Source organism: Adiantum capillus-veneris, chromosome 13 (genome assembly GCF_014529385.1).
Source record: "Adiantum capillus-veneris isolate H3 chromosome 13, ASM1452938v2, whole genome shotgun sequence".
NCBI lineage: Eukaryota > Viridiplantae > Streptophyta > Polypodiopsida > Polypodiales > Pteridaceae > Adiantum > Adiantum capillus-veneris.
In genome coordinates, this window is record NC_140943.1 from 120,625,051 (window position 1) to 120,697,139 (window position 72,089).

At 40.8% G+C, this 72,089-nt stretch overlaps 2 protein-coding genes across 7 annotated transcripts; both read left to right on the plus strand.

The window, feature by feature from the left end:
- Positions 1–14,820: 14,820 nt before the first annotated feature.
- Positions 14,821–32,836, plus strand: LOC147444768 (plastid transcriptionally active protein). 6 transcript variants are annotated; one of them, XM_086527301.1, is made up of 5 exons: positions 14,821–14,936; positions 30,787–30,920; positions 31,135–31,283; positions 31,451–31,514; positions 31,636–32,002. In XM_086527301.1, exons 1-4 carry the CDS (start codon positions 14,882–14,884, stop codon positions 31,491–31,493), a joined length of 381 nt encoding a protein of 126 aa, XP_086383427.1. In that variant the 5' UTR covers positions 14,821–14,881; the 3' UTR covers positions 31,494–31,514; positions 31,636–32,002. The 6 variants fall into 6 exon arrangements, with proteins under 6 accessions (XP_086383427.1, XP_086383426.1, XP_086383431.1 ...); XM_086527300.1 differs by lacking the exon at positions 31,636–32,002 and adding an exon at positions 32,458–32,836 and having other exon boundaries at positions 14,823–14,936; XM_086527303.1 differs by lacking the exon at positions 14,821–14,936 and adding exons at positions 14,966–15,249; positions 15,335–15,410 and having other exon boundaries at positions 31,451–32,002.
- On the plus strand, positions 32,641–34,902 carry LOC147444769 (uncharacterized). The gene is made up of 6 exons (XM_086527306.1): positions 32,641–32,686; positions 33,670–33,734; positions 33,888–33,937; positions 34,064–34,109; positions 34,660–34,714; positions 34,832–34,902. The coding sequence occupies exons 1-6, from the start codon at positions 32,641–32,643 to the stop codon at positions 34,900–34,902; spliced, it is 333 nt and encodes a 110-aa protein (XP_086383432.1).
- The last annotated feature ends 37,187 nt before the right edge of the window (positions 34,903–72,089 follow it).

Genomic DNA, 72,089 nt, shown 5'->3' on the forward strand with positions numbered 1-72,089 from the left:
AGAAACCCCCATAGGCTTTTCCTCATTGGAATTTACATTTGAACTTCCACCACTGAAAATAGGCATCAAAGTGTCATAAATGTCCTATGAGCTGACATTACTGTCTCTAGTACATGACAACAAGGGCTAAACAAAATCTTCCACAAACACAACATCTCGTGAGACCAAGATAATCTTTCTTTGCGGATGATACAACCTGTAACCTTTGCTTTTAGCACTATAACCAACAAAAATACATTTGACAGCCTTATCATCCAATTTTCTGCGTTGTGTTTGTGGAACCAAAGCATATGCCAAAAAGCCAAAAACACGCATGTGCTCAATAGAAGGCTTTCTATCATGCCATGCATCATATGGAGTAATAGATGACAAAGCTTTTGTAGGACATATGTTTAGTACATAAGTGGCACACATGATGGCCTCAAGCCAAAAAAAATGCAGCAAAGCTTCACTTTTGACCATACATTGTGCCATTTTCGTAAGTGACCTATTTTTCCTCTCAACAACACCATTTTGTTGAAGCGTATAAGGCACTGTACATTGGTGTTTTATCCCACGACTAGCCAGAAATGCCTTAAATTCATGAGACATAAACTCCCCCCCTCGATCGGAATGGAGGGTGCCCATAGTACATTTTGAGACATTTTCAACTGAAGCCAAAAATTGTTTGAAGCACATAAAAACTTCGGCCTTCGCTTGAAGCGGATAGACCCATGCATGCCTGGAGTAATCATCAATGAAAGTCACAAAGTAAAGGTAATTGCCCAAGGATGGAGTTTGCATGGGCCCATAAACATCGCTATGTATAAGCTATAACTTGCATGTGGCCCTAACTGAACAATCCTTTGGAAACTTTGAATGCTACATCTTACCCAAAATACAACCTTCACAAACATGTTTGACAGGTGCTTCAAGAGGTGGCAAAAAAGCAACCATATTAGATTTTTGCAAACACAGTAAACTAGCAAAATTCAGATGTCCAAAACATGCATGCCAAAGTTTTGCATCTGAAATAGCCTTAGAATCCACAACTGTATTTGCAAAATTTTGACCACACTTGTGATACAAAGTGAGCTTATACATCCCATATCATAAAATGCCAGATGCAACAATTTCATCACCAAAACTGAGATCATGTACTGTACATTTGTCATCCACAAATTTCACAACAAGACCAAGTCTAGCAAGTGCAGATACAGACAAAAGATTCTTCTTAATCCCAAGTACATACAATGCATGGACAAGTGTGAAAGAATTGCCATTTGCAGCAGTTAGCACAATCTTTCCAACTACTTGAACCAGAAAAGAGGCATTGTTGGCACATGTAACTGAATTCCCATGAGGAACAGACTCGAGAGAGGTGAATAAATCATGATGTGAGGTAATGTGCTTTGTAGCACCACTTTCAAAATACCACACATGTGAATCTACATCAACTGACATGCGTGCATCATTGACAACAGGATATAGGTACATTCTACACTAAAAGCCCATTCTGCATCAACATCAGCATCACAATCTCCTTGTTAGGAAATAAGACGTAGCTAAATAGATAATTGAGTAGATTACTTAATGGAGAGAGACAGATTTATATACACGAGATTATAGAGTAGAGAGAGAGAGAGAGAGTACACACGATATACGTGGTTCACCCAATGTGGGCTACGTCCACGGGAAAGCAGCCACTCAATGGCTTTAGTACTTCAAAACAAGAAGTAGTTTACAAAGGGATTATACCCTTAATGGAGCTCCCGCCTTGCTTCACTCTCACCACCTCACACTCACCTTGTTGCATCAACTTCACACTATGAAATGTGTGTAGAAATGGCCTCCTTTTATAGGCCAAAAGGGCTGCCCTCTTTTATGAGAGACAGCCATGTGTAGCCGCCCTTGTGCGAATAAGTCCAAATCGGACCCTCCAATCCGCCCATGTGTGGCCACCCTTGAGAAGACAAGTCCGCCATTGACTTTCGACCACCGGCCACTGACTTCCGACCACCGGCCACCGGCCAACCGACCGGTTGTTTTCCGACCACTTTCTTGCCGCCGTCCGGCCATAATATTCCGGCGAAAAAGAATATTCCGGCGAAAAAAAAGTCTCGGGGGCCTCCGCCCCCGAGGCCTTTAAACTTGCCCCTGATTCTTGTCCGTGAAAATTTTTGGTTTCCGATGAGTGATTTTCCTTCACGCATGATGGCTTCCCCTCATAATGGGGGCCTTACAAATGTGCGCTTTTACCACAGAAAATTACAAGGGTAAATCAAGCTCCATACTTAACAATCTCCCACTTGGAGACTGATCTCCAAACCAAACCTGTGACTGCTTTCCATTCTGGCTTCTTATCCTTGAATGCCGATTGAAGATGAGCAAAAGCTCAACTTCTCCTTGTTGACCACCTTTGTAAACATGTCTGCAGGATTTTCACTTGTATGCACCTTTCCTAGCTTTAGTTGTCCCTCTTCCAAAAGAGTGCGTATGAAGTGATATCTCACCTCAATGTGCTTTGTCCTTGAATGGAAAGCTGAGTTCTTCGCAAGATGGATAGCGCTTTGGCTATCACTATACAAGACACAATTGTCTTGTTTGAATCCAAGCTCTTCTAAGAATCTGTGAAGCCACATAATTTCTTTGCTTGCCTCCGTCATTGCTACATACTCTGCTTCCGTGGTAGAAAGTGAAACCACTTTCTGCAGCTTTGAAGCCCAGCTTACTGCTGTGCCTCCAACCATGAACACATAGCCAGTAGTGCTCCTTCGAGTATCTTTGTCACCTGCCATATCTGCATCAGCATACCCTTCTAGAAAAATATCAGTTCCTCCAAAATACAAAGCATTTGTTGTTGTCCCTTTTAGATACCTAAGTATCCACTTCACAGCTTGCCAATGCTCTTTACCTGGGTTGTCCATGAACCTACTCACAACTCCCACTGCATGTGCAATGTCTGGCCTTGTCCAGACCATAGCATACATTAGAGAACCTACCGCTGCAGCATATGGAACTTTAGACATATAGGCTATCTCCTCTTGTGTCTTTGGACACATATCCTTCGTTAGTTTAAAATGACCAGCCAAAGGTGTAGAAACTGGTTTTGCATTTTGCATTGCAAACCTTTCTAGTACCTTCTTGATGTAATCTTCTTCAGATAGCTTTATTGTCTTCTTCGTCCTATCCCTTGATATTTTCATACCAAGTATCCTCTTTGTAGCACCTAAATCTTTCATTGAAAAAGATTTGGACAGCTCCTCTTTTAGGTCTTTGATGTCCTGCATGTTAGAACTTGCAATCAACATGTCATCAACATACAACATTAGGATGATGAATTTCCCATCTCCCAAATTCTTCGTGTAGACGCAGTGATCCGAGTTGCATCTTGTGAATCCATGATCCAACATCCATCGATCAAACTTCAAGTACCATTGTCTTGATGCTTGCTTTAAACCATACAAGCTCTTCTTTAATCTGCAAACCATTTTCTCCTTACCTTTTACTTCATACCCCTTTGGTTGAAGCATGTAGATTTCCTCCTCTAAGTCACCGTGAGGGAATGCCGTATTTACATCCATTTGCTTGAGATTTAGATCATGAGCAGCCACAAGGCTTAAGACAAGCCTAATTGAGTTCATTTTTACAACAGGAGAAAATATTTCATTGAAGTCAATACCTTTCTTTTGAGAAAAACCTTTTACCACAAGCCTAGACTTGTACCTTTTCTTCCCACCTTCTTCTTCCTTTAGCTTGTACACCCATTTGTTTTGAAGTGCCCGCTTACCTTTAGGAAACTCAACCGACTCCCATGTTTGGTTGCGATGTAGTGAGTCCATCTCCACTTGCATGCTCTTCGTCCATTCTTCTTTGGATTCATGTTGCATAGCTTCTTCATATGATTCCGGCTCTCCAGAATCTAAGATCAAGAGATGGTTGAAGGAAGGAACAAACCTTTCTGGAGGTCTACTTGCTCTTGTAGATCTTCGGGGAATAGGTTGAGGCTCCTCATTTGGTTGACGTTGTTGCACATTGTCACCGTTTGCAGTCCTTGAGTCTTCACCGTCCTCAAGCTCCATGTACTCATCACCTGTTTCTTTTGTTTGTTTTCTTTCCAAGTAATCTTTGTACATATTTTGTTCGTTAAAAATTACATCCCTACTCCTTAATATTTTACCATCTTCAGGATTCCATAGGCGATACCCAAAGTCTCCTTCTCCATAGCCAATGAAGAAACACTTTTTGGACTTTGCATCTAACTTTGATCTTAGGTTCTATCTATGTGCATGAAAGCCTCACACCCAAACACTTTGAGAAATGCATAATTCACCGGTTTACCTGTCCATGCCTCTTCTGGAACTCCCCCATCCAATGCCGTTGAGGGTGACCGATTGATTAAGTACACAGACGTACTTACAGCTTCCGCCCAAAGCTCAAGCGGTAGGCCTGCATGTAGCCGCATGCTTCGTGCTCGTTCCATGATTGTCCTGTTCATCCTTTCCGAAATCCCATTTTGTTGAGGTGTCCTTGGGGTTGTCCTTTGCCTCCGAATGCCATTGCTAGCACAAAAGCTTTCAAAAGCTTGGCTGCAATATTCGCCTCCATTGTCGGATCTGAGGCATTTAACCTTGGTACCTGTTTCATTCTCCACAAAGGCTTTCCACCTTTGAAATATGGAAAATACATCGGATTTATTCTTCATGACATAAACCCATGTTTTTCTAGTCGCATCGTCTATGAATGTTACATAGTACAATGAGCCACCAAGTGATGGTGTACTTGCAGGACCCCAAACATCAGAATGAACCAACTCAAGTTTTTTATTTTTTCTTTCATTTCCTGATTTTTGAAATTTTACCCTCTTTTGTTTACCATAAACACAATCTTCACAGAACTCTAAGTCCACTTCTTTCAAACCTGGTAGAAGCTTCTTTGTTTGAAGGATTTGCATTCCTTTGGCACTCATATGCCCAAGTCGGTAGTGCCACACCGCACTGTCAACTTCTGTAGTTGCTGCACAAGCTGAAGGTTGCGTGCTAACAGTACACAAGTAAAGTGTACCGACTTTTTCACCCTTGGCAACCACCAAAGATCCCTTTGAGATCTTCCACCGTTTGTTTCCGAATGCAATGTTGTGACCTTCATCGTCCAATTGTCCTGTAGAGATCAAATTTTTGCGAAGAGAAGGAACATGCCTAACATCTTTAAGCTTCCATTCATTTCCGTTAGCAGTTTTGACAGAAACTGTACCTTTGCCGACAATCTCACAAGCTTCATCATCTCCCAAGTATACATACCCAAAATTACCTTTGGTGTAGTCTTGGAAATGTTGCTTGTGTGGTGTCGCATGGAATGAAGCCCCAGAATCTACTATCCAGGAATTAGACACATTGTCTAATGAGAGAATTAGAGCATCTTGCTCTACTTTACCTACCACATTGGCCTCCGATGTTGGCTTGTTGTCTTGAGACTCTGTCTCCTTCTTCTTCTTGGACCAGAAATCCTTCTTGACGTTGCCTTTCTTGCCGCAGTTCCAACATTCAAGAACTGACTTTGTGCGTGACTTGCTCCGCCTTGAGCGATCATGACCCTTTTGGTTTTTGAACCTCTCCTTAGGCCTTCCTCTTGTTTCCACTGATAGTGCAGCACTTGATGATTCTCCTGTGCTTCTCCTTCGCATTTCCTCGCTTAGGAGAACACCCACAACATCATCAAACTTAAGAGTATTTGTGCCAGAGATAGAATTACTTACAGCCATCACAAGGCTGTCCCAACTATCCGGTAGAGATGATAGTATAAGGAGAGCTCGCACTTCGTCATCGAAATTGATTTTCACTGATCGAAGTTGACTTATGTTTGTGTTAAAGTCATTTAGGTGTTCTGCAACTGAACCATTCTCTGCCATCTTTAGATTGAACAAGCGCTTCATAAGAAATACCTTATTGGATGCCGATGGTTTCTCGTAGAAGTCGTCAAGTGACTTCATCAAGTCCTCCATGGTCTTCATCTCCGAAACATTGAAGGCCACCGTTGACGCCAAGCTTAACCGGATTGTTCCCAGTGCCTTTCGATCAAGGACAATCCATGCTTCATCTGCCATTGTTGCGGGCTTCTTCGCAAGACCGCCTAGTGGCAAATAGAGGTCCTTCTGGTAGAGATAGTCTTCAATTTGCATCTTCCAATGTTGGTAGTTTTTGCCGTTGAACTTCTCAATCTTGAGCTTCCCTTCCTCCGCCATAACTCCCACTCAATTCAAGGAATTATTTCCTTGAGATAATTTAGCTACGAGCAAACCTTGCTCTGATACCAATTGTTAGGAAATAAGACGTAGCTAAATAGATAATTGAGTAGATTACTTAATGGAGAGAGACAGATTTATATACACGAGATTATAGAGTAGAGAGAGAGAGAGAGAGAGAGAGAGAGAGAGAGAGAGAGAGAGAGAGTACACACGATATACGTGGTTCACCCAATGTGGGCTACGTCCACGGGAAAGCAGCCACTCAATGGCTTTAGTACTTCAAAACAAGAAGTAGTTTACAAAGGGATTATACCCTTAATGGAGCTCCCGCCTTGCTTCACTCTCACCACCTCACACTCACCTTCTTGCATCAACTTCACACTATGAAATGTGTGTAGAAATGGCCTCCTTTTATAGGCCAAAAGGGCTGCCCTCTTTTATGAGAGACAGCCATGTGTAGCCGCCCTTGTGCGAATAAGTCCAAATCGGACCCTCCAATCCGCCCATGTGTGGCCGCCCTTGAGAAGACAAGTCCGTTTTTGAATTCGGCCACTGGCCACCGGCCATTGACTTCCGACCACCGGCCACCGGCCATTGACTACGGCCACCGGCCAACCGACCGGTTGTTTTCCGACCACTTTCTGGCCGCCGTCCGGCCATAATATTCCGGCGAAAAAAAAGTCTCGGGGGCCTCCGCCCCCGAGGCCTTTAAAGTTGCCCCTGATTCTTGTCCGTGAAAATTTTTGGTTTCCGGTGAGTGATTTTCCTTCACGCACGATGGCTTTTCCTCATAATGGGGGCCTTACAAATGTGCGCTTTTACCACAGAAAATTACAAGGGTAAATCAGGCTCCATACTTAACACTCCTTTCACAGAAGACTCAACAATAGCTGCATTTGTAGTGGAACCAGCATTTGTAGTGGAACCACCCTCTTTCTTCTTAGCCTCTTTGGCCTTCAACTTAGGACAATGCTTGATCAAGTGATCATTGGCTTTACAATAATGGCAAAACATCTTCTTTTTACCATTATCACCAGAATTCCTAGACCAATTGCTACCAGCAGAAGCATTAGAAACAGGTGATTTACCATGCGCAGAAGAACGATGAGAAGTGGCTACATTACTATTACCACCCTTTCTTTGAGCCGCAATAAAGGCATGTTCAACTGCATGCTGTCTCGCCCTGTTTTTTTGGAAAGTGACTCTTGTAACATCAATGTGCATAATGCATCAAACTTGAAAACTGCAGGATTTCCTTGGGTCATAAGTCTCCAAGTACTAGTAAAAGTCTGGTAAGAATTTGGCAAGGCATCAAGAATAGTCTGCACAAGAGAACTGTCTGACATGACTTCACTTGCAGAAATAAGTTGCTCATTGATATCCTTGACACCAGCAAGGAAAGTGTCCGTATCATCTTCCTCATGCATAATCTTCGACTCCAATTCTTTACGCAGCAATGCAATTTTAGCATTATTGTTGCGACTTGCATAAAGACCAGCCAGAATATCCCAATTATGTTTTGTAGATTTTGTTGAATGAATGTGAGGAGTAATAGTGCGCTTCACAAAAAAACGTAATCAATGCATGATCCTACGCATCTTTTACATCCCAACGAGCTTGCTCAGCCATATGCAAAACAACTCTAACAACATCAATCCTTGCAACAAGACCTGCAACATCCTCAACATCATTTGTATGCTCCAAACCAAAACGTACATCAATGCCCTGCACAATGTTCCAAACGTCCTTTAACACAAGAACATGTTGCATCATATAAGCCCACATAGGGTAATTGTCCCCATCCAATCTGTTCTCAACAATAAACATCTTGAACACATATGTGTTGTTGTCAGCCATGGTAAATGTTGCACTTGATGTGAAAACTGCCCAAAAAGAGAAGAAATGAAGCGAAAACAACACGTGCTATATAGCATAAACCATAGAAGACTATAAGGACATGTTATACAAACAACGACATTGACTGAAATTTTGCACAAAATGACAAAATAGCCCGTGCAATACTTCCTGTAGTGGAAACGGAGGTCGAAATGAGCCTGAATCAAAAATCTGAGTAGACTAAGCTCGTCGAGCTTTCCCAAAATATTTTCTGACTTGCGAACGCTTGCCAAAGCTCACAGAAATCAGAGAAAGTGAGTAGGCATGTGTTGGAGCTGCTGGCGAATAAGCCTAGGAGGATGCAACCTGCTCTGATACCAAGTATTGGAATTAGGGTTGCAAGAAAATGCACACAACTTGGAGAAGATGAAGGAAGCTCAAGACACACAATAGAGAGTGTACTACTTAGTGTACAATGGAAAGATCAAATAGACCTAGAGTGATGGGCATATATACAATGCACGGGGAAACAAATCTCCTAGTGAGGGAAAAAATGCTCGGACGGTCCGAAGTGTGTTCACACACATCACTACCACATGTATATGGTAACAAAGCATGGATGATAAGAAGTAGAATAAACTAGTCTCTTCAGACAATTATTTTAGTGTAGGGTTCAAAGTTAGTTATCAGTTCAGACTTCAGACTTCATAAAACAAATTAGACAAAGACACAAATATTGGAATGGGACTGGAAATAGTAACTGAAATGGAAATAGCACATAGACTAAAATTGAAACTAGAATTGGATTGTATTTAGATCAAATCAGTACATTTGAAAAAAGTACAGTGAGAGCCAAATGATTGCTATGAGATTATCGACAAGAGAGTACAAGAGCATAGTGAGCTCCAAGATACTAGACTCAAAATTACAATGCCAGAAGCATCCCAAATCATAGCCCAAGTCATCTAATCATTGTCCCGCCAAATGAAGTAATGACCCCTATTCCTAGGTGCCAGATTGGGTCTCTGACTGACTGTCCATTGTGCAGTTACTATAGTAATTGGCTCGATAATTACTAGTTCAATCACAAGTCAAAACTCTAGCCTAGGGGAAGTTTTCACCATCAATATTTCCTTCCCCCCTTTCTTTGAATTTTGGAATATTTCCAAAATTTCCAATGGCTAATATTTGAAAATCTGGAATAAGTTTAGAGGTTTGTCATCAAAGATTTCATTGATGTCCGCTCCCCTAACTTTAACAAAACTTCATCTATATTGTATGACATTGTCCTACACATATTGGACATTTTGAACCCCTAGTTTCTGACTAGACTATCTCAATTTCCAACTACAAGAACACAACAACATTATAAGAAACAAACACACACCATCCACGGTTTCATGATTTCCAAATAATCAAAGATTTCAGCTACAATGTCGATGATTGCATGTTTAACTCTAATTTATTTCTCCTCAACAATCATAACACACAAGAGCACATAATCATGAGTGAAGAACTAAGACAAAGAGACATTATTGAACTAATTGAAAACTTCCATAAGAACAATTCTATAGCTACTCAAACTATGTAGATTCACTTGGTATCATATTTTCTATGGGAAACTCATAATATCAATACTGTAGAAGAATATATAAAGCAAATGATATTGCCATTATCTTTGAGTGATTTATGGGGAGATCCTTTTTATTATATTGTGTTGCATGAGCTGTCAAATTAAATATCAATGTATGGGGATCTTCTTACCATACAATATTATTAAATAGGGAATTCATAAACAACAATAAAACATTAAATTGGCTTTTATATTATGAATATAGAAAAGAAGGACATTGCGAACCCCTCATTTTGACACATAAAGAAAAAAACAAGAGTGGGTCAACCTTGGGGGGACTCACCCCAAAATATGCAACATATCACCCGAGTTTAATAGAAGGGGTATTCTAACCCCAAACCTTTCATCTTTTCCACATAACAAAGGGTACTCAAATGGGGCTTTACATAGATTGAATAGGAAAAGGGTCAGTTTTATTCATAAAAATCTACAGACAAGGGAGTTTTATATTAAGCCTTAAACACACGTGACATGGAGAGTTTATATAGAGTGACCTCCCCAAGAGGTCAAATCTATATATCAAATGTGAGAATAGGAAAACAATGCGTATATAAAAACAAGCCAACAATTGAGAACAACTGAGAGGAATAAAATTTTGCTCCAAAAACAAAAAGAAACACACAAACACAAAAAAGGCACACAAAATGGAACAAGCATTCTGAGGGAAAGTTATTAAAATTATTTGACAATAATGTGTATTCAACAAAAAAATATATCTAAAATATTTTCAAAATAGAGCCAAGACTAACAGACAATCAAAAGTAGTAATTGTTAAACTCATGAGATTTTTAAATGATCAAAAATATAATGAAGCTGAAAATATAGAATATACTACTTCACTCATGTGGAATTCATACATGAGCATAAAATTACTTAAACAATATTAAGAACAACCACTGGCATCAGAAAAACAAATTTGCTCTAAATTCTTGCAGCATATTAATACACTAGTAGACGATTTCAATAAGGTAAGAAAACACTTAAATTTCGTAATAAAAAAACACTTAAAAGGACTTCAAAAGAAGTGCATTTATTAGTGATTTTGACGATGAGGTCCAATATGCCATGAGAGAATTTTGCAAAGCTACTCAAGATACACTCACAAATCCTTGCGTTTGTTGTAAACGACTGTGCTTTTCTAGCCAGCTTAACACACATCACGTGTATAAAATATGAATGATTGAGCATGAAAATACCAAGAAGGTGCGTCAGAAGGTCAACTATGTAACGGGTTCTTGTATTAGTGTAAAAAATAAAAATTCCCAAAATTTACTTCCCTTTTGTTTATTTAAATGTATCAAAATCATTCATCATTCCATCAATATACATCCTTAATAATGAGCTAGAAGAGCATTTAATTGCACGAAGAAACACATTCAGACATGTCTACCAAAATTTGCATTATGGTCAATTTTTACTACAAGGAAATATAATTAACATTACATTAATTACCTCAAATAAGCATTGAAAACACAACGACAAGTGTAGCTATAAAAGGGAGGCTAGAATATAAGTCCATTTAAAAGAGTGGTCAAGTTCAATTTGCAACATATAATTGAAGCTTTACTTGACTTAATTTGAGCTTAATTTATACTCCACTATATTAAAGAATATGCAATACAAATTCATGAACATCTTACTCAACAATTTCTTGAGTCACAAACTCCAAAAATTGATTACCACATAAATGAATTAAATTTAATACATAAAATAATACAAATCTTGAAAACCATAACATTGAAAGCATTGAAGTGCATGAAGAAAGAGCAAAACCACATACAAATATGCTTGTGCATAGTTTTTATATTCAAATGACTTCTTTGATGCTTCCTCTAATGTTTTATTAATTGCACCTCGTCAAAACAAAACCCCATTATGATTAGTCGTTGCATACCAGTTGGACCCTACCAATTTATATACCAAGATTTTTGTCAATGGAAAAACATGAATGAGGGTCAATGATTTGATACCTATAACAAGCATATTCATTAAAGCGATAAAAATAATGATTCACCAAGCTTACTCATCAACATAGATAAGACTAGGAAAGCAACATTCAATAATCAAGAAGAAAAAGTAGTTAGATCAATCAAATATGGTAAAGCACAATCCCAAAAACTATTATAGAGAAATGGTATGTATGCACTTATCTTTTTGACACGACAAAGATACTCTTTAGTACATACCACTTGGAAAGTGGAGAAACCAATGAGAGAATAATACTAAGAAATGATACCATACAATACCAATGGAACAACATTAAAGAACTAATAAAGAATGTAGATAAAATTCAAACTCTAATAATGATGATGATAAAAATTACATCAAAATTATAAATACTACATGTATAGAAACTATTGATATTGACACTCAAAACGAAAATCGCAATTTTAAAAAACACAAAAAGAGGAATTATGATTATTAACACTTCTTGGTTCAATTTTAGAGACATCTCAACACAATATGCAAATACAAAACCGTAATGCACAATGACGATAGTTTTTCAATGATATACAATAGAAACTACATTACGATTCAAAAAATGTACCATTTTCTTTCATAATCGGCATAGCTAGAGCAGATAAAACAAAGTCTCTATTAAGAAAACTCGGTGAAGACTAACAAGGCATAAAGTGGCATATATTTCCTGAAGAAACTATCAAAAGACTACCAACTTGGCACCCAAGCACCTATGCCCGACTATACATGTCCTATAGTTTATGTCACAAATGGGGATCTCTAGTAACGTAAGCCACCTCACACTGGGTAAACTAGCCCCCAGTGCTCAACTTCAAGAAAACCTCATGGAAAGACCCTCACAAAAGGTTATGCAGACACGACTAGCAATAATCTCAAAAAGGGCTCTTGTGGATCGAGTCTCAGATGCGGCCAGGACTACCAAAACAAGCCAAAATGGGCTCAACAACGAGGTACAATGGTAGTATCTGCAACACAACGTACGTCCAAAATGTTAAACTATCATTGCAAAACCGCAGGACACATGCTCAAACATGCACCAATGAGATGCAAGCAAAAACCAAATCGAAGGGAGCTCCTTGCGGGGAGTAAAAACTGCTCTCACCAGATCTCAGGCACACACAAGGTGTTAATCATGCATATCCATATGCATAAAGCTACCAAAGAGAAGCAATCACTAGTCAAAAATCTCCTACTAAACATGGAATCTGTCACTAACAAAACCTATCAATTATAGTCAATTAGGCTAGGCAAAATCAAACAATAGATGCCACGCATATGGTAACTTGCACTCGTCAAGTGTAAGAACAACCAACTTGTAGTGGGAAGCATGCCAAGAAAACCTATAAAATTTGTAGTTGTGTGGCTATATGAACCATCAACCGCTAAGCATCACAAAACTAGACCACAATAGACATACATCAAGGTATATGCAAAACAGAGCAGTAAGAAGCCAAGCAGTAACTGTCAAGACTACTCTCTATGATGATGCCATGAAAAAATGATGTGTCAATGTTGATATTGATGTCGATGCCATGTGTCACTCCTCTATGGAAGAGGCACCTCACCCATGCACGTCTATGTTGGAGGGGAAGCCGATGTTGCAAAAACGTGAAAAAAAAAAACGAGTTGTCGATGCAAAGAAAATTGGGTGTCGATGTCCACTTCTACCACAGGATGGAAGTGTCTCGCCTGCTTGGAGATGTCGGAGTTGCCAAATCCAAAAATTGGTGTGTGTGTGTGTGTGTGTGTGTGTGTGTGTGTGTGTGTGTGTGTGAGAGAGAGAGAGAGAGAGAGAGAGAGAGAGAGAGAGAGATGATACTCATATCGTGCACATTGCTGCAAAAAAATGTGACTAGAATTAGGTCAAATGGATACCATTGTTGCGCTTGGGATGTGCCAAAACTCCCAAAATGACTCCTAGGTTGCGCAGATTTGAGTCTGTATGAGGAAATTATGGCAAAAAATGTGTTTTTCAAGCCAAAAAATGCACATGTGGAAACCGGTTTCTAATAATCTTCCACATTGTGGGTTGAATAACTCGAGCAAAATGGTCTCAAATCTCATCAAAATTGTCTCCTAAATAAGCTAAACACAAGCTAAAGATCTCAACTCCACAATCCCATACATGGCTGCAAAATTCCTGTTTCAAATGGTATTTTAGTCTCTTTAGCCCAAAACTTAAGTGATTATATCAAAAGGATGATTGGGTCGCTAAATAAAGCAAGCAAGCTTTCCCACAAATAAAAAGCTAAACAAAGCAAACAAGCTTTCCCACAAATAAAAAGCACAATACATATACACATCACTTTTGTTTTATAGTATAGTATGTACAAACATTATCAACATGCCACTTTAATTTGTCTTACAGTTTCCATCTCAAGTCAAAATTATTTTGCACTCTGTTTGGTATCTCAATTCTAGTAAACACACAATCCTTGCTTGTGAAACATTTCTTTGCACTTTATCCCTTCACTTCACTTTTGATTGTTTCAATTCTACTATGCTCACCATCATGTTCTTCTTATTTCAAAAACCTTGCAAGTGCATTTTTTTCCAATTATGCAGGTTTCCAAACATAATAAGACAAATGCTACTTTGAACGAGTTCAACAAAGCTATGTAGAGCTTAGAATGTACATTGCCCTTGGATATACAAATAAAAGTTCTCAAAGCGTATACATGAAAGTGGCTGCATGAACAACTTCATCGTCTCAATGAGGATGATTGGCTTGCAACTTACATCACCTATAACTTTTGAATACCCCATTATGACAAGTGGAACAAGACAACAAAGACACTTGACATTGAGATGGAAGTCTTAGATGCCTATCATACGAGGTGCCATTTCATGATGTTCACCCAAATTTTAGATAAACTCGATCTCCTTTGTGCAATCAACTTTAGCTTTGTGAACATTCACCTCTCCTACATTTTACAATCCGAGGCTTTTGTTAAAAAGTACTTCCACAACACTATCAACATACCTATAGTGACTATACAATTCCTCTATTGATAAACCCCTTGCTACATTGCCAACTTCTTTGGAATAGAAGCATGATGATGATTGTATATCCTACTTAAAATACACTCCTACTAATGCAATTGCTTTTTCCGATCAAAGTTTATGGTCTTTTTGTACTACAACTTATGCTGTTCATTGCTGCTTGATGGGCTCATTATTCTGGATCACTGAGAGAAAATTGTATTCTTATGATTTCGTGCACCTACAATTCTATAATATTGCTAACCAAATCCAATACGTCAGGTAACAATTGCAATTTTTTGGTCTCTTTGGACGTTCCCGCTTACCTGTGGCAATCAAAGGCAGTGCCCTGCTTTCCTGTAGACACCTTGTTTCTCTATCAATAGTAAAATATTTCTTGTGATAAGTAGAGAGCGAGAGCGCTGCGCTTACGAAGCCATGAAATAGCTCAAAGAAAGTTCTCGAGTTAAACTTTAGACCCCAGAGCAAGTTGTTCAGTAAGAATTCTCGCGGTCCTTACCCGAGGCGTTTGCAGAAGCTGACAGTCTTGTAAGCCTTCTGCATTTTGCTCTTTCCACTAGATTGTGGTTTGAAGGTGTGGATCTTCTGTCATCTTTTATAATTTTTCTTTTGCCCACATTGATATTTGCATCGCAAGTCTTGAAACGCAGGTTTTACAGACTTCCACTCAGGTTTGGTGATTTGGGTGCGAGTCTATAGTGCCAGAGCTCGTACTTATTATGCACCTTTGGAGAGGTAATTCCATAGGAGGTTTACTTGTGTTAGCATGAAGTTTAGAGCTTACTATTCCCTTGATGTTTGGGAATTTTCGGTCGTCAATGTTGTCACACCATTGTCTGACTGTTCACTCTTTTTGCTTTGAGCTTGGTCTATTGAGTCCAATTTTGGGTTTAAGGAATTGTGACACTAATTTCGAATTGACAACTCCCTTACAAACAACAAGGAGTACAGCATAGCACCCACATGAATACAACCTTCCAAAGATAGGATACGAGACCTCAAAAAGGAAAAAAGGGGAGGTTCTTGCACCTTGCAAAAGGAGAACAATTGAAAAGTAGCTTCTCTTGTGCTACCCTTTGCTCAAGGGGAGGATTGCCATACGTAGTCACCTTTTCAGAGTGTCATATGTAGTCTTCACTCTTGTGAGGACCATGAGAATCCCTGGAGGAGGCACACACATTTTTCTTGCTCTCTAGGAGATTCCCTGAGATCAAACCATTTCTCATCCACTCCTTGGCCTCCGAAGAGGCCAAACCTGTGAGGAACAATCCATTGAGATATACCAAGCTTTGTATAGGCTCAGAAGAACTCCAAGTGCAACTTTTGTAACTTGCTTCCATGTAACCTCCTTCAAAACTTTTTCCTTGATTCAGAATATTCCCCCTTGCAATCGTGACAATCTTTATCTAATACACAATATAATAACAATACACAATGTGGGGCTCAACATGGCCACACGTGACCCAACAATGATAAAATATCTACCTTTTTAGAGATTTTCACCTCTTGTCTTGCGGTGGCTCCGGTATCTCCCAAGAACACAATAGGGAATGAGGGCTATTTTGGGGCTGTGCCTGTCTATATGTGAGGTAGATTGTAGCCGGGGCAGTGACAAGGTGTTAATCTCACTGCAACACCAATAGAAGTGAAAATTTTGACACTTAAACTTGAAAACTGACAATCGTCGTGACATGAAGTGGTGCAGTTTCACTCCTAGATGCACTGCCCCAAAGTTTGCCATCCCGTTCGGTACTTCTTTTTTATCATAGGTGCCACAATTTTTGTCAGTTGCTTTTAATTAGTGCTAGCTTTTTGTGTCTCTTGTTTTTAGGCCAAGGCCTTTAAAAGGGTGCCTAGGGGGCCATACTTGGAAGATAAGCTTGGAAGCAAGACTACATAGTGGCTCCTCAACCTTTGTACTCCAAAAAGTCAACGCTGACTTTTGGATTTTCTGAACACACTTGACTGAGTTGTGCAGGAATTGGCCGAGAGGTCTAAAGACTACTAGAGAAAAAGACACAAAAGAAATCCCAACTTATAAAGGCTCGCCGAGTGGCCCAAAGTAAATAAAGGGGTTAGGAATTAATAATCCTAACCCTACCAACTTACGGAGCACTGGCCGAGAGGCCTAAAACCCAAAATAACGAAAGCTTGAACTCTAGGCCAGATTTTTGTAAATGCGCGAACTATGCTGACGTGGTAGCTGTATGGATTTCCACGTTTTGTGCTGGTTGCTTGGGCAGATTTTTGCGCCAGCTTTTGGGTGCAGACGCTTTTAGATTCAAGTGCTTTTAGAACCGCAACTTTTTGGGACTCTGCTTTTGGGCATCCCTTATACATGGTTCGACAATTGGTATATCTAGCTGAACAACAAAAACAAAAACCGACAGATGATTCAATTGACTTGGAAGCTTTGCACAACTATTTCAAGACTTGGACGAAGCTCAAGGTCGAGTTTTTTTTCATCTACACTTTGAGGCAGGTGTAATGGGAGGGCACCACGTGCCAACGGAAAAGAACAGATTGAATAGACTGTAGACGCTTCAAAACAACTGAATTGAAAGAGATGCACTATCACAAACTGATGATGTGGCATGGCCAACTAGAAGAGAAATGGCCGAGTGGACAAGAGGAATTGAACCTAGAAGATGCCTATCAACTTAAAGAACTTATGAGCACCGATCGTGAGCCTAAAACCCTAAAAACCCAAATCTTGAACTCTGAGGATAATTTTCGTAAAACGTGCTAACATGCTGACGTAGCATATTGTACGGATGCTGACGTTGCAGTGGTTGTACGTAATTTTGCGAATTGCGTTGACTGTGCCATGTGGCAGTTGCACGGATTTCTGCAATTTTTACTGGCAGCTTTTGGAGTTTCCGGTTCTAGCTTTTGGGAGCAGAAACTTTGGGGCTTAGTGCTTTTGGAGAAGTGCTTTTCAGTGCTCTACTTTTGGGCAACCCCCGGGGCCTCACTGTGTAGAGCATCTAGATGTAGAGTCTGAGAGCAGAGGACCCTCGAGAGTTGTACTATTGCGACAAGCAATAATAACGAACAAGGTTTCATCCATACAACGTACGGATAGGTCCGTACAGTAAAGTCGTACAGTACAGATCTGTACGTATGGATAGGGATCTGTACGGATGCTTTTTTTCAAAGAAAAAAAATCGTGCATTGTGAGGTTTGCATAACTTCTTAGAGTCAAGACATCACACTTCAGTCTTGGATTATCACTCTCTACTTTTTTTTAATGCTCCTAGTTTTATGAGGCCATGACATGAGACATTTGACACTATTTGGCTGTAGACATTGATCAGCTTTGTGTTTTCATTGTTCGGTTAGAGTCGTGGACTCTAGTCTTTATTTGAAGTCTTGGTAAATGCATAAGTAAAGGTATGAAGTACTCTCAGTTTTAGGCTTTTTGAAAAAAAGGACAAATTTTTGCGTACCTAAAAACTCAATCCATTCTGTACTACGTACCTTACGTACCGAATTTGTGTCAATCACTACGTACCTAGCTACCTTGATAACGAAATATCGAAAGGGGTGCCAGTCTTTGGGGCCAGTGCATTTGGGCGAGGAACTTCATCGTGCCCTGTTGACTCTCTCTCTCTCTCTCTTCAAGTTGAGTGATTTTGAAGTTTCTGTTTGTGTTTTGCTATTTATTTTTCGCTTGGAGTGTCCGTGCCCCCCCCCCCCCCCCCTCTCTCTCTCTCTCTCTCTCTCTCTGTTAGATTTTCTGCGTCTCTAGATGCTTCGCACATTGTCTACAGGCACCTCACCATCACGCGCACTGGCTCTTGGTTGTGGGTTGGCTACCTGTACACTTGCTGGACAGGGATCTCAGGCACACTCAGGGTTGTTCAACACATTTCCCACTTTAGACCTGTTTTGGTCACATACACCCCCATTTATATTGGAGGGTCATATTTTTAGGTCATTGGGCTATATTGAGGATTATTGCCTGACCAACCCCTATTCTCCTATATATAGGAGGGGGGGCACCCTCATTGTCTTATCTCACACCATGTAGCCATCTGGAGTTATTGGGTTGCCAGCCTTTCCACCATCTGTCTCATCTCATCTCTCTCTCTCTCTTGCCATTGTCTCTTTCTCTCTCTTACCTTCCACTGCACTCTGACATGGTATCAGAGCTCTAGGCTTGGATCTGCCATCGCCTACACCTAGGAGGACTTTGCGGAGGATTTCATCGCGAAGAACTGCTTCATCTCCATCAGCATTTTTGGGACCAACGTTTTTTGCTTCAGCCCTAGTGTTTTGTGGATCTGCATCCTCTTTTTCATCCCTCTGCTCTCGACCTCCCTCCCTCTGCCTCATCGCCACCACCTGCCCTCTCCTTTGCCTAGCGTTTTTCAGCCAGATCTGGACCAGCGTTTTTGCAGGTGGGCAGCAAGTTGATCTGCGTTTTTCAGCCCTTTACCCTAGCGTTTTTGGGCAGGACAGCAGCCATTTGCACTAGCGTTTTTGGCAGCAGGACAGCCAGCAGATTGACCAGCGTTTTACCTCTACTTCAGCCTTTCCTCCTTGCCGATCTTGGACAGCCGGAGCCCCGCTCCTTGTTCCTTGGTCTTCCTGCTTGGAAGCTGATCAATCCCGCGACTTTGCCGGCGATTCTTCGACTTCTACCTTGCTGATTTTCAGCCTGTTTTGGTGTATTTACAGCCCTCACCTTACACTCTCGGCATCCCACATGACATTGTTAGGGTGGAGCTCGCCGCTCCTCCATCGGTAGTGGAGGCACTCACTCGATCAGTTTCATTTATGCATAGCACCTTGGCTCTCCCTAGAGACAGATATGCTTGATTAGCACTAGAGTCTTTGCGACAATTGGCATTGCAGGGAGATAGATCATGTTATCTTGGTTTCAGTTACATGGCTTTAGTATGGATCAGCTACCCCCATTTCAGTACTCTCTGGATGCACCCTCCATCCCGCTAACTAGGGCAGAGATTACGTGGCTCATCAGACAAGACTTGATGATACGAAGAGGACATGGATACAACCTACACATGAGTTGGGTACGAAGATGGCTTTCTATAGAGAGCATCTTCTCTAGCTTACGGAGGATGGTTTTGTGATCAGAGTAGGATACATGGATACTCATCTATCCCACGGGATACGATGTGCTATCGGTCAGATACACACATCCTCACATCAGCTAGAGATCGAGATAGGCAGATTTAGAGGAGTACCCACTGAGTCCAGGATTTGTCAAGTGCATGCCAGATAGAGTCCGAGATAGAGCTACATTACATGTCGCTGCCCAATATACTATGACATATGAGGCCGCTTTCACTGTCTATTCAGAGAGGGCTGAACCACTTTCTAGATTCTTGAGATACCAAGATGAGAAATGCCTCCGATTATACTTACTGGAGATTTGCAGACACAGAGAGGACCTTTTGAAGAGGGGAACAATGAGAGAGAACCAGCGACAGCGACAAATTACAGATTTCTTTCAGTCACAGACAAAGGAGTTCGAACAGGCCCCACAACATAGCAGCACCAGAGGCATACTGCTTGATCGGGCGATAGAGTTCGGGCGGTCCGGTCGCCCACGTATGAGGGGACCCTCTCGACATTGACGTAGATTGCGACAGAGGATCCATACCATATTGGCTTGACATAGGAGTCGTCCCGACAGAGTGCTTACCATGGAGGACTTTGAACCTCTACAACCTTTTGGATACTGATGTCTCTATTGTCAAAGAGCTCCATTGTATTAGCGCTGGCATTGCAGGGAGATAGATCATGTTGGTATGCAGAGATGCAGTTACATGGCTTTAGTATGGATCAACTACCCCCATTTCATTACTCTCTGGATGCACCCTCCATCCCCCTAACTAGGACAGAGATTACCAGGCTCATCAGACAGGACTTATTCAGATGGATACGAAGAGGACATGGATACAACCTACACATGAGTTGGGTACGAAGATGGCTTTCTATAGAGAGCATCTTCTCCAGCTTACGGAGGATGGTTTTGTGATCAGACTAGGATACATGGATACTCATCTATCCCACGGGATACGATGTGCTATCGGTCAGATACGCACATCCTCACATCAGCTAGAGATCGAGACAGGTAGATTTAGAGGAGTACCCACTGAGTCTAGGATTTGTCAAGTGTGCCAGATAGAGCTCGAGACAGAGTGTCACTGGGACATGGCAGCTGTTAACTATGACACGAGGACGTGGCAACTGCTAACTTTAGTTGTTGGTTTCTTTCCAATGGGTTTTGTTTTATTTTTGAGACCCTCTTTTTGAAGTAGCAAACAATCAGACATTGTATGGCCAATGTATAAGGTAGTTTCACCCGCAGACCGGTCGGCACTGAAGTTCGTATAGTAAGAGGATGTCTAGGCTCAGAGCAAGATCATATAGGTCCCCCCATCGCACTTAGCAAGTTGGTGGATACTAGGAAGTGAACTCAATAAAGGCCTAAAGTCAAGGTGTGACTACCAACAGAAAATATCCGACAGTTTGGCCACATTGCACTTTTGGTTGCGGTCCCAATGAGGATAGATGGTCAGATGACCGCTGGGAGCCCAACGGAATCATTTCCTAAAATTTAGGGAACTGCTATTTTGGGCCGTGAAATGTGTTCGCGTCGTTACCTCCGGTATGACAAGGGGAACATTTTATTACTCTGCCGCGAAGTCAACTGGGCGACCAGTCGGGATATTTTTAAGCGGCAAACCCGAAACGGGAAAATGCTTGTAAATGCGCCAAGTGTCACAATTTTGTGAACTTTCCTCCTACAGAAAAAAGGGCGCTGATTTTTAAGCTGGGAGAGGCTTCATTTGCAGTCCATCACACAGGTTAAGAGCTATGGAGTGCTTCCTTTCCCTCTCATGTACAGTGCGGTGCCAGGAGTGATGCCCTGCACGCTACGCACTGCTCTCTCTCTCCCCTATGAGCAGTTATGTTATGCCCCTCTAGTGGGCTTCTCATTTGACCAATGTACAGTTGTGTGGGTTCATGCGCGATTGCCGAGGCAAGAGCCTCTCGCACAGGTATTGGATTAGCTAGTGGCTAATCCCTCGCAGGTACAGGTGAATTCGGAGAGGTTTCATGTGCGAAATCTCGTCCGATTCAAAGGACAAGTAGCCCTACAGGTGCGGGAGCTCGAGGCCTTGCTACAGATGCGACCGGCACGCGAAACAAAGCCCAAAACAAGGAATTACAGCCTGCTGTGTATTTTTGCAGGTTTAGGGTTTCGGCCCTAAACGGAGCCTAATACCCCCAAGAGGTTCGGGGACGCTAGGGGATTGCTATACAGGTGATCTGGCGCATTTTTGGGGCAGAAAACAGAGAATTCAGCGTGCTGCAGATTCTTGCCAGGTTTTGCAAAGTGTCCGTATGCGTCGGGAAAGTCATCTATTGCGTGGGGATACTGATTGTGAAGCGTCCTAGTATAGTTATGTTGCCGAAATCGGGTCAGAACAGGTGTTTCTTTGCCTGGATTGTGCGGGGCAGCTTGTAGGAGATCACAGGTTTTATTCCCTCTGTTAAAGAATAAAGAAATACCGAAAGGGGCGCCAATTTTTGGGGCCTATAGGTTGTTGGCGTCTGCTCGGAGCATTATAGCTTCCGATCCGTGTGTGTATTCAAGTGTTAATTCCCGTCACAGGTTACCTTCGCACGTTCTCTCTGTGTGTATTTTAAGTAAAGAATTTCGGGTGAAAGCCAACGCCTACCGCCCTACAGGCCGGTTTCATGGTTCCATTGCCGGGATATCAATCACTTTTTCCTCAGAGTGAGCCTCGATTGGTTTGGGTAAAGACACAGACTGCCGGAACACGGGACTACACTATGGCCGACAAAGGGAAGGGCATTATGGAAGAGGGTTCCTCTTCAAAGGACAGACAGGAAATCCCTATGGTTTTCGAGATTGGCGAGAGCTCACGGCCACGTCAGTCTGTACCTCCTGTCAATGTGAATGTCCCTCCAGTAGTACAGGGCTTCATGACTGGGCAACTTGAGGATGATGCGTTCAGGACTGAGTTAGTTGCCCCTTTGAATGTCTTTTCGCAGTTGGTGCAGAATCCAAGGTTTATGGAGTTCTTGCAAGCGTCACTAGTCAGCAAAATAGGCAACCTACGTCGTGTACGGAGCTTGTTGAGGCTCAAGCCCAGGTACTTCATGCGGCTCAGGAGGAAAGGGAACACTCGCATGTTGCGGAGTCAGGGGCTCCAAAACAGGTTCCTCCCGTGCTTGAACAGGTGGCTAGAATGCCTATTCCACAGGTTATGCCAGTTCAGCCCGCCACCTTTCAGAGCAAGCATGCTATCTTGAATGGACAGGGAATTGGATACCAGGCTGTGCACCCAATTTTTTCCACCACCCATGGTACATCTTGGGTATTTCGGGGGTGGATCAGTGTTCCAAAGTATGGCTGGTTATGCGCCTGGAAGTCAGCCGTACATGCCAGGAACAGTGTTTGGGGGTATGCAAGGCATCATGCCAAACCCCATGTATGGTAGTATCGGCATGCAGCAGGGTTTTCAGTGCAACTAGGGCCAATTTGGGGTGCCACACGGTCAATTTGGCATGGCTGGTTTTTCTGGACAGCAGCCAGATATCGCACCTACGATGCAAAATGTGAATGGCCAAGATGTGCCGAACATGCCTACTACAATACCCATGTTGCAGACCATTCCTTATGACAACTTGGGGGCATTGGAGAAGCTGAAAGCTTACAAAGAAGGTGGCGCAGCTGTAAAGTTCAGTACTTTCAGTGGCTTTGAAGATAAAGCAAAGGCTCTCACTTTCCTCTAGCAGTTTGACACAGCTTATGCAGGAGGGAATTTTACAGAGGCCTCGAAAGTCAGGAAAGCTGCTACTTTCTTAAAGGACAATGCGTCTACATGGTGGACGACATTGTTAATGCAAGGACAGGCACCCGCCACTTGGGTTTACTTCAAGCAAATGTTTGCATCTGCTTGGCTGTCAAATGAATTTGAAGCCGACGTCATGACAGATTGGCACCAGCTTACTTCAGCTTCATGCAAGAGCTTGCTGGGAGGTTTTGTAAAGCGTTACTCTCAGTGACCTCCTACAGATTTGTGCCATTGACAGAGCAGATAGAGAAGTATTGTTGTGGGCTGTGTAAAGGGCTTCGTGATTACTGTACCAAAAACAGAGTGGCTACTCTCACTCAGCTTATGGAAGTTGCGAACACTGGTCTTGCCTTGTTGAAAGGAGAAGATAGTGGGTTTCCGAGCAACGAGAAAGGAGGGCAGCAAAATAAAAATTCAGCGAAGAAGCCCTTTGCGAAAACGGCTCCTGAAGCGTCACAGGGGTCAGAAAGGGCCACCAAAGACAAGGATTCAGCCGGGACTTCTGGAGCGCAGGCAAAGAAACAAAAAAGGAAGCCTTTTGTGCGCAAGTCGCTCGAGGAAAAGAAGGTCCTAATAGCTGAAAACAAATGCTTTATATTCGAGCAGCCTGGTCACTTTGCTATCAATTGTCCACAATGGAAAAGAACCAGCTGACTCCGAGGATAAAGAAGACCAGAAAGGCAAGAAGCCTAAACCCACGGCAGGTTTGGTGCCAGACATGGTGGGCGACAGGCCTAGTACAGATGCCAGTGAGTTATGCAGGACATGGGGTAAGGTTAGGGATCAGACGGCACTTATCTTCTTTGATCTAGGTGCCAAAGCCAACTTTATCTCACAAGAGTTAGCTATGAAGCTGGGCATCAGAGCTGAAGAGATGGGGTACACAACACAGGCAGGGTTGGCATGTCCTGGCCACTCAGAGTGTGTTACTTTCATTATTGGAAAGTTGCGTCTGCATATTCAGTCGTATGTGGACACATAAGATTTCTATATCATGCCGTTGGAAGGTTGTGACGCCTTGTTGGGGATCCCGTGGATGTTCCGAGTGCATGGAGTCTTGGATGCCTACAACAAAAAGATCACTGTACAGCATAGGAGCAAAACTCACATCTTGGATGTAAAGCTTAAAGGAGAGTCAGTCCCATTGTATCTGCTTCTGCTATCACTTCTGTAATAAAGAATCATCTTTCTGTGTACTTGATTTTTGCACGTGATGTCTCAGACAGTGATCAATCAAATTTATCTGTGTTAGATAAAGAAAGGTCAACATTTTTGCAAAAGTTTAATGATTGTTTTTTTGATTCATTACCGTCACAATTGCCGCCAGAGAGACCTGAGGACCATTGGATAGATTTGGTGCCAGGGTGTAGCCCACCAAATAGACCTCCCTACAGGGTTAGTGCGGCGCAGCAGAAAGAGATTATGGGCCAGGTTGAGGAGTTATTAGAGAAGGGGCTGATTCAGCCTAGTTCTTCACCCTTTTGCTCCCCGGTGCTCCTAGTGCAGAAGAAGGATGGCTCATGGCGCATGTGTATTGATTACCGTGCATTGAATAAGAATACCATCAAGAATAGGTTTCCTATTCCTCGAATTGATGATATTCTCAATCGTTTAGAGGGTGCTGCAATTTTCAGCAGGATAGACCTTAAGAGTGGGTACCATCAGATTCGTATAAGGCCAGAGGATGTGCACAAGATTGCGTTTAGAACGACATTTGGTCTCTATGAATTTCTAGTGATGCCGTTTGGGCTAACAAATGCTCCTGCCACGTTCAACAGAATGATGGACTGGATTTTCCGCTCGCATCAATAGTTTGTTGGGACATTCTTCGATGACATGATAATGTATTCGAAGAATGAAGAGGAGCATAGGCGTCACTTGACCATTGTGTTCGAAGAGCTGCGCAGCCACAGGTTACTTGTCAATCCTAAGAAAAGTGAATTCTTCTTGGAAGAGATCCACTTTCTTGGCCATATAGTCTCAAAGGATGGTGTTAGAATGGATCCCGCAAAGGTCGAAGCTATCAAGACATGGCCAGACTTGAAGATTGTGCACGATGTCAGAAGCTTCTTGGGATTGTGTTCCTACTATAGAAGGTTTATCAATAATTTTGCAGAGATAGCATTGCCTCTTCACGCTTTGCAAAAGAAAGAGGTCTAGATGGACCCAAAAAGAAATTTCAGCTTTTAGTCTCTTAAAGGAAAAGTTGACTTCAGATCCAATAATTGTTTTGCCAGATCTCAGGAAGTCATTTGTGGTCCAGTGTGACGCGTGTGGCAGTAGCATCGGAGCAGTGCTAATGCAAGATGGACGGGTAGTAGCTTATGAAAGCCGAATTTTGCAAGGGCCAGAGAGGACTATGCAAGTCTATGAGAAAGAGCACTTGGCCGTGATTCATGCGTTTTCTAGCTGGAAGCACTACCTCTTGGGTGCTGATTTTGTTGTCCAAATAGATCATCAGACCTTGCGATACTTCTTGACACAGTTAAAGTTATCCGAAAAGCATATGCGATGGGCAAACATTCTTTCCATGTTCCACTTCCAGATTTTGCATGTGGAAGGCAAGAAGAATGTTGTGGCTGATGCGCTATCAAGGAAGCCACAAATTTCAGCTGTGTCAATTCCTTATCATCATGATTTAGATGACATGAAGGAACAATATGCTACTGATGAAGATTTTGCAAGGATCTTTGAGCAGTTGCAAGAGGGGCAACATCACGAGCACTACCTCCTCAGAGATGGTTTTATGATGATGCATGGTAGACTTTGTGTCACTAGGCCACTGCGACATAAGGTCATGGAAGAGAGTCATGTCCCACCGTATGCAGGGTATCGTGGTATTGATGCGACAGTTAAAGCGGTAGAGACATTCTTCTATTGGCCTACCTTGAGGAGAGATGTGGATGCCTTTGTGCGAGCATGCATATTTTGCCAAAAGGTCAAATTTGACAGGCAAAAGGCACCAGGGTTGTTACAACCACTGCCGATTCCGGATAAGCCATGGGAAAGCATTGCTATGGACTTTATCTTTGATCTTCCGAGAACGCAAACAGGGAATGATGGTATATGGACCATTATGTGCAGGTTCAGCAAGCAGCCCCATTTTATCCGTGTCAGGAAGAAGATAAAATCTAATAAGATGGCACGCTTGTTCATGTACAACGTGTTTAAGTACCATGGTATGCCACAATCGATTATCAGTGATCGTGATCCTCGCATGACCAGTTTGTTCTGGAGAGGATTGTTTGAGAACATAGGCACTACGCTCAAGTTCTTGTCTTCGTTTCATCCACAAACTGATGGACAGTCAGAAGAGGCTAATTCTACTGTCTTAGATCTGATGAAATGCTATGTGTCAGATAATAAAGGCAACTGGAAACTGTATTTGCCTATGCTTGAGTATGCGTACAATAATACGGTGCATTCGTCTACTAGCAAAGCACCTTTTGAAATTGTTGAAGGCGGCAAAAAGGTTCCTCCCATTTTGCATACAAAGAACAAAATCTTTGAGGTAGATCGATATGTTGAGAACATGGATGAGATGTATAAGAAGACTCAGGTAAAGCAGAAAAAGGCTGCTGATCGTCACCGTCGTGAATTGCTGTTATCACCTGGTGATTGGGTTCTGTTAAGGTTCGAAAAGGCAAGGTTAAAGAAAAGGAAGGGTAAGGAACGGATGTTTCTTAAGCTGAGTATGCGTTACTATGGGCCTTTTCAAGTGCTTGACAAGATCAGCGATGTGGCTTACAGGCTGAAATTGCCTGATGCATGGAAGATTCATAATGCGTTTCACGTGAGTCTTCTAAGACCCTTCGTGGGTGATGTGCCAGAAGATATGTCAGATGAGGATTCGCCAGAAGTTGAGGAACTTGATGAGATCCTGGTACCTGAGCAAGTTTTGGCACATAAGGACAGAAAAGTTAAAGGACAGGTTGCAAGACGTTATTTGGTGAAGTTCAAGAACTATCCGCCTATGGATGCAAAGTGGATGGAAGAGCATGAACTGTCAGAGTCACCAAATGTATTGCAGCTTTACCTTGAAGCCTTTGGGTTACAGCCTACTTATGCACCAACCCAACGTGTGCAAAGGAGGGGTAATGATAGAGCTAGTACATCAAATGTACATATGAATTCAGTGTAATAGATGGAAATGACAAAAGTATGAAGGTCTCATTAAGTCATTTGTATCTATGTGTTACGACCTTTCTTGCGGATACATGCGATGATAAAAGAGTGTTAATAGCACAAGATCATCAATGGCGTGTATTTATGGTATGCAATCGAGGACGTTTGCGATTTCAACAGGGGGGTATGTCATGGGGATGTGGCAGCTGTTAACTATGTCACGAGGACGTGGCAACTGCTAACTTTAGTTGTTGGTTTCTTTCCAATGGGTTTTGTTTTATTTTTGAGACCCTCTTTTTGAAGTAGCAAACGGTCGGACATTGTATGGCCAATGTGAACGGTAGTTTCACCCGCAGACGGGAAGTGGTCGGCACTGGAATTCGTATAGTAAGAGGATGTCTAGGCTCAGAGCAAGATCATATAGGTCCCCCCGTCGCACTTAGCAACTTGGTGGATACTAGGAAGTGAACTCAATAAAGGAAGTCAAGGTGTGACTACCAACAGAACGTATCCGACAGTTGGGCCACATTGCAATTTTGGATGCGGTCCCAATGAGGATAGATGGTCAGATGACCGCTGGGAGCCCAACAGAATCATTTCCTAAAATTTAGGGAACTGCTATTTTGGGCCGTGAAATGTGTTCGCGTCATTACCTCCGGTATGACAAGAGGAACATTTTATTACTCTGCTGCGAAGTCAACTGGGCGACCGGTTGGGATATTTTTAAGCGGCAAACCCGAAACGGGCAAATGCTTGTAAATGCGCCAAGTGTCACAATTTCGTGAACTTTCCTCCTACAGAAAAAAGGGCGCTGATTTTTAAGCTGTAGTATGTCACCACAGGTTAAGAGCTATGGAGTCCTTCCTTTCCCTCTTATGTACAGTGAGGTGCCAGGAGTGATGCCCTGCACGCTACGCACTGCTCTCTCTCTCCCCTATGAGCAGGTATGTTATGCCCCTCTAGTGGGCTTCTCATTTGACCAATGTACAATTGTGTGGGTTCATGCGCGATTGCCGAGGCAAGAGCCTCTTGCATAGGTATTGGATTAGCTAGTGGCTAATCCCCCGCAGGTACAAGTGAATTCGGAGAGGTTTCACGTGCGAAATCTCGTCCGATTCAAAGGGCAAGTAGCCCTACAGGTGCGGGAGCTCGAGGCCTTGCTACAGATGCGACCGACACGTGAAACGGAGCCCAAAACAGGGAATTTCAGCCTGCTGTGTATTTTTGCAGGTTTAGGGTTTCGGCCCTAAACGGACCCTAATACCCTCAGGAGGTTTGGGGACGCGAGGGGACTGCTGTACAGGTGATCTGGCGCATTTTCGGGGCAGAAAACAGAGTATTCAGTGTGCTGCAGATTCTCGCCAGGTTTTGCAAAGTGTCCGTATGCGTCGAGAAAGTCATCTATTGCGTGGGGATACTGACTGTGAAGCGTCCTAGTATAGTTATGCTGCCAAAATCGGGCCAAAACAGGTGTTTCTTTGCCTGGATTGTGCGGGGCAGCTCGTAGGAGATCACAGGTTTTATTCCCTCTGTTAAAGAATAAAGAAATACTGAAAGGGGCGCCAATTTTTGGGGCCTACAGGTTGTTGGCGTCTGCTCGGAGCATTCTAGCTTCCGAGCGGTGTGTGTATTCAAGTGTCAATTCCCGTCACAGGTTTCCTTCGCACGTTCTCTGTGTGTGTATTTTAAGTAAAGAATTTCGGGTGAAAGCCAACACCTACTGCCCTACGGGCCGGTTTCACAGAGCTACATTACATATGTCGCTGCCCAGTATACTATGAGATACGAGGCCGCTTTCACTGTCTATTCAGAGAGGGCTTTGGACCACTTTCTAGATTCATGAGATACCAGGATAAAAAATGCCTCGGATTATACTTACTGGAGATTCGCAGACACAGAGAGGACCTTTTGAAGAGGGGCACAATGAGGCGCCCCCCCCCCCCCCCCCCCCCCCCCCCCCCCCCACGCCCCCATTTTTGTATCAGCTTCCACCCCACCCTACCCACTATTTTCTTTTCAGTTCTTCATACTTTTCGTACCCAGAGTCCAGACCCGGTATTAGATTCACCACATGTAACCTTTTGGTCTCATAGGTCATTTTGGCCTTTTGAAGACGTTAATATCACATTTCATTTCTCTCTCTCTCTCTCTCTCTCTCTCTCTCTCTCTCTCTCTCAGAGTATGGCTTCTAAGAGATAAAATCTATTTAGTTGAGTATTATTTGTTATTGTTATGCGCTCCCGTTTGTGACAAATTGATCGAGAGAAGTTACATCTGAGAGCTGCTACTGAACGGTAATGCCAAGGCTCAAGTTGTGATAACCTATTGTGATGGCCTCACATGGAGGTCGCGTTATGTCCTAGGGCTAGTTCTGCAAAGTTTATGTGACACTTTAATGTTTTTTTGCTCAGTGGTTGCTAACACTGTATCTGTGCATTGCATATATTCTATACGATGATTGCATGACACTTGTGGAAGCATTTATGCTTGAATCTGCATTCTAGTGCATCGGAGGCCTTTGTATGGAGAAAAGTGTGGCCTTGGATGTGTTGATTAGATAGGTTTGTGCGGATCAGGAGACATTGGAGGTCCTGTGGGGATTAGGATGTTGATAATTGATGAATGATATTCAAAATATAGTGTGGACTAGGATATGCGCTATCGCATGGTGATAGTTCCATATGTGGATGCTCATGCCACATGGCCATGCCTACTTATTTCTCAATTTGTTTCTTGAGTCTGCTCATGGACACCTTCACTCCAGATATTTTGGTCTACAGTTGGTTTGGAACTTTTGGAACAACTTGTCATGCTATTGAGGGGTTGTGTCTATGAAGAATTTTTTTACCACAAATGTTTCGGCATACTAGCTCCTGCGAGAGAATTTCAGAGCAATGCAGAAAAGCTTGGCTGCTGTTGGTGTTTAGCTGAACTTCACTTTTTTTTATCACATAGTCATAGAGGTGTCATTTTGTAATGACGATAACTAACTCTTAAGTCACACAAGCATACTGTACTGTCACTCTCTATTTTGGAAGTCGTTTTATTTTCCAAAATTTTTATGTTGACGTGGATGGCTAAAGCTCAACCATTTATTGTATATTTTTCACTGTGAAATGCAGGGTCAACAATGAGGGGTGGCCCAGTCAAGCTGATAGCTGTTGTTGGAGGAGCAATAATGGGGGGTTTTTTCACCTTGTCATTAGCTACCTCGATTTCCATCCAGGCGTTTCAAGCAGTTGTGGAGTTCAAAAAGGTGTTCCCTTGTTCCTGGATGCCTGCACTGTTGTCAAGGTTATTTGAGGACTCTTTGATAGTTGAATCATGGAACCCTTTCAAGGTTTTGCTTAGACAAAACGATAGAGCACTCCAGGAGTACGTGGTGCCATGCGTTATAGCCACGCCAAGATTTGAATTATTTGTATCTGAGCTAAAGATGTTGAACAGTAAAACTAAATCTTTCTGGACAGAAAAAAACAGCACCTCCATGTGCAGTTTGCAAGGGAAAGGGATTGATTGACTGCAGATTATGCCGTGGGAATGCAGTCATCGATTGGAACCCACTTTACGACCCAGTTGTCACAAACCCATGCCTCTGTCCTACTTGTGATGGCAAAAGGTACTAGACAATTGGATCAAGAAATAAATTTATCAAGATTAGCTCACTAGATTTGTATGCCTGGAGTGTTGGGTGAATTTGAATCGTTGAGGACCTGATGTGACTGTTTATTGTGCGTATTAGGAATTCTCAACTAATTCCCTGATGGCTATGTGCTCTGAATGTAGGATACAACGATGCTTGAATTGTGCTGGTAGAGGCTATGCATAGTATATATTGGGCAGAAAGAAGGTACGACGTCTATCCCAATTACGTCCACCGCTCCCCTTATAGTATATATTGGCAAAACGAGGTCATGTCTTATGTCTACCTAGTAAAGAGCAACTGGTCTGGTTTTCTTGGTCTTATGAAGATGAGCAGTCATGATGCTTCTGATTATCACAACCTGGTGTATCCAAGGTGTGCCTCTTTAAGGCGTTTGAAGATGGGTTTTTACCCTTTTTGGGAATGAAAGGTGAGGCGTCAGGGGTCTCGTTTCTTAAGAGATGAGCATCCCAGCAGGCTTGCTCTGATTGGGTGTAACATGGTGTCCTCATAGGTCTGACTTATGTGCTGATTGTTATCCTGGGTCTTTAAGCAGCAAGATTTTTCATTTTGTTGTATGCACTGCCATCATTGATGGCAGCATATAACTGGAGTAGTACCTCAATTTTTGTACTCTTCTCAATGTCGTCAAAGACTTTTGCTACTTCAGGTAATTCATCAATCTCTCCCCCTTATTGGCCTGCCAATGGCAAAGACCTCAGTGTTTGGCTGGTTTTTTCAGCTTTGGAGATAAGACAATGGTGGTTATAAGTGGATACCTTCAAATCATTGTTTGTTCTTTAATGCTAAATCTCGAGATTAGAAAACCAAAAAAATTCTCTTTACTTTGCACTCATTTCTTGAGCCCCCCCCTCAAAAAAAAACCCCCCACCACCACAAACTTTCTTTTTCTCTCTCACACATTGTTAAGAAATCAGTTCTATTTAAGCTGTTGAATACAATTCTGTAACAACATTCTTGTACTCTTCGTGAAGCCTATGACTTCAAGTGGAAAGTGTACTCTTTGTGATGCTAAATAAAGATTAGACTTTCTAAATCTGGAAACTTGCTTTTCCAAGTTCTTGAAAGGTGGATTTCTTTTGTGTTTGCTCAAATGCCTCTTTTTTTCATGCTTTTATGATGCATTCAGACTGCACAAGAGTGTGAACCAAAGGTGGTGATTTTCCAGTGCCCTGTCATTCACACTAGAAGCTTGTTAGATTATGAAATAAAGCTACGAAGATTTTATCAACGAATAACCAGCAAGCTTCTGGTTAGCTGGTTGGTTGCGTAGCTGCGGGGTCGACAGTTCAATGCCCTGTTCGCAAAGCTCATGGACATCTCCCTCGTCCCGAGGGAGCGAGGCTGCCGTCCTGGCGGTAGGGCTGGAAACTTTACATCTTTTTTTTGGCCCGTTGTCATTATGCCAGCTCTACGGCACTTGCCTGCGCAAGCTTGCGTTATAAACAGCCTGACTTGTACTGTTATTGTCTTGGTTCTGTAAGTGCTATAAAGAAGTTTCTCTCGTGTCAATAATCTTTCTTATTTGTGCACCAGTGTCCCAAAAAGGCATTACACATTTTCATATTTCACAATACATCAACCTATTGTGCCTCTTTGTAAATGACTAGTGCAAAAGGTTACTGATTTAGCGTGCAATGTTAGTGGCACATAGTGGTCCAGTGGGTGAAGACAATCTCATCGAGTTAACATCACTTAGTGTGTGAGATTTACTGATTGATTTTTCAGTGAGTGCCTTGTAGTTGTCAATTTGGGAGCTACCAATATCATGTGTATTAACTTTCAAAGAATACATCTAAACCAGCATGGATAGCCACAGAATAACGAAGGATTAAAGAAAGATAAACTCACGGCCACTTGTATGTCCATATACCTGTGTGGATATCCACATGTTTTTTTGATAAATACAAAAAGCCAACCGAATCCACCCGTAAACATTATGCATAATGCATTGGAAAATGCTACACCAAAAGATTTGTATATTCGAGCATTAAGATGATCAATACTTACCATGTATGGAAACTTACAGTTATTTACAAGGTGATCCTAGGGTAAACTTGACCAGCATACACCAACCACCTCATGGGTCTCTCATGAAACTGACGTTAGGCCACACTGGTGGTTGATGTGTAAGGTTTAACTTTTGCACTATTGCTTGCTTATCATTTTGTATCACATAATAAGATTGCCAAGTCATGATATATAGTTCTACACTGTTTGGTGTCACTTGCCGTTTTACATTGCTTTGCACCATTTAGTTTCATTATTGATTTGGAAAATAATCTCAAAGGTCATTTAGATGGAATTTGGCATGTAGCTTGTTGATGGATGTTCTTTTCAGGTGCATTTTCTTATCTTCTATTATTGGAAGTTAATGAGCAAAGTCCAAAATTTGTTGAATTATGGGTATCTTTCTCCTTCAAGTTGTTATGATGCTTTAAGGGATGTCGTTGTGTGTGTGTGTGTGTGTGTGTGTGTGTGTGAGAGAGAGAGAGAGAGAGAGAGAGAGAGAGAGAGAGAGAGAGGGAGGACAACTGAAGAGAAGTTAAAATGTCATAGAAACAATTCAAAGAGACCTCATTGTTGTTCGTCCTCAAACCCTATAAAAGGTGAGCCCACTTCTCTCAAGCGGTGCTCACTTAGTTCTTGTTGCAAGTGTTCTCTGTTCTTCTTTGGTATTGCTACTCTTTTCTAATGTTGGAGTGTTACTTGCGCTGTGTTTACCATGATGAAAGCAAAGAAGAAGGTGAAAGAAGAAGCTACTTCATCTTAGGTAGACAGGTATTTTGCAAACGTGGATTTGGTTTTTCAAAGCCGTTGCTCTTTGTGGAAAGTATCAAAATCTTATTTATTGGTCACTTTGAGGGCATAGATGAACTACCTTGACCCTGCTCATATATGTTGGGATTATAACCTCCCTTTGAAGGTACTGATTATGTATATGGTTCTCGGTTTTTGTATTAGTACCCTTTACACAGCCCTGTGTCGGGAAATCACCTTTGTTTTTATTTGATCTTAATGTGATAAGAGGGTGGATGCCAGCTGTTTTTTGGTAGACTTTAATTGGGTTCCTTGAGCTCTGGGACGGGGATGTGAGGCCCATTATGGTGTTGCCTCTTGTTTGATATGGTCGGTTGCCTTTGAAAGGTTGGGGCATCGCTTGGCAAACTGTCTAAAACACATTGAATATTGTGTTCATGGTCAAGGTGGTCCATCTTTAACAAAAATTTGTCAATTTTTTTTTGATTTGATGTAAAAGGAAGTTCCAAGGATAACGGTATCATGACCCCATGATGTTGACCATTGCTAATTCTCTTTATGACTGTTGCAGGTCTGGAAACTAGTTATGCCCAATTTTGCTTTGATACCAATGTGTTGTGATGCAGGTATGGTGTGGAATAGTGATAATAAGCAAATCAACATAATATACTTGTAGTTTTTTCTTATAGTGGAATCAATGGATATTGACATTTGTTGTTGAGAAAAATCTACTCGTATAGCAGACACCTGGCATAGGTTTGGGTGTCGTAATTGGTTTGATAACTCGAGAAGGTTTGGAGTATGTGACCCGTAGCCTTGTTTATGAGTTTCTTTTGGTTTTGTACTATTTTCAAAGCCATGCTTATCAATAAATGAACTGCAATTGGTGTTTGATTGAGAACATGCTTGACTGACCTTTTGATGTACTTCAAAGAGTCTTGATTCTTACCTTCTTTATCCTTGATGAATGATGATTGGAATTGTGACTGGTTTAAAATGGCATATGGGTTTTTTTTCAAGGGTTGTTTTGGAAAGAAATTTATAGGAAAGTAAAAACATCTTCTATAAACAAACGCTGTTCTTAGAAAAAACATAAAAATGAGCAAAAAAAACAAAGGGACAATAATCCTTGGAACTAGGACGACATCTATAATACACAGAGTATCTTTTGATGCCTACAAAACACATAAATCACTAACAAATAGCTGTCTTTTTTTGTATGGATGCAAGTGAGAATCTCTCTCTCTCTCTCTCTCTCTCTCTCTCTCTCCCCCCCCCCCCCCCCCCCCCCCCCCCAAATGGGTGCTATTTGAAGAAGATCAAGGATCTTCAATTCATAGATAAATTGCCTTTACTTTTGAGTGAACTTTCAATCTGTAACTCTTGTACAAGATCTCGGTTGCTTAGAGGATGTTCCAAAAACTGAGGTCCCCTCTCACAATCCTTACGTCGTTTTTGGCTTAACCAATTGAAAGATAGATGAGGCTAACATTCATACTTCATGAGAACATGCTAATTACCTTTGATTTTGTTTTGGTTGTTTGCAACTTTGCTTGCATGAAATTAAACGCGTCGGGATAGTTGAAAAGATTCAATATGTACTTTTTTAAGAGCATTTCACCTAGAACTAGACCATACTTAACCGCTGTTAAAAAAATCCCTGGTAAGTAAACCTAAAAATGCATCCAACTCCGAGCTGGAAACTTTTTGATTTCAATGCCCGAAGGAATAGATATCCCTACACACCTTGTGTCACAAGCTAGCTCCTATATTTTAAAATGTATTAATGAGGAAAATGCCTCTGTAAAGATTTCATCTTCTTCTGCTTCATAATCACATGGTTATTGGTTGGAGTGATTTCATTTAATGATTGCGCTAAGTTGCTTACGGTATTGGACAAAAGTTCTATTGAAGGCAGTAGATTTGTTGTCAAAATACCTCTCCCAGCTCCTTGTCCTTGCTAAATCATGTAGTGAGGAGTTGTCCTCCTCTTCTTCTCAAGTGGATCAGATCTTTCTATCTTTTTAAGAAGTTTTATGGTCTTAACCCTTCCTTTATGACTACCTTGACACTCTCTAGTGTGTCGACAAGTGGAAATATCTTTTCTCAGAGCCTTGTTGTTTTGAAGGATATCAAGGAATTCTACACACACCTCCGTTCTATGAGTGAAGGAGCGCTCTTCGATTTTGTTTTAAAAGTATCAAAGGTCTTTCCATTCCTCCTAGTTAAACAAATGGAAGTAGAGTCCTGCGGGGTAGATCATGAGCTATGGACTCTACCAAACAAAGGCTTCTTAGCTCCTGTTCAAATGGAAACTTGACTCTTTTTGGGCTAGCTTTCCGGCATCCTCACTAAAAGATTGAAGACTTACAGTATAGAAATGAGTGTAGTTCTTAGACAAGGGTGAACAAGTTGAAGCTCCATTCACCGTGAGTTTTTTGGATACTACAAAGTACTCATCTAGCATGGGATTCTATGGCACAACCAAAGGGGTAATGGTGTTCTCCAATGCAATTGATGAGACTCAATACAAAATATTTACTACCCCTACATTGTAAATTTATGAACAATAGGGATCCATGTGAGTCTAGTATCATGTGGTTTGACCACATAGTCATGTTTGTTCTCAACCATCTTGCTTTAATATTCCTTGACGAACCTATTGACTACCATCTTCCCTCATGTGCTCATGGCTAGGAGGCCACACTAGGACACTCGTATTAGCTCAGATTGCATTTATGCATTTTAGAACTATGATGCTGGAAGTATGAAAGGAAACAAAAGTAGACGAACCAAGCACTTTTTTGGCCTCTTATAGTTGTTTCACAACTTTAAAAACATTTTAATCAATCCATGTCACAACGAGGAGGCTACCCCATCTCTAAAAAGACAATTCACTAACTTCCCCAGCCATTATGATTCTCAAAGTTGCAGGTTCGCCTCATCATTCCCAAATTTGCTTATAATCTAGCTTAGAGGGGAAGCCACCCTTTCACACTCCCACATTCATGTTGGGATGGTCTATTGTTTGTTCTCAAACCCTATAAAAGGTGAGCCCCCTTCCCTCAAGTGGTGCTAATTTAGTCCTTAACGCAAAAATTATCTTGGTTTTTATTGGTATTTCTACTCTTATTGCTGGCCGAGTTCTACTGTACTTGTGCTATTGTGCTCGCATGACAAAAGCAAAGAGGACGGTTGAGGAAGAAGCTACGTCATGTCAAAATCTTATTAATGGTTGGTTTTTCAAAGGTGTTGCTCTCTTTGGACATTATTAATATCATGTTTTTTGGTCACTTTGAAGGCATAGGGGAACTACCTCAACCATGTCGATACATGTTGGGATTATATTCCCCCTTTAGGGTATTGATTTTTGTTTATGGTTCTTAGTCACTATAGTAGTATCCTTTATAAGGCCCTGTGTTGGGTAATCACCTTTGTGATTGTTTGATCTTCGTGTGAGGATGTTCCTCTCTGCTGGATGCTAGGCCATTTTTTGGTAGTCTTTAATTGGGTCCCTTGAGTTCTAAGATGCCCCCTCATGGTTGCCTCTCATTAAATATGGTTGGTTTTCTTGAAAGGTTGGGGAATTTCCAACAGGCAAGCCATCTAGAACACGTTGAATAGTGCGCTCATGGTTGAGATGGTCAGTCTCTGATAAAAACCTATCTTTTATTTTTGAGTTTTGTGAGAGTAAGTTCCAAGGATAAGGGTATGATGACCTAATGATGCCGCCACCGCTTATCCTCTTTATGACTTCTGTAGGTTCAAAAATTGGTTATGCCTAGCTTTGCTTTCATACTAATGTGTTCTGATGCAAGTATTGTGTGGAATAGTGATCGCAATCAAATCAAAATGATATAGTTTTTTTAAAATAATGGGCTCAATTGATACTAACATTCATTGGTGGGAAAACTCTACCCGTATTGCCGAAACTTGGTATAGGTTTGGGTGCCGTAACTCGTTTGATTATTTAGAAACGGCCTGAGTACATGACCTCTAGCCATTATTGCTTGTTTAAGAGTTTCTTTTGATTTCATAAATTTTTTGGAGCCATGCTTATCAAAGAATGAACCAAAATTGGTGTTTGGTTGAGAACATGCTTGACTGACCTTTTGATATACTTCGGAGAGGCATGATACCTATCTCCTCTATCCTTGACAAAGGATTGGAATTGTAATTGGTTTAAAATGGTATACGGGTTGTTTTTCAGAGTCAATGTATTGTAATTTGAGCAATCGATTGCCACTATCACTCAAAAATAATCAAATTAAGAGATTCATAACATAACCACAAGTAGAAACTGAAAGAGAGAGGGTTGAGAATGGCTGATCTCCCCTCCTGTCTTAGGGATTTTTGTATTATGAAATCTTTTAGAGACACGACACAATAATCAAGAGACGACACAAGTACATAAGGTTTCAAGATTCCACCTCCATAGCCTCCTTCTTCTCCCTCTCTACTCTAGATTATCCTCACAAAATGATCTCCTTCTTTTCACATGACCTAAACTTCAATTATATGCCTAGGGTTTTGAAATAAGTGGCCATCTGTCCCCAATCACATAGAGTAAAATAGAAGAAACAAGTTGTAACTTGTAGAGAGACAATCAATCTATACATAATGAATGGAAAAGGTTCTCATGGAGAAGATGAAAATGGCTGTTAGTGTTGGATGCTTCCAACATTTCCCACTTCTGAAGCTTTTTTATCCCTAACAAAAGCATGTTGTGGTAGACGTTTGAGAAAGAATATGCCTACAAAAGAAAGAAGTTGATGAGGTAGCAAGCTCAATGTAAAGCACATAGCACATTTGTGGTAATGAGTAAATGAAAATAATTATGAAATGTTACACTACCAATAAGGAAAATAAATTGCACTTGCAAAAATGAATTAAACAAAAGTTTTGGGTTTGTAGATGAGTCTATTAGTTAGTTAGCTATAACTTAGAATTAAAACAATTTCTTTAGTTCTAGCTAAGTTAAAGAGTATCTAAATGCAAGATTCCCTAATTGTATCTTTTAGCTTAGATTAGCTCACTAACTTTCACAAATCCAAACAAAGCTTGCATTTGTCACTTGAAGCTCGATGGAAATCTTTTTCATCTGATTTTTCTTGCTTTTGTTTTTTATTCTTTTTTCTTCTTCACATTAATTCAAAAACATGTAATTTGTGTGCTTATTTTGTATGCTCAGACCTTTTTGATTTTCAAAGAAAAAAAAAGCAACACATGGTAACCTCTAGGGCTCTAGTACCATAGGTTAGACATGTGAGTGAAGTAGCAAATCCAAGCCAAAATTTCTGTTCTAACTTAAGAATTTCTCTTCTAACTTAAGCTTTACACACAAGTGGCACTTGTGTGTGTGCTTTTATTTTCTTTGCATTCTCACTAGTGCCTTTTTTTTTTTGGTTAGAGTAAACAAGACTTTATATGCCTAAAGCACTCCTAAGGCCTCAAAAATTCAAATATTTTTCCAACTAGGACTAGTAGTCCAAAGTAAATGATTTAACTTAAAGTCACAACATACTAACCTCAAGCCTCATTGATAAGAAGGTCAATTAACTAAAGCGAAAAAAAGTTTATACATCTTTAATGGTAGATAAAAATATAGAATATAATGCACTCAATCAAACCATAAAAAACCATAATCAACTAATATAAATGTCCACAAACATGAAGCATAGAAAGTAGTACACCTAGAGATATGTGATGCATCTCCTTGGTAGTTGTGGAAATAAACATGCAATGCTGAAATAAACTCTAGGTCAATTAACTAAAGGAAAGACAAGTTCATACATCTTTAATGGTAGGTAAAAATACATAATTAAATGCACTCAATCGAGCCATTAAAAACCATAATCAACAAATATAGATGTCCACAAGCATGAAGCATAGAAAGTAGTACACTTTGAGATATGTGATGCATCTCCTTGATAGCTGTGGAAAATAAGCATGCAATGCTATCCATGATGTGTGAAATCTCATCCATCTATGCTTCATAAGACAAAACACTACCACCTACAAAGGTGTGAAAAGTGCATCAACATAGAAGTGAGAGTTTTATTACCTAAATACAAATAAAAATAAATCATATTCTAAGGTCTCAAATCTGGATGTCTAGAGAGAAAAAACTTGAAGAAAAAAGGTGCCTTAAGTGTACGCGCACTTGTTTCTAGTGCGCCATAATCAATATGCACAAATAAAGGGTCTAGTGTAGCTAGAAGGGATAAGAGAGCTCTTTTCAAAAAGTAAAATATGCAATCTCCTAGCTGTCTATCTAATGAGTATTGGCTAGCTAGCACCTGAGTCCATATGGATAATCAAATCTATGGGACAAGTAATGATTCTAGGGATGACATCAACTTATGACCGTGTGGTCAAAAAACTTTGTTGCTCAAGATCCCTCACTGACTGACTTTGGCTAGCTCTAAGTCAATAACATGGTCAATAGGAGTCTTAGGTGAGATATGGCTCATGTCAACTTATAGTGGAATAGATGGTTGGCTCTTTGATAACCAAATTTGGAATGTCCACATTATCTCAATGAATGTATGTCAAGCTCTCCTCACATGTGGTCATGAATATCTAGCTCATGTCAACACTCATCATGGTGTACTCCTCTCTACCGGTTGTGAATGTGGTTTAGATCTATGTAGCATGGGTATGGTCAAAGAAAATATAGGATATCTATGAAGATGTGATAGGATCTATGTTCTAGGAACCCAAATTTGTCTATGACCTCTATAGAATCCATGTGCCTCTAATTCTGATCTAGATGTGAGCCAACCATAGGATAAACCATCATGTGTACTATGGTTCTCAATCCCAACTAGTGTATCATCTATAGATAACGATTTAGAGCGTGTCATTATGTAGGGCACATAAACATGTCCAGTGGTCCTAAGATAAGATTTATGTGACAAGCTATAGGCATGATGTTTTCTACGTTGCTCATCATAGGTAGTACTACTTGTGTGAACATCCTCTAAGGTAGAATCTACTTGATCTCGTGGTGTCTCAAGTGCCCTTGTAGAAGTCACTCTAGGAAAATTGGTCCCTCAATCCTTGAGTATGGCCTGTATACTAGGGATGGTAGTTATGGTCTATAAGTATCTCATCTATCCCTATCTTGCATGGAAAGTCTATGTGCTCAATCATCGATGATGAATTTGGTCGTGGGGATGCTCATGAGCATGCATCTCAATGGAAACATCTATCTCTATCATATATGCATGTATCTCAGTCTCTAATGGCTTAGTCATAAGGTCAACAATATTGTGGTCATGTATGCCAATAATCTCCTTAAGTGTAGGATTTAGTGTGACATCTATCTCAATGATACACACACCTGAGTCATCAAAATGTGTAGAATATGGCATGCTATCTATCTACTAGCTCAAAACTTGTGTCTAGCATAGTAGTAATCTCACTAGCCTATAGAACAAAGCATTTTAAAACAGGTTATAGCATGGTGGCATGCAACAAGGTGGAATAAATGTAGAGAGAAGTGTGGGTCGAAAGACAACGCAAAGCAAGAAAGAGAGAGACGGAGGAAGAGTGAGGATGGCACGGAGGTTTGCGAGAAAGGAGGAGAGTGGTGGGACGGAGTCCCCATTGGCAACATGGGGGGCAGGAAAAGAGAGAGAGAGAGAGAGAGAGAGAGAGAGAGAGAGAGAGAGAGAGAGAGAGAGAGAGAGAGAGAGAGAGAGAGAGTTTGTGTATGTGTGTGTGTTTTGATTTTTTTTAAAACAATTTTTTTGGTATTTTCCTTGTTTTATTTTGCTTTTGTTAAATTTTTTTGCAAGCTTTTATAAAAATCTTTTCGTTGACTTTTATAAAAAGAGGGTGGTGTTTTTTCTTATTGTTATTATGTATAAAACAAAGGAAAAAACAAAAATTAAAAAAGAAATGCACAAATTTACACATAAAAATTAAAAAGTAAGAAAAAATGTAAAAATATTCAAAAATTAAAAAAACCAAAAAAGAAAAAGAAGATTAGGTTGCATGTAGGAATTAGATTTTTTAAAGTTTTTCTATAACTAGTTTGGTACCAAAATAAGGACACTTTAGTGTCCTTTTTCTACAATTTTAAATAAAATGGTACATAAAATCTAGAAAACATCTCAAGAAATAATTTTGCAAAATTATAAAATGTTATCCAAAGTACTCACAATCTCAATAGTAACTACTCTCATGAAAAGCATCTACGCAAAACATCAGTTGATGTTTCACTAAAACTCAAAATCTAGTCATAAGCTTGAAAACTAAGCATATATACTAGATCTACGACTCCATTACATAATGTGATACTATTTGATGGTTATGCAAGCTACATTTGATGATTTAGGACATATCCCAAAAACTACACATGTTTTAATTCTTATTTTTTATTTATCAAGAGTTAGCTTTAAAATAAAGTCCACTTTTGAATTTTTCTATTCATCTTCCTTATTTCTATACAAATACCTCATAAGGACACAATTGATGAATTTATATACACACTTTCATTTGTTTTTCACACAATGTTTTTTTTTGCAAGCAATTACATGCTGTAATATATATATTTTTTAATGAGCTTAAATTACAAGATGCATATGAGTTTGAAACCTTGAAAAATGCTTAGTTGATGGGTACTGACCCATACATATATTTTAGAACTTAAGTCTTGAACCATAATCTCTTCACGCTAATGAAAGTGGCCTTGAAAGACCAAAATTTTCCTCTTTGTCAACATTTTCAAGATTTGGGTTTTTTTATCATAACAAAAATCTAGTCTCATAGCTAAGTTATGAAGCTCCATTTCTTGCTATAATAAGGTTTTACCTATCCATACACCTTGAAATCTATGCAAAATCTTGTTTGGATGAGAAGCTATATTCAATTTAAGGAAATTTTATTTAAACTACACTAAATTAAAAAAAATTTCCATCTTAAAACTTATCATTATAATGTTAATTTGGTATTAATTTTGGGAAAATTAAAATTTGGCTATGTTCTTTACCTCATAACTCACCTAAGGTATGAACATGACCTATATATATGTTTTCTAGCTTCACTAAATAATTATGACAACTTTCTAGAAAAATAGGACACTTTGGTGTCTCAGGACACTTGAGTGTCCGATTACAAACTTAGTGTTAAATTCAAAAATATGAAAAATACCCAAAAAATTAGTGAAATATCACAAATTTGCAGTGTATGCTTTGGATTGGCTATTTCTATCAAGTTTTTTCTATTTTCATTATCTTTTGATATAAAATTTAAAATTTTAGACAACAAACCAAGAACAATATACAAAAAATAGCCAAAAAACTACCAAAAAATTTATGCATCTAGCTTAACTCAAAATGCAACACTTAGAAATGTAATTAAACATATCAACAAATCATTCACCAAAGTGCCAATCAAAATCAAATAATTTTGAATCATTTTAGCTTTTTTCACTTAATTTTGATCAAAAAATTAGTTCAATTACAAAAAATTCTCTACATCCATAAAACCATTAACAAATCAACATATCAATAACTCTATTTTTACCATTAATTTTTATGTGTAAACATGTACAATAAGTACAATCACTTAATAAGCATACATACATACAATTATAACACAATTTTGATAGTATTTTGATGCAAATTGAATGCCTAAATCCATGAACCATAAGAAAATCAACAATCAGGATCATCCAATTGCTTCACATCAATCCATTGGCACCAACATTACCATACATTTGCACCCAAATATGTGCACATTGCCTACACATAGTGGGATATAGGGTAGTGACCTCTTGGTAAGTAGAGGATTCCCTATGATTTTTGAGGCAATTTGAGGACATTTGATCTTGATTTTGATAACATGAGTGTCGTAGGATTTGTTACAGTCACAAGCATATAGGATGTTTGGATTTGATTTCCTCAAGTAGTGATTGTCATTAGAAGGTTGAGTAACAACCATCTACTTGTTTCCATGCGCCTGCGGGTCAAGCTACATCCTTGGCAGACATTTGGTATGTTGGCCTAGTTCTTGCTCTGCTAGTGTCTACTCGCAGCATATCCACCAACAGCCAGTGAGAGTGCCCCAATTACTCTGATCTGGTAGGGGCACTAATAGTTTCTAAAAAGTCTTCAAAACTAGGTTGCCCACCGTAAGGCTTCTTTCGAACAATGCTGGATATTGAACAAAAGAATGTACCACCAAAGCCTTGTCTGAAGTGCTGGCTTGGGTTTGTTCCTTCCCTCTATCCTCAATAGTCTTTTGAAGTGTAGTTGGAAGCTCAATAGCCTTGTCAACTGAAGTTCCCTTAACCTGTTTAACTCTAGACTATGCCTTTTTTATATCAGGCAATATTGCCGTCGTCTTTTGCTTGGCCTTAAATTGCACTCGTAGGTTTGTCATTTTCCACTTCTTTGCCTTGGGCTTTGAAGTGCACGCCTCTAACTATTTTGCTGTTATTTTTGAGGTAGTAGTGACTAGAGCCAATTCACCTACCTGGCCTTTTGGTGTCTCTTGTTTAGTACTCTAAGTGTCTGGAGTTTTTTCCACTTTGGCTTTTGTCAAAGCAATGATAGCATTGACATGAGGTGGAATACAAGTGTTTCAGTAAAAAAATGCTAGGCATACGACACTTTGAACAAATTCTAAGTTTTAATTTTATCATTTTGTTGTGTGAGGCTGTTCTGTAGAAAAGTGCGGAGGCTAATATTAGCTTTGGGGTTCTTGATCTTGGCCACCAAAATCATGCAAAAAAGTTTCTCTAAAACAGAAGCCGGATTGATCTTTAGATTGGTAGCCTGTGCTATGAATTTGCATATTGGTTTGAACTCTAATGCTGACACTAGAATACCTTGCCCTCCAGTCGTGCGTTTCTTCTTTTCTTGATTGTCTTTTTTTCAAAAAGTGGTGACCTCCTTAATTGAGCATGGAATTGCCTTGGTTGAAAATGGTAAGTGAAAAACATGAGATAGTGCCACGGATGTTGCTTGTATTGGTCTACCATTGATCTCAATTGTATCCCTATCTGGGTTGAATGCATCCACCATGATAATCCCTGCATCAAAATTGATTTTGGTGGCCTCGAGCACCACCTCCATGCCTCACAATCTGAGTTATGTCCTCTCACTCTGATCGAATACATATTTCCCCCTATCTTATGGTGTGGCACATAACATTCTTGCTCAACTAGATTAAGGATCTCTTCAAGCTTTGTTGTTTTAATATCAATTGCTTCTTGCATGGCTTGTGACATCATCTTCTTGTTTTTACCATCTTTGAACGCTACAAAATACCTTCAGTGATGAAACAAAATTCACTTGATGAGGATAGCAAGACAAAATCGGAGCACTTTTGAGTCTGTGGTTGTGCAACAACAAACACTATAAAAGGTGAAGGCAATGATGATGCATGTACAATGAGCAACATAGATGATGGTGACACAAATGAAGATACATAGAATAAAGCTAGATCGTGCACATGTCGCATAGTTATACAAACTTGAGCCATGAATTCACCACTCTCGTGCATACTCAATGTTATGCCCAATGTTTTGATTTGGCACGCATGCATTGGTGGTATTTGTAATGATTACTGCAAGATTCCCAAAAGGAATTTATCATTAATGATGTGGTAGTTATCATTATGCACTTAAGACTCCTTTAATTTGTCATTGCTTTGATCCTAAACCTCAACCATACCCAACAGATCTAATGGTATTTGATTTTTCTCTACCCCCAATACCTTTGGTTTGTTATTGAAGAAGTTTAAAGGTTCATCATCTAAATATGAATTAACCATATTGTGGGATACTAGCTCAATGGTTTCATATGATTTGGCATAGTATAGCTTGATTTTAGCTCCATTATAGACCCTTGGCAACAATAAACCTGATAAATGCTTAAGCCTGATTGTTCCATTGGAGAAGACCCAATCAACTTAATATGGTCGTGACCATGCAACCTTCAAGCCTAACTTTGATTAATAAAGTAAAACCAAATCACGCTCTGGAACCTTTATCTTGCTATCATGCCAATGATTCCTCCTCTACTAGACTAATTTCTACTCTAACATAGCCCTTTGTTTGATTTTATCCAGCTTCAAAAAATCATCCGGTCTATTCTTCAGATTTGTATTGAAATTCATATGGTGTTCAATGGCCAATCTAAGACTAGGAATTGCAAATTCCATAGGCACAACTACTTATGTTCCATGAATCATTCCAAATAATGCCATTCTAGTTGTGACCTTGTGCACAATTCTATATGCCCACATAGCTATCTCAAGCTTCTTGTCCACATGCAATGGACAAGCCAAACATAGCAATAAGAAGATCAAGACCATACTAACCTAATCATTTGGAAAATCTTTGTTAGTATGGTCTTGATCTTCTTATTGTCGTGTTTGGCTTTTCCATTGCATGTGGGGTAACACGATGTCAATTTTTAATGCTTCATTGAGAAGATTTCAACATGTATCTGAATGGTCTCATTGATGAAATGAGTCCCCTAATCTGAAACAACCTCAACCGGACAACCAAATCTCCAAATCACGTGCTTATACAAGAACCATGCTATTGACATGGCAGTGTTGCAATGTAATTCTTTAGTCTCAACCCAATTTTTGATATAGCATGTTTCTAGTAAAATGTATTTATTCTTCTTGGGAGAGACCTTCTTGAATGGATCCATGAAATCCAATCCCCATTTCATAAACACCCCTAATGGCTGAATGGGGGTTAGAGGTGTAAAGTCTATTGTACTACCGTAGGCCTTCCCACTCTCTAACAAATATTTCAATTCTTACAAAAGGTTCTAACATCATCGATCATACTATGGCACCATAGCCTTGCTTGCAAAATCTTCTTATAGGTGATATCAATGGATAAATGACCTCCTCAACTCCTACTATGAACTTCTGTTATCACTTGAATTCTTCCTTGCATAGGCACACACCTTTGAAGAAATCTATCAATGCCTAGTCAATATAAAGCACCTCCAATGATGGTAAACATCATACTCTTCAATATTAGTGACTTCTTATTTTCTTGGGACCAATCCTCTAGAAATCCCCCAAACTCAAGGAAAATCATACACATTTGGCCACTCTAGATCTGGCTCTTCTACTCTCAATTTATTAAACAATTCAACATCTATTGGTAGCATCTAATATATCAACTTGCATCAATGGTTTTGAGATACCTTTTGTGCTTCTCAAATCAAAAATCAATACCGCAATAAGTCTTTCCTGGCTTATGGAAAATCTTAAACTCAAATTCCATCAAGAGCATCATCCATCTAATCAATCTACCCTAAATGATCACTTTGTTGATTAGAAATAGAAGAGCTTCATGATTGACAAAAAAGTAAAACAACTTGCCCAACAAATAATGTTTGAACTTTATTGCACTATAAACCATTCCTAATGCTTCCCTCTCAATTATGGAATATCCTTGTTCAACTTAACTAAACCGACAACTGGAAAAGTAGAATATGTAGTCTTTCTTCCCATTAGGTTGGGTCAATATAGCTCTCATCTCCATTCCAGACCCATCTACATGCACATAGAAAATCACATTCCACTCTAGTTGACAAAGATTGGCTTCCTACTAATTGCCTCCTTCAATCGCTAAATTTTTTCTCACATTGTAGGGTCCAAATAACTCCCTTCCCATCTGAGTCAATTCATACAATGAAAGAGCCTTCGTTGCAAACATGTGAATGAATTGGCAATAAAAGTTGACATATCTCAAGAATAAACTCTGATCAGATATATTTGTTGGCGTTTTGACTTGCTAAACACACTTCATGCTAGGACAAGGTTAGGGTGGATGGGTATTAGTTCCATTCATGAGTGATTAGCATGTGGGGCTAATCATGAATTAAAATAACAAGTAAGCTCACTATAAGTACAAATGAAAACAACAATGCATTAGAGATAAACATGAACTAAGTAAATGGTGATTTCATAGCTCAAGGCTAAATTTCTAAAAGCATAGAAGTCATAGACCTTCTTTCATGCAATCTTTGGACTTCATTTAATGAAGTCTTCATGGGTCATGGATGTATACATGCATGTATGTCTCATACATTATGTGTCATAGGAAGAGATGGTTCCCATGAGGAGGTTTACCATAACAAGCTCCCCCTTAAACCTGATCATGGTACTCTAGTGATTCATCTAGGGTTTGTGATGGTCCACTGATACATCATAGGAGGTTCAACATGATACATCTCTCTATGGGTCACAAGGTGGCCATTTAGTCATGCCTAGGTTCAATTCTAGAGCACATCAAAGTAGAAGGGTAGAAGTTGTGTCGTTGTCATCTTTGACTTCATGCTTAAGCCGGGTTTGTTTCTTTCTCGTGTCTTTTTGATTCTTCTTCTAAATCATGTAATCATGTCTTTCATGCGCTCATGTCCTTTGTGTGTGGGTGATGTTGTTTTTATGTTCAAATGTGATTATTTTCAATTTTATTTGATGCAAATTGTGCAAACATGAGTGAATGGTTGATGCAAAAGCGAGGGTCTTACCAAATAGAGAGGCTCTCTCTATGGAGGTGTCTATGCCTGATGGTACAAGGATGAAAGATAATAATCAAATGAAGACAAATCGCCCCATTGAGAGAAGGTAGTCTCAATGTGTGTCCTTGAAGATAACTTCATAGTGAAATTTTCCTTCTACTACATGAGAATACGTGCTTAGGAAAATGGCGAGTCTTTTTGTTCTTTTGCACAAGAAAGACCCATAAGTGGAGCTCAAAGTAATGGTATGGAATATGGAAAGTTGAAGATAGATTAATATTTTTTCATTTTAAAAATATAAGACTTTCAAACCAAACCAAAGACTTTCAATACTGACGACAGGGAATGACATGAGGGCTGATTGCACTGTCAAGATTGTAGCAAGCAAGTTGCTGTGAAGGTGACATCATCACTTGCACAACCCATCAACACCCTAATGCGTCCTGCTAGGGTTTTAGCAAAGAGGATTTGACATGCTTGTTGTGAAGCCATTAGCAAGGCACCACGAGTTTCACAGTGAGGGTCTACACCGTGTTGGTGTGCTGAAGCTGCAAGACTGAAGTTGGGTAGGATTAGGCATGCAAAAGGGAGATCAAGGGATTGCATAGCAGGAGATGGGGAAATTGATGGAGGTGGCCCCTAGAAGCTGCTTCAAGTATATTGTATAGTTTTTTCTTTGATTTTATCTTTGTAATTGATAAAATATATTTTCTTATTCTGTAGTGCCTTTCCTTTAACTCTATGCATGGTCAAAGGGTCAACACTTTCGTACACACCACATTGATGAGTGCCGAACCACCATGGATTGTGGTATCATTGGCAACTTCAACATAGATGGTGATGTCATAAAATATAATATCTAACCAACCTAGATGATTTTCTCATATTAAACTGATCATTTAATATTGGAGAATAAACGAGAACAAGGGTTAGGATATAGACATGTGCTTATAGATCTATCTCAACATGGGGCCAATGGTAAAGGGGCCCAATTGAGAAATGGTCTATCAAAGAGAAAGGCTAACCAATGGAGCATAAAGACCTTAGGGTTACCTTCATTGACGACCTCCAATAGGTAGTGTTAAAAGTCCTTTGACCTTAGGTAAGCTAGGGTTGTGCTTGAGGTGGGAACCCGGCCCAAGCTTGAGGTGCTTGATGATTGAGACATGCTTGAGATGCTAGGGATGTACTTGAGGTGAGAACCCAGCCCAATCTTGAGGAGCTTAAGGGCCAAGCTTGTGGTGAGAACTAGGCCCAAGGTTGAGGGGCTTGAGGTGGCACAAAAGTCAAACTAGATCCCTACAAGGAGGGGGCGAGCCATGCAAGAAGGGGGGGTGGTTGCTGGACCACTCTCTCTCCCAAAGGTCACCCCTTGCCCAAGAGGCAAGTAGTACACATGTCAAGCCCCTAGCTAGGTTACCCTCACGGTGTGCCTAAAGCCTATTGGTTGGTCACCCAAGGGGTCCAATGATAATTTAGGAGATTTATTTACTTGACTTCTCATTTATCAAGTCCTATCTCTCAAAGGGAAAAGGGGGATGCTTGTCCCAAGGCTACCCTTGTTGCTTGGTATGACTCCTGCTTATGATTGGCTAGGCCTAGAGGGGTCCAATGAGCTTCAAGTAAGAGCTACAAGGGGGGGTCAAACAAAGCAAGTAGGGAGCCTGCTTAGGGGGTATACTCTTCCACACACACACACACACACACACACACACACACACACACACACACACACACACACACACACACACACACACACATTGTGTATTGTGCAAAGTGCAAGAGCTCCCTCTCCTTCTCCAAGCAAGTAGAGGTTGAGAGCCTACACCAACACTCTTGGCTATGGAATGCAAATCCAACCAAGATCCATGCTTCAATGCTTAAGATTTCCATCTTCTCCATCTTCATTACTATGCTATTATGTATGCTAGCACAAGAAGAGTGATGATAAGTGAGGAACTAATTCTTTCTCCTATGAAATGTTTCTTCTTCCTCTTTCCTACCCTCATTCCCTGCTAGTTCTCTCCACCTTCGAAGGTGTTTGAGGTCTTGGGAGTGATGCTTGGGATACTTAATGCTTTCTTCAAAGTTTATGTTATGTTCATGATGCATGAAGCTTTCCATCTTTGTTGCATTACCTAGGTAACAAGGAACACAAAGATTGTATTGTAACAAGTCTCTCTTGATGGGAGAAATCATAATACAAATGCCTATTGGAGGGGAGACCGCGGCTCCACATAAATCTGGTCCTCAATTGTTGTCATGTTCTCTAAATCCTCATTCTTGCAAAATTATTGCTCGTGCCAAGTTAACTAAATTCTATGTTTATGTTGCTACCATCAATTATGTTCACCTGCTATGCTCACAAAGTAATTTCACAAAAGTACTCTCTCTAATTTCCACTACTCTCAAGTTAATAGGCCAATTCCATTACATGGTGATGAAGATAGGTATTGTGGGACTATTGAAAGGATAGTAAAGGTTAATATTAGAACCTTTCATACCTTCATCTTCAACTACAAGTGGTTTGCAAATGTGTCTAGACGGCATGCAAATGACCTCTACATGGTGGAATCTAGTGTGCATCACATAGGCAGGTATGACAATTTAGTTTTTCCACATAATTGTGAGCAGGTGAGTAACTACCTTCTTTACCCTTATTTGCTTGTAACATTAATTACACCAATGTGATGAGCAATCGCATCTTAGATATTACAATCATGATGCTCAACCAAAGCCAATGAGCAAAAGCTAACATTTTAGCATAATATCACATGCAAGAAGCATATGCAAATTACGGCCGAGTTTTCTTATACCCATCAATGTCGACGGCTGAAGCCTTCGGCGGCCCTCAAGGCAACAGAGGTAGGCTGGGTAGCATAGCCAGAGATCTAGGCAGTGTCACGGATGGACCGGGGGATGCGATTTCCAGCACTAGCGAGAGCCTGGTACAAAGGTGGCACGCTATTTCCAGCGGGGCCCAAGTAGGTTGCTGCAGTTCCAACACCCTGAACCATGTTACTTGCGAGTCCAAGAGTCTGAACCATGTTTCCTATTAAACTCAGTAGATTTCCCATACCTTAATGCAACACTGAGATAACTGCTTCAACACAATCAAAGCATTAGGCAAGCCACACCTGCCTCTCCATTGTCAAATATTTATCTCTCTCTCGTGCGCGCTTGCTGGAAGTTACCCCGAAGCTCCTCACCCGCTAGTGCATGTCTATACGTATACAAGACTTTTAGCACCACCTGTTGTCAGCCTTCTCACACGCAACTTCTTAGAGCCACTCACATCTCCCTGATTCACTTACACACATGCTCTTGCTAGAAGCTACCCCGAAGCTTCGATCCTCACCAGCTGTCTCTACACGCAACTTCTTGAAGGCACCAGCGTCTCCCTCACACACATGCACGCTTACTAACTTTCAACACGGTGGACCTTCACCATGCGATTTCTTTGAAAATTCACACACACAGGGCCGCTATCTTCTTGAATGCTAGTACTGATAATTACAGGATATGGAAAATGCAATTTTGACCCTTAGTGATTTTAAGGGTACATTCACACAGGATATGCACAAGCTCTTGCCACGCATGCAGTCAGTGCACAATATGCTAGTCAAGGAGGTCGGGACATCACATGCGGGCATCCTCCGAGATGATATGACATACGCTTGTGTGCTTGATGCATAAGCTTCACCTGCCAATTGTGGGTGCATACTTACGGCCACTTAGTGCATGCATGTTCTCGTTCGTCGGTGAGCACACACACGGATCCTCTACGTATTGGCTGCGTTCTATTTTCCCTCACCACTCACCTATAAAACTCTCTCTCTCTCTCTCTCTCGCTCTCTCTCTCTCTATATATATATATACTCCTATGTATTAGTGGCATATTGGCCGGGTCCGCATCTACATGCTATTTTCTCTCACCTCTTGACTATCACTATAAGAGGAGTAGTCTAAAATGGCTAGCATTGCCGTGGAAAAACAAAGGAAAATGGAGAGAGAAAAAATTGCGTACGTGGCAATAATCGCGGCTTTGAACGCGGTAATGGTTTGGAGGCAATAAGCACGGTAATATCTGTGGTAATATACCCGCTACTATTACCGCGTTTGTTGCCGTTGCTATTATCGCGCTTATGGCTGCTAAACGCCCATTCAAAAATAAAGGTGTTCATTTGGACCACCCAAAATTGAGTGGCCCAAATGAGCACCTTTATTTTTGACTTGCATAAAACAATGAAACATCAATTGTTTTTTGGAAGAGTATACAAAAAACCCAAAGAATGGAAATTGAATTTACTTTACCTTAATAATTTAATATGCAAAAGATCAACTATTTAAAAAAGTTACAATAAAATGTAAATAGTTGTATATACATTGTGCCACATTGGGACTTTACGAAAGATTGGACAAATATTTTTCTATCTAATCCTCCTTGATCTCATCGTCGTCTAGAGGCACGTATGTTTGATCACCTTGACTTTAATAAACCCAAACCAAATTAAACAATTATCAACAGCTCAAAACAATTGATACAATATTACTTGTTTAAACTTATTGCTTGTAGCGATCCAACATCCATGTCGAATTACTCGCGAGAGATGTGGTTGTTCTCAAGAACCATTACCAAGTATCAAATTATGTATATCGCTCCTGATACTTGACCATCTCTCTGGTTGGTTGAGCAAGAGTGATATTTTCCTAAGTTAGCAATAACAATAACAAATCATCAACTACAATCTTTATAATCACCGATCGACGTTATAATTTAATCAGTCTTACATATTTGTCCTTCCAGGACGCCTTGCCTCCTGAGCCATAGTGCGTGGGAGTTTGTCACACAAGCTTCGCGTTGTCGTCTGTAGGATGAGCCTATCGAAATTTGATCTCTCTTTTCTTGCATTGCCCACTCCCACTCCGCGTCTGTCATGTTCCTACCGCGATAGCTTCTGTCTGGATCTCTAACCTGGTTGGCTGCTATGCATCGCACATTGGATTGCTTGTTTTTTAGAAATGTTTTTATGTAGCCCTCCCACCACTGTTGTGAAAAATGTTGATCGGGGGCATTTGGAAATCTAGCTAGCAACGCGCCCTCGATGTAGCATGCACGATCGGATAGTTGGTCTCTAAACTTTACAAAACGGTTCTTATACATTGAATGTATAAAAATTTGAAGATGACGTCAAAATGCCCTACCCTGTGTTGTGCGGAAGTCCACCTCCCCCCCATATTTAACCCTATAGTAGTGTATATGCGTGTCTGGCACAGGTGTGTCAGTATCCTTGTCCTTTGCATCAGGGATGACACACTCTAAAAGTGGGGACTCCGTACCCCCGCAACTACCAAAACAAGCAAAGCCAGAAGATCCACCGTCGCTTCATCTCCCCTGGCGCTTGCTGCCTTGAGATGAGCGTCGACGCGTATCGCTAGAGGAAGTTTGTTGACGGATTCCTAGCAAAGAAAGAGTGGAATGGAGTTGTGTAGGATCCTATTATGTGATGGAAGTGGGACCCTACGATGGAAGGGGAGTAGGACGATAAGGAGGGGCCATAGACTGCGGTGTCATCGGTGCGAGGCTCTAGAGGTAAGGAGTCCCTCTTTGACTCCCCCATGGTGTGGTCTACACAGAAAGACCATAGGTCACAAACTGCTATAGAGTGTAGCGTCCAAACAAATCCTTCATCAAATGGAGGTACTGCTCTCATAAAGAGATAGCCCGCTGTAGGTCAGGATCTACGATCAATAGAGGAACCTGAGTAGAGTAGGTGTAGGATGTCCATGCCTGCAAATAACAAAAATAAACCTATGAAACTCATGGTTTAGTGTTAACTAGCCAGAAACAACCTTTATTTCTTTGCTTGTTCTCAGTGCCTCAAGACTCGGGTCCACTCAAGGCGATTTCCACCCCGGGTGGGAGCCCACCTGGGATGTGAACCAACCAAAAGAAGAGCCAGATGACTGCTCTTTCATAGCACTCTACAGAAGCAAAGGCATACCCGCATTGTGCACACCACAAAATGGTTTCTTTGCCTATAACCATAGCTCTTTATCTCCCTATTTACTTCTTCCTCTCTCTATCTATCTCCCCGTCCAATAGATATCTTTATTTCTTTTAAGACCCTCTTTCCCTATTTCTCCCCATGGATATTTCTCTCCCTCTCTCTCTCTCTCTCTCTCTCTCTCTCTCTCTCTCTCTTTCCCTACCTCTCTCTCTCTCTCTCTCTCTCTCTCTCTCTCTCTCTCTCCCCTCTATCTCCCTCCCTCTCTTTCTCTCTCTCTCTCTCTCTCTCTCTCTCTCTCTCTCTATCTCTATCTTTATCTTTATCTCTTTCTCTATTTCTCTCCCTCTCTCCTCTCTCTGTCTCTATCTATCTCTCTCTCTCTCTCTCTCTCTCTCTCTCTCTCTCTCTCTCTCTCTCTCTCTCTCTCTCTCTTTCCCTCTATTTATCTCTCTCTCCCCCCCCCTCTCTCTATCTTTATCTTTATCTTTATCTCTTTCTCTATTTCTCTCCCTCTCTCCTCTCTCTGTCTCTATCTATCTCTCTCTCTTTCCCTCTATTTCTCTCTCTTTTCCTCTCTCTCTCTCTCTCTCTCTCTCTCTCTCTCTCTCTCTCTCTCTCTCTCTCTCTCTCTCTCTCTCTCTCTCTCTCTCTCTCTCTCTCTCTCTCTCTCTCTAGCGGTCAGGAAACCCTAGCGGGTAGACAACTCCTCTGCTTCATCGACCTCCCCCTGGGCGAGGGGCTACCCTGCGGGGGGGTCCGACTACAACAAGCGCCGCTCTGCCCTACAAGTAGCTGTACCACTGCCGCGCTCCTCTAATCTCGCGCCTCCATGCTCTCGATTCTGCTTCCCCGCAAGGGCGACCAAGAGCGGACCAGGACTCAGGGGAGGTGACCATCTACAGAGACGAGCAGGCAACCTGCTGAACCTACTGAATCCTACTTCGATTCTGCAGTGCCTTACCCAAAATGTCACCACGTGAGCGTGCAGGTTTTTGAAAGTTCTCTCTCTCTCTCTCTCTCTCAACAAAAAGAACACAGTGTTGCATTTTGCACTCGCTGCAACTGTAGCCCATCTCCACGTACTGAAGTCTCGCCACGACAATCCCCAACCCTCGTCACGGCCCCGTTCTCGCCATGACCAGTTCCTAGCCCTCGTCACGATACCCTCAAGCTTATACACATTACACAGTCCACCATTTTCCCCAACTTCAAGCTTACATAGTCAACCTATTAAACCACTAAGAGGCCTTTCCCATCCCTTGGGTCTTTTAAACAAAAATCATGGCTACTCGGGCTTCATCCCGTGGCAAGCTCACCTTCGTAGGGGTTGTAGTAGCACCCTCGAACCAGGACAGCATTGTCGGCCTTCAAACTGAAGTCGAAAAGCTTCGCAAAGAGAATGAGGAGCTGAAGCAAAGACTTGCTGCCATCAAGACGCGGCTTGCCGCAATGGGAAACTGCAAGAAAGAAGAGATGGAAGAGCTAGAAGTCAAGCTCAATAAAAAAAAGGTTGAAGTGGAGACCATACTCACAAAGGAGGTCAAAACCCAAGTGCAGGAGGTAATCCTTCACAAGGTAGAAGACCATGTCTGCCACAAGGAAGAAATGGAACACATGCAAACGGAGTTTGACAAAACAAAGGAAGCATTGGAGACCACCCTTACAAAAGGCAGTCAAAAATCAAGTAAAGGAAGCCATTATCCACAAGGTGGACGATCATGTGGCGGCTACGCTACGCAAATGACAACGGCAGAGGAGATTGCCCTCAATGTTTGCATTGGTGGGCTACCAAGTGAGTGGAAAGGGGAGGGAGACCTCAACCACGAATCCATTTTCCGTATCCAAACAACAACCCACATGATAGCATGGGATCCAGCAACAATTGAGTCCATCACACATGAGCATCGCACCAATCATGCAATGCTCACTTTCAAGACCAAATTGGACCGAATTAAATTCCTTGAGCAATCAAGGCTTCTCAAGGGCACTAAAATCTGGTTTGCGGAAGATCTTACCCTCGGCCAACTCAAGCAGAAGAAGGTAGAACTGCAAAAGGTGCGAGCAACACACACGATAGGAAAATGGGTAGTTTATCGAGAAGTTAAAGCCATTATTCAGTATTTTGGCACTCCCAAAATGGTTTCCCTATCAACTAACGTTCTGTCTTTTGTTCACCCTCCACTGGACCCTCAGTCCTTAACTGAGATGTATCAGACAGTCCCCTCGCTCAGAAGGAACCTTCTTGTAATGCGTTGTCTTCCGGTCCCATAGGTCATATCTGACCTTCGTGGATGATAATTCAATCTCTCTCTCTCTCTCTCTCTCTCTCTCTCTCTCTCTCTCTCTCTCTCTCTCTCTATCATTTCCAAACAAATCTAGCATGACGATATTCTAACAAATCTTACATTTCCTACCACGCACAAAGAGAGTTCATCTACATCACAATGCAACCTATATCAAATGAATGAGGTATGTCCTTTTATCTCTATCTTTCTTGTTTTGTTTTATCATTTATTGTGGGATGCATTTCTAACCTCACCATCCTATCTTATTGCAGTATTAGCGAGAACCACGATTAATTTGTCAAACCATGGGACAAAGCTGACTCAACTAGTGCATAGAGGCTACAAGAGGTTGTCAATCTCTTTGAAAACAACTAACAAATTGCATCTAACTCAAGGTACACTCAAGTGACGGAAATCACCAAAAGCCAATCGCTCATCGGCAAGCAAATCACATCCGTTACAGTATCAAATGACAGCCAAACGTAACGAAACTTCTAGGAAAATTTTATAAGACCTAAGCACACATACTTATGGTCTCAACCCCCACTTTAGGTCAAGTTCCAAAATCACGATTATTAACAGCAATGGATTTTTGACCTAGTCATTTTCGACCCAGAATTCATCTAAATGCCTAGCAATGATGCCCCAAATACTCCGTCTATGCTTAGTATTCAATTTAAAAGTCTAAATTCCTAGTTATGATGAAATTAGGCCACGGGTCGTCGGCGACGCCAAAAGCTACGAAATACTGTGAATGGCTTACGTCAATCCGTGGAGCTCTTACCTGCGGTTGCAATGCAAAAAACGCAATTACAATGTGACAACCGGAGAGGGAGTAAGAAGCGTGAGAAGGAGAGAAGTGAGCGCACTAGCTCATGCTGTGTATTTCTTATCCAAAACTTAATAAAATCTTACAAAAATTGGCTTTTATACCTTAGCCAAGGTTTTTGGGTGGTCAAAACTAATAATCTGGAGTTCTACCAAAGTTGGGTAATAATTGGCTAATACAATCTGAAATCTTATAGCCCCGACTCATTAATTACAGATTTTATCCGAGAAAACAAGAGTTACAATATTCCCGATTTATCAAAATAATAAGTTTTTTACAAAGAGAACTCCGAAAAATGGTGTCCATGTAAGCTTGCTGCTAACTTTCCCCCCTCCTCACCTGTGTCGTCCCTTGGCACAGCTTATGGGCTGAAATGGTTGACGGTTGGCGAGGCGGTCCTTTAGCACGTTCAGTGTCTTTTGATATTTGATTTTTTTTTCTTTGTCGGGCACTTGCAGAAATTGCATTGTTACTTTATTCTTCAGTTCCACCGCTGAGTAGCCTACAAACTTGAATGTTAGGCTGCTGATCATCACTGACACAAATATCTTCGTTCGCCAGGTGAAGAATCCAGAGTAGAAAGCTTCTTCAAAGGCCAACATATTATTCGATGGCAAGAAAATACATCTGGCATAGAATATGTAAAAGACTTCTTCTGAAGGTTGCCCACTCAGATCATAGCATAAGCCGTTGTTTCCTTCCAAAAATGATAGCCATGGGGCTCCTGTTTGCTCAGGCTCATTAAAAACTTAGACACATGTGAGCAACCTCCTGCATATCTTATATAACATGGTGACAGGAGAGATTTGGTAGACTCTTGAAGAAAGACATGGCACCCGTTAGGGTTTTCACCCTGTATTCCTCTGTCGCTTGGCCTCTCTCTGGAGCTGCCAAGCCTGGGGAAGTTAAGCCAAGTTGGCACCCATTAGGGTTTTCACCATGTATTCCTCTATTGCTTGGCCTCTCTCTGGAGTTGGCAACCTGGGAAAGTTAAGCCAAGTTGGCCTCTTCTTTGTCAATGCTTCGTGCTCTTGCCATGTCCTTACTCTGGATACAGGATAGAAGGTTGGATCTCTTTGAAGGGCTGCAGGTGCTCTTGTGAACAGAATCAGGTATCTCGGATTCTTGTTCAGCCAGCTTAACCTCCACTTTGGGTGGTCTTTATCTGCGCCATCTTCTTGCATATATTTGTACAACGTCTCTTTCACCTGTAATAATTCCACTTTGATGAGAGGGTATGGTAGGGATTGTTGATGCCATTGAGCATTGATATGATTGAGAGTGAGCTGAGTGACATTGACAGAGTGTAAAAACTTTCAACTCCCAATCCATTGCGGCTTTCCACTGCTTATCCACCTCTAGGGTGATCTTCTCTTTCAATGCGTCTTCTTCAGCTTTTGACAGCTGGACCATTGGCACTGTGTCTGCATCTGTGACATGAATTTGGAAATCCTCTTCACCACTTGGCTCTATTGTGTATTGTGTTTCAAACTCAGCAAATGAGACCGAGGGTATGTCTAACTGCGGCGGCTCTGAAGTACCTGCCTCTTCTTGCGTGTCTGGCTTTCCATCTCTGAGGAGTTGGTTAATTTTCTTGAGTTCTGCTATCTCCTTTAGGAGCTCCTTTTTTCTTTGAACCCGCATCATTGCCAGGTCCCTGCGCTGTGATTGCTCTAGCTTTAATTCCAATTCAAGGTCTTTGTTTTTCTTCTCGAGTGCCTTGTACACTTTGTCAGTTCCTTTGATCAAGGCCACGGTTGGATTTTCTCTTATTTGCCACAAGAAAATTTCCTGATCATTTATCCGCAGTTCAAAGTACTGCAGAGAAGCATTGGCAACATCTAATTGCACCTAAATTTTTTGAGATGACAAAGATATCATAAGAACATTTGTAACTTCTGTCAGCTGCTCGTCTTTTGCTTTGAAAGCATCATATAATCTGGTGAGTAATTCACCCCCGGGGATCTCACCTAATAAAAATGTAACCTATCACGTGTGTTCAATAGAAGGGTATTTAAAGTTCTTGAAACTTATAGAAATATATATACAGAAGGGCATTATTTTTTCAAATTTGAAAAAAACTTATAGATTTTAAAAGAAAAGGGTACATTATATTCTTAACAAAATTCACAGATAAGGGGTTTTACAAACATGTCTTGAACGCACGTGATATGGTAGTTTTACACATAGTGAACCCCCCAAGAATTCACCTAACTCCTCCATTTCTTTTTGTTGCCTATCTCTAGCTAGTTGGTGCTGTTCAGCTTCTGTCTTCATCTCTTGCACCTGCCTTTGAAGATCGGTGATGATAGTCATCATGTCTTCTAACTCTCCTTGGAGAGCGTCGATCACCATCTCAAGTTGTTTGACCTTTGTGCTGCGGCCTAGGGCTGCTGAACGGAGTCTCTCTGTCATTTCTTGCATCTGCCGTGCATATTCATTGACTTGTACTATTACCTTGTCGTTTGACTACCACTCCTTCTGTCTTGCCAGCTGAGATGTGCTTCCAGCCTCATCTGTATCTTTCTGCTGCATCGTAGCTACTGGTTGTTCTTGTGTTGAGGTAGAGGGTCAATTTTTGTCATGGTAATCTTGAGGCTTTGATGCCTCGGCAGTTTATGGCTGAGTGGAAGTAGATGGTGATGCCTCAGACCTTGTTGTCTTCTCTAGTGCCGGCCTTTCTTCCTTCTCTGGTTCGGGTTCTTTCTCATGTGTAGTGGTAGACTCTTTTTCTGCATCTGCTTCTTTATCAGACTCTTGTGCAGATCCACTTGCCTTTTTCTCTTTAGGCTTTTGAGTATCTGCGAAGGCCTTCGCCTGTTTTGGCTCGGCTTCCTTTTCTATTTGTCTCTCGGGGTGGTCAGCTTCTTGTGCGGATTTTGTTTGTTTGGTGGACTCAGAATCTTTCTCTTTCTCAGGCTCCGCTTCTTTATTGGTGTCTTTGCTTGCATGTGATGGTGGTAGGCTAGGCATGGGATGGTCCTGTTGTTCTGTAGGCGGTGAGGTGGGTCGGGGAGATCCATAACTTTGTTCTTGGGCTTCTGCTCTAGCCGTCTCCTTTCTTAGCAGCTTCTTCTGTCTCCTTTGCTTTATTAGCAGCTTCTTCTGCCTCCTTCAACTTTAGACCTTCAACTTCTTGGTACATTCTTTCTAAACACTCTGTCGGATCATTCGTCTCTTTTCTCGTGTGATGCTTTGTTCTTGGGCCTTTGAGTCTAGCAGGCACCCATTTTTCTGGGTCCTTCCCTTGTGCTTGTCTACTGCGCTGGTAGGCCTGTTTCTCTCTTTCAAAGCACGCTTGTTTTTGAGCTGGCTCTTCTTGGTGTGTGGCCACAACTTTTCTTTTCATCTCTTCTCTCCTAGCTTTGTTTTCTTCGTTGTCAGAGCTCTCGCTGCTTTGCCTTTCCGGCGAGCTGTCAGCTGAATATTCGTCAGATTTATGAGCTCTCTTTCCTGACCTTGTAGCTCTTGGAGAGGGTTTTGCTGCCAAAATCCAGGTATTTTGGCTAGGAGCAGGTTACCGGTAGGTTGTCGGACATGCCAATGGCATGGTATACTATTCGAGTCAAGACCTTTGGCGCACCCAAGTAAGTGATTTTGCCTTCCTTCTTGGTGCCCTTCAAAGTGGTCTGGACATACTGCGCGTGGTCCACTGACAGTCTTGTGGTAGACTTGAGAACTTGAGTGAATGTGGTGGCCACTGCATGATTTGGTGTAGTGTACCTTGGTGGCCTTTTTGCCAGAAAATAAAAGTGCTGGTGGTACAGACGGGCTGGCGCTTCCACTTGTTTGTGAATAAGGTCGGCAAATGTTCCTGCGATTTTCCTGTCCCTTGCTCGCATGATCATTCCTTCTGTGGGTAGTCTGAGTGCCTTTGCCACTATCTCTTTAGTGATCACTACTTCGACCTTGTTCCCTTGGGTATTAGATATTTGTGCTGTTCCATCTTCTTTGATTGTGGATAGAAGCTCCTAATCTTTCTGAAAATCCACTCTGCAAGGCTTTTGTTCGTAGAAATCCCTGAGTCCTAGCCTGCGGTTAGCCTCTTTTGTCTTTGGCTTTGCGGCTACATTATAGAATTCCTTGGGTAGCAGTTGCAACTCCACCTGATGCCCTTCTTCACTCTTGAATCTGCCAGTGAAGACTGTAGTGTGGTGCTCTTCCAATTGTTCTCTAGAGAGGTATGACGCCTTTGCTGCTTTGAGTGACTCAGGGTCTAGTTGATAAGCGGGCAGTTCCTATAGTTTCTTCTTTTGGTTGAGCTTCTTTTTAGCCCTCTCCGCTACTTGCATGGCTCTTGTTCAGTGAATAGAGTGCAAAGTTAGCAGATTTGTCAGAATTTTCTCTGAAATGTCCTTTAGGTTGAAATGCTGACAATTTGGTCCAATTTGCTTCAAGTAAGTTTTTGAACAAGCAAAGATGCATAAAAACATGCAAGGAACAAAACTGTGTGGTCAAAACAAATATTTGCTTCAAGTCAATTTTTGAACAAGCAAAGATGCATGAAAACATGCAAGGAACAAAACTGTGTGGTCAAAACAAATATTTGCAGCCAAAGTAAATAATCGCGATTATTTACAACCGAGAAAAATTTTCAACTTTTTGAAAACTTGGCTTTATAGGTTTGAAGTATATACCAAATACATGCTTTAAGTGAAATATGGACTCATTTGGATACACAGGGTGAAAATGGTACCAGATTTTGTCTTTAGGTCTCTAAAACAATAGATATAAAGGAAATTTGAGATTTTGAGCTCCAAATTGATTCAAAATTGGCTAGTGGACTTAACACATCATGCACTTTGGATGTATGATGGCAAAATATCAAAATTCCTCAATTTTGACGAGAAAGTAAATAATCGTGATTATTAACTTTTCTTCCAAAATTGACATTTTTTGGTACAAATTGGTTCTAGGAATTGTATGGACCTTGGGTATGAGATATGAGGTGATTTGGATCAAGAAATGTGGTCCATAACCAAGAATTTGGCTTGCAAAGACTTCTTTGCGTTTTTTTTGACAATTTTACAAGTAATGAGTGGTTATTTTGGCTCATACTTGATTTTTGGCATGCAATAGGTGTGGTGTGTACACATGATATGTGAGGTGAGGTGACAATTTCCAAGCAAAACTGATGCAAAAGTAAATAATCGTGATTATTTACAACAATGACAAAATCTTTGCAAAATCTACAAATTTTGACCTAGATATATTCCATACACCTAATACAAGTCCTAAAATTGAATTTGGTCAATTTTGGTCATGCCGGCATCACTTTGTGCTTTGTCAACTCTGAAATCACCGCTTTTTGTGACTACACTTCGTGTTGGGTTGGTCGGTTAACTTTGAGGCTTTGGACTTGTCCGCAACATAGTCGTGAAGCAACCTGTCCAATTCTGGCTCATTTGGAGTCAGTTTGACCCCGTATGTCGAATTTGACGCTTTGTAACCTTCGAGATATTTTTTGCTATTCGAGAGCTTTGCTTGATGGATTTCACCAAACCAGTCATATAAATTGTATATGGACCTCATAAGCAAGCCATCTGTGGAGTCAGGTCGGAATTCTGGCATTTGCCAAAAACCTAACTTTTCTTTTGGGGACCCCCTCAACCCCTGCCAAATGGTCATCTGATGATATAGAAAGGTTCTATTATGTTAGGGCATGCTATGGTTCAAATCCCATCTCATTTGGTCAAGCTGCCAGGCCGCTATGGTCAGTTTTAGGTCGTAGATCTTCGTGCACTGCTCGATTTCTAGGGTTTCTTTCTAGGGCTTTAGACTGGCTACCAGCCGTACAAAATGGATCATTGACAAGTAAAGAACTTACCCCTCATGTCTCGTGTGAGACGGCGCTGAAAATGGTCAATTGTGGGCTCTGGAAAAGTCGCGCGAAAGAGGCCGAAATCTCTCTCCAAAGGCTGCAAGTGGAAATGAGGTGGTTTTAACCTACCTTGGATATCTATACCCGGACTTCCCGAACCAAATTTCCCCAGATTCCTCTGTTAGTCCTATTAGGCCGTGAAATTTATGTTAGACTCAAAAATTTCCCTGATCGAATTCTTGTAGCTCATTCTGCAAGAATTTTGCAAAAGTAGGCCTGTCCGCCTAATTTAGGCTTGCCGCTATCTTCTGATTTCATTGAAACTTTTTGTGCTTGTCCGCCTTGTCTTTCTGATCACCATCGTGTCTTCCGTTTTTCCATATGATCTTCCTTGCTATTTATTATTAATTTTTGACCCGTTTATATGAAAAAATCAAAGAAAATAGCAAAATGCTCTAAAAAAGTAAAGTGAAAATTCAATAATTAAGAAAATCCCTTGAGAAAACACAGTGCTATTGTTTTTTGTTGGATTTTTCTATTTTTAAGCCTCATTATCAATAAAAATGATGTAAACTACCCAAAAAAGGACTATTTTTTGATGATTTTCAGATAGTATAAATGCTATTTACACTCATCAGGAAGATATTATCACTGAATTTTTCCTTGATGACGAATTATAAGGGCATGATTAGGTAATTTTGCAAAAAATCACACGTTAACATCGAACTGTTTCCTCCCTCTTCAACATTGCCCTTAATTACTTAGTACTTAGTGCCCTTCCACCCCTCCTAGATGGCGTACTCCGGGACGACTGTGTACATGGGTTGAACAATTGTGTCTATGCATTGATGTGATTGGCTCTATCATGCTATGAAGATCAATGCAATTCAAACAAATATGCTGTGCAAGAGCTGGGTCTTGAGTAATTAACTCAAGGGTTTCCGATGTCCAGGTTTGCTGCTGATGTCTTCCAAAAAGAAAATCTTGTAGCATGTGTGCTCGCTGTTTGATTGTACCATCAGGATGTTTCAACACATTGATTGCTTGAGCTGTTGATAGCACCTTTGACTGTTGTCGAGCTTTTTCTTGCCATTGGTAGCTTGGTTGGCTTGGTGTGGCATGGTGTGGTGGAGTCTTTTGGGACTTAACTCGCCATTGCTTGATTGGTTTTTCGGTTTGTGGAGAAGATAAGTGCTCTTTTTTCTTCCAAACCATTTCCCTGTTAAGTTCCTTTCTCGGAGGTGCTCGTTTCTGTGTTTTAACCCTTGGAACCTTCTTTTGTTCTGTCGGTGAAGTTTTAGGCACCCAAATTTGATTCGATTTATCCCTAAGCTGTGCTTTTGGTACCCAAATTTGCCTGACTCCTTGCATGCTACTTGTAGCATTTGATTGTCGAGGGGATGGAGAAGATCGACTACTTCGTGGTTTGGTCTGTTGATTGATTCTTTTCCATTCCTCCTTGCTTGGTGCGATTGGAACAATGAGTTGCCCTCCTCTAGGTGATAGCTTTAGTTGATTTGTATCCCAATCTGGTACCGCTTTGTATGTTCGCATCCAGGGAATTCCAAGAATCATCGTCTCATTCATGTGTTCATCTAGAAAGCATACAAACTGATGAGGACATGAACATCCATGTACTATCACGTTCAAGTTGACTACTCTCAATGTTAGGGTTTGGTTCTTGTTGCATCCTTTGATTGTCGCTATTCCTACCGTGAATGCCTGACTTGTTGCCTTCTTGTACGTGGAATAACTTATTGCATTTACTCTAGCTCCTATGTTGACCAAAGCATTAGTGCTATGATTGTTGAGCTGTACTTTGATGCGCAGGTCCATTCCGTCTAACCAGTCATCATCTGTTGAAACTACGTATTTTGGTAATTCCCATTGTCGGGGATCTATTTCCAGAGTGTTGATGGGAACCAATATCTGTTGATTCTTGAGAGTAGCTTTTCATTTCAGTATCCAAAGCTGAGCTTCCTCTTGGGCTTCATCAATAACATGGTGTCATTTGATCTTTCTTTGCTTGGTTGCATGCATTCTTTCTAGCAAATCATTGGTTAGCGGCAAATTGCATGTCTTTAAACGAAATCCACTAATCCAATTAGCCATTGGTTCACCATCTAGGGTGGACAATTTTACTGCTCTGCTTGGAGATACATCTTCAATGATAAACGATATGTTTTCCTTTTTCTTAAACTTGGGAATGTGCTGCTTAAGGGAATAGACTAAAACTAAGTTTCCATTCTTGAAAATTTTGGTGATTAAGTGGGAATCAAAAAACTGTTTTTGTTTTCGCTTTTGTGCATAGAGGTGAGCTACAACAGTTAGCCTTTGCTCGTCTAGATTTTCCAAATCTTCAAGTCTTTCTGAAAATTCATGTCTAGTCCACTTGAGATTATGTGCTACCCTTAATTTTGGCAATAGAAATTGTATTGGCAATATGGCATCAAGACCATAAACAAGGTTAAAGGGTGTAGCATTTAAAGCTGTTTTGAATGAAACTTGATAAGCCCATAAAGCCGCATGGAGATTCATTTCCCAGTCTGTCCTTCTTGAACTAACCACTTTAGTTAGCATCGAGCTAAGAATTTTATTTATATGCTCAGCTTGTCCGTTTGCTTGTGGGTGATAGGGAGCTGATTTGTTATGGATGACCATAAACTCATTAAGCAAATACTTGATTACCTCATTGAGGAAATGAGCTCCTCGATCACTGACAATCTCTATTGGCAGTCCATATCTTGTGAATACATACTCATATAAGAATGCAGCAGTGGTTCTGGCATCATTGTTTTGAGTTGCTTTAGCCTCGTCGGCCCACTTGATCAAATAGTCCGTAGCTACAATGATATATTGAGCTTGGGTTCTATAAGCAGGTGGATGTATTGGTCCTAAAAAATCTATACCCCATTTTGCGAAAGCTCTAGCCCCCATCATTGGTCTTAAGGGCATGCTATCTACTCGTGTTGGCATTTTTTCTTGTTGACAAGCATCACACCTTTGAACATATTCTTTGGCATCCACAAAAAGTGTTGGCCACCATATGCCTGCCATCAAGATTGCTCTTGCGATGGTCTCACTAGAAAAGTGACCAACAGCTAATCCAACATGTGCTTGTTCTATAATTGGAATATACTCGTTTTCATTTGCACAAAGACGCAAATGTTGATCTTTACCGCTTCGATACAATTGTTTCCCAATAAGAGCATAGTCTCTTGCTTTAGTTTCAATTGCTCTTTGATGGTGTTTACTTATATCCTCAGGAAATGTTTGGCTCGATAAGTAAGTAACCAGATAATTACTCCACTTAGGAATAAGTGACATTTGAAACAATGTTACACGAGGTATGGGTGTTTGTTTTTGACATTGAGGCCCCAATCCTTTACAAAAGATCTAACATCTCTCCTCATAGTCGGCCAAAATACTCCAAGTCTCAAGATTCGTTGCATAGTTTGGTCTTCCACAAAGTGAAGTCCTACTATGTTAACATGTGCTTGACTTAGGTTCTTCAGGATTAATGCATAAGAGCAATATTCCATCCCAATTTCTTTTGTATAGCCTTCCAGCTTGTAATTGATACATAGCCGATAGCTCAATTAATCCGATTGTGATAGGAAGTGGTATTTGTGAATCCACTTGAGCTATTGGAATTAATGACACAATGTTTTCTGATCATCTAGGTATCATTTCCATGGAGAACAAATAGGCATCTGGTAGATCATCGTCTACCCCTTTAGGTGATTCCCCTGAAACAATCCTTGACAAATGATTTGCTCGTTGATGAGTAGTGCCTTTTTTTACAACCACAGTGAAATCAAATTCGAAAAGAATGATGAACCATCTCACTATTCTCCCTGTGTTGCATGGCTTGTTGACCAAATACAACAAAGCTTGGTGGTCCACGAAGAACACAAACTTGTTGGCTAATAGGTAATGTCTATACTTTTTAACGGCATAGATCATTCCTAGTCCCTCTCTTTTGGTGGTGGTGTAATTCTTTTCTGCCATGGTTAATTGTTGGCTAGAATAAGAAATAGAAAAGTCAATTTTCCCGTCTCTTGGTTGAGCTAGTATATAACCGATAGCAAAATTAGAAGCATCTACATGTACATGGAATACCTTATCCCAATCTGGTGCTTTCAATATTGGAGCTGAGGTGAGAGCTTGCTTAAGCTTCATGAAGGATTCTTCACATGCCTTGGTCCACTCAGACTGTGTAATCAAGATATACATGGGTTTTTCAATTATAGCGTATATGTAGATGAACCTTTGGTAATATCCACAATGCCCCATGAAGGCTTGTACCCCCTTTACTGTTGTTGGTTTAAGAAAATCAGCAATGACATGAATCTTCTCAATATCAGTAGCTATGCCACTTTTAGACACTATATGTCCAAGAAATTTTCCTTGTCTACCCATGAATGTGCACTTTTCAAGATTTAAGCAAATCTTATAAAGTCTACATTTTTCGAATACCCTTTTGAGGTGTTGAAAATGATCGGCCTAGATTGATGAATGTATGCATAGATCATCCATATATACTTCTAAGAATTTCCTAAGATATTCTATGAAAGCATGGCTCATCAACCTTTGAAACGTGGATGGAGCATTAGTTAACTCAAATGGCATAACCCGATAGGCAAATATACCCCATTCAGTTGCAAAACCGGTTTTATGCTGATCTTTCAGATCAACCAAAAGTCGAGTGTATCCCAAAAAGCCGTCTAAGAAGCTGTAAGCTTCTTTTCCTGCAACTCGTTTTAAAACATGCTCAGTTATTGAAAGAGGAAAGTTGTCTCTAATGGTAGCTGCATCCACCTTTTTGAGATTAGCACACACTCGTAATTTTCCATTCTTCTTGGGTACTATCACAATTGGAGACACCCAATCTGTGTGTTCAATTTCGTAAATGAATACAGCCTCCTTTATTTTTTCAATCTCTTCTTTTATCTTTCTAGAAAATGTTTTGTTATACGTGTATGGTCTCTATCTACTTGGTTTCACATCATCTCTCATGGGTATGGTATGTTGACAGATTTCTGGATCAACACCCTTGAGATCCTTGTAAGACCAAGCGAAGATATTTCGATATTCCTTTAATAAGCTCAACAAAATCTTTTCTTCTTCTTCTGTTAGGTCAGTCACAATGTAAGCAGGTTTAGGCTCTTCTCTTGGTTCAGCCAAGTCTATCCTTTTAGCGTTTTCAGGCCCTTCGTAAGACTCACCCTATTTTCGTAGTTCCCTAAGAGGTTGTTCTACTATGATTTTCTGATCTTGGAGAGTATACCTTTTGTAATGGGATGGAACATGCATTACATCCTTACCATCCTCTTCCATGGTTTCCCTTTCGGTTGTGTATATCTCCTTTAGAGTTTTTTTCAAGTCTTGATATTTCTTTTTCCGCTCGACTCTGGTCATGGGTGGTTTCTTATCCTGTGGTTTTTCTTGAGTACCCTTCCTTGTCTTTCTCGATGTTTGAGACATTTCTGAGTTTTTGTTTGAAGGATATCTGCCAGTACTCATCAGTTGCATCATAATAGAGGCTTAAGAAGACTTGTTGAGCTTTCATTAAGTCCTTGGGTTCCTCATCTTTGTTTTCAATGTTGAGGATTGAAATCATTTGGATGGGAATTATTTTGTAGCCATCCTCATTGCAAAATTGAGTAGGCATAAACGTATTCACGCATACATCCATTGTCGCTAAAATTTGAGTCCACTCGAATGGCTCAAATAAATGCTCTTGAAAGGGTTCAGGTACGTAGGCTTCGTTTGTGCAGTCCCTTTCTTAGATACATTCTTCTCGTCTTAAGCTTCCGTTTTTTGAAGCTCTGCACATCTAAATAGGAGTGTCTTTGTTTAACCAGGATGGGAGTTTAGTTTCAGCCGAAGAGACTGAATCAAACTCTTGGATGGGTGTTTTCAAGACATCTCTATAAGTGTGATCTTTTAGATTTACTCTTGTTATAGATCCCACTTGCTTCAAGTACAAATAATTGTTTCCCCAATCTTGGATAAGCTGTACCTGTCGCATGAAAGGTCTTCCCAATATGATTTCATAGTTGAGTTTTTTTCCAAAGTCTACTATGGCAAAAGTGTGTTGATATTAAATTCCATAGGAATTGACTATCACTTTTTCAAGCATCCCTAATGGTCTCTCAATGTGTCCGTCAGCCAACTGCAATTTCATTAGAGTTTGTCTAATGGATGGCTATCCCTAGGATTCCCATCCTGCTTTAGTGGCTATGGCTATGCCAGCTCCACTATCCAGTATCGCCATGGTTTCAATGTCATTATATTTCACTGGGAGGGTGGTATTTCCTTCTTCCTCTTCATAATATTCTCCGGCTTTGTTCATGGGAACTCATCGAATCTCTTTGTTTTCCATTTCATTTTTCATTTTTCCTAAATTTTTTGAGATTAACCCAGTTATCCCCGCCTTCTCTAGGGTTTTCTGTAAATCATTCCATAAGTATGGTATGAGTTTTAATAGTTCTCCCAAAGTAAGAGTGCATTGGATGGGTGTAGACATGATTGAATGAACATTGTCTACTTCTAGGGTCTGTTCAGCTCTTTTTACTTGAGTGGTCTTGCACACGATGGATTCATCTTCGTTATCTCCCAAGTAAGAAGGTAATGTTTTTAAGGTCAATGGTTTTGACATTCCTAAAGCTTCCAATCTGCAATCCCCATACAAGGATTGTAAATCCATGTTCATATCAGAAGGTAGGTTATCCAACCAGACTTCGTCTATAGGAGCTGACTTCAAAGTTAGGCTCCCATCATTGATCTCTCTCACTTTTTTCCATAAGTGTCCTGGCCAGTCTTCCTCTACGAATGGAATTCCGTCTAAGGCATCTTCGCTGTCAGGCACTATAAGTTCTGGTTCTTTTGTTTCAAGGTGGGGTTCTACCACCACATTAGGTTTTTCTTCCGTTTCTTTTACCACAAGCTCTTCAGGTTTTACAATACTTTCAAGCTTGGGTTTTTGTTTTTCCAACATTTCTTGAGTGATTCTTACCAAGTTTTGATAAGCTTCTAGCTTAGCTACTTCCGTATCTGGAGATGGATAGTTTTTCCATTTGTTTTCCATGTTTTGGCCTGCTTTAAGTCCTCCTTGCTAGGCTTCCAAGGAGGCATTAATAGGCTAAAATTTTTTATCAACTAGAATGGATCCTCCCAATTTCATGTTTGTTTCCTTGAATTCACTACCAGTTTCTTTCAACTTGTCCTGGACTAGTTTCTTTGATTTTTCCTCGATTTCAACCCGTTGTTTTTGTTTTCTCATCTCATATCTTTTTCTTCTGCTCCTTTTGATTCTTTGAGAAGAAACTTTCGTATTTTCTGAATCATGAGAGGAGTTGTATTTCCTTTTTTTTGCTTGGACTCTAGTGATTACCTTGATTGGAACAATCAGTTCCCTCTCTGATGAGCTACTAGGCATCACTTGGACTAAGTTTACTACGGATTTACCCTTGTTCAAAGGATTTTTAGGACAATCTTCCAAAAAGTATCCTCCTTTTTTGCAACATTGTATGCAATAGGCTTCAATTGGTTTGAGGTTTTTGTCAGGCTCTGAACATTCATTTTTCCAATGATCATCAGCACCATAGTTATGACAATTTCCTGTTCTTAGCTTCATCATGGGTCTTCCCATGGGAGGTCTGACACTTTGATTGGCTGCATAATACATTGGTGCGAGCTCTCGTGGAGCATAAGTCATTGTTTCTTCCATTGGTGGTGGATGTGGATTATACCAATCTCCTTCTACCATTACTGTAGATGGGCTAGGATCTACATAGGGTGTAATAGGCATTAATGCTTGTTCATCTATGACTCCTTCAGAGTGCATGTACTTTATAGGCACTACATTATATCCTGGATACGGAGGTTGTTGTTTCAATAGAGGTTGAGGTCTTTCCATACCCATGGGTGGTCTTTGAGCTTGGTCCATATTAGGCTGATATCTGTACATGGGTTGTCCTTGTGGCCTCATGGGCACGTAATGAACATTCCCATCATACTTTGGTCTGAAGTAGCACTCATGGGTCTCATGGTTGGTCCATTTACCCTCAATTCCACACCATGTTTGTGGCCTAATTGGTTGTCCCTATGGAGGTATCCCTTGTCTTGGTCCCCTTATAGGTGCTTTTTGCATGTTGTTCATCATGTCGTTCATCCTTTTTAGCATATCTTCTATGGCTGAGAGTGGTGCCGCAGTAGCCGTTCCCACTTGTGCTCGTTTAGTGGACGTTGTTTTCTCACTTTGGTTATCGTTAGGGACATCTTCTTCGTTGAAAATTTCACAATTTTCTCCTAAGTCAATAGCATCCAACACACACTCTTCTAGGGTTGTATGCTTTTTACTATAGAGAATAGCATGAAGTTCCTTGTTTAGCAGTCCCTCTAGAAACAAAGATACAAGTTGTTCTTCTGTAGGTATCTCTGGCCCTGGGCATCTGGCAATGTATTATTTCATTCGAGTTGCACAATCCCTAACATACTCACCATGTTTCTGTTTAAATCTGTAGATTTGAGCTACCGT

Excerpts from the sequence above, each read along its gene's own strand:
- LOC147444768 (XM_086527301.1), top strand. The coding sequence starts at position 14,882 with ATGATTTCGTGCACCTACAATTCTATAATATTGCTAACCAAATCCAAT. Across the intron at positions 30,921-31,134 it reads CAGTTGTGGAGTTCAAAAAG|AAAAAAACAGCACCTCCATG; the intron begins GTGTTCCCTTGT and ends CTTTCTGGACAG. Across the intron at positions 31,284-31,450 it reads CCTACTTGTGATGGCAAAAG|GATACAACGATGCTTGAATT; the intron begins GTACTAGACAAT and ends CTCTGAATGTAG.
- LOC147444769 (XM_086527306.1), top strand. The coding sequence starts at position 32,641 with ATGGACATCTCCCTCGTCCCGAGGGAGCGAGGCTGCCGTCCTGGCG. Across the intron at positions 32,687-33,669 it reads GCGAGGCTGCCGTCCTGGCG|GTGCATTTTCTTATCTTCTA; the intron begins GTAGGGCTGGAA and ends TGTTCTTTTCAG. Across the intron at positions 33,938-34,063 it reads GTCCTCAAACCCTATAAAAG|CAAAGAAGAAGGTGAAAGAA; the intron begins GTGAGCCCACTT and ends CCATGATGAAAG.